The following is a 60,948-nucleotide window of genomic DNA, read 5'->3' as shown; positions in this document are numbered from 1 at the left end:
GTTACACTACACTGCAAAATGACTCCTACGACAACGGAAACAACCAGAGAGCACCAACCTGTAGGACTAGTGGTCGGAAATATTTAGCGATTAAGAAATGCACTGCAATTGATTCTCACCTTGCGATAAACATGGCAAACACAGGTTACACTTCAACAACCTTTGTGTGTGAGGACTTGTCCACACCCCCTATACTACAGCAAATATATTGAAAATACATTTAGAAGACCCTTGGAGAAATCTACTTGGAACATCATCTAAGTCACTGTGTCATCATTAGGCACATACGTTGTAAGTAACATCAGGACTAGCATTAGCTGAAAGGGTGACACATGGGTAAGGTGAAGATAAAACCGGAATGTTACCACAGATAGCTTGTGTGCCATAGAGATCTAAAACACATGAAATGTTTACATCTGACATGAGCTATAAAGTTACAAATGAGAGGGGAATGCTTGTTTTAGGTTCGAGGAGCCAATTACAGAGATAAAGTAACTGTTGCCATCCCGGTCTCAGAGACAGATGCAGTGTGAAACAGAAAGGCCTTATCCTGCCTTCCTCAATACAGACCAATATGTTCACTAGATGAAGAAGAGGACCTACTAGTCATAAAAAGCACCTTTAGAATACAAATGATAATAACAGCCAAGTGTGTTGCTGTTATGTGAGTAGTAAATAAACCTCTAGAAAAGATAGACTGGTAGCCAACTCGGTCTCAGCTTTAGCCCACTTGGTTGGCAAGCGATGGTGTCTAAAGCCAAGACAGATTAACATATCAGACTATAGAAAAGACAGATTTAAAAACAGACCCATATCAAACTAGGAAAGTGGTGAGGGAGGGAGGGAGGGAGGCGCTCAGAACTCGATTTTGCAGGCGGGGAAAGACTCGTCCTGCATGACCACAGTGCTGCTGGAGGCTAGGACCATGACGTTCAGCTCCTGCTGCCTCTGGTGGGTCTGCTGGTACCACTCCCGCGTCACGTCCGTGTCATGGGTGGGGATTAACGTCACCTGGGGGAGGGGGGGGGGGGGAGATGATTAGACAGAAGAAAGAGAGAATGGGAGTTGTCACCCGTACAGGAAAAAGGTCTTAAGAACAGATACATTGAGGCCGAGTGCTGACTCTGTGCTTATGTACTGCACTTCCCAGAGCAGTGGTGCGGTTACCTGCAGGTTGGATCCCCACTGGGACTTGCCCTCCAGCAGGGCATCCAGGACCCGCCGGCTGGGCTCCTCGCTGCCCGCGTCGTTCCCGCTCACCACGTAGTAGGCCGAGCGGATGCGCTTGAAGAACTCCTGGTCCACGTTTTTGGCGCTGCAGTGGTTTGGGATGTAGGCCAGGTCCACATAAATAGGAGGCCCGGGAGGAACCACAGAGCCTGACCTCTGAGAACCTGAGAGGAGAGGTACAGCGTTTACTCTCACACAGGGCTGGAATCCCCATCAAATACACAATACTCTACTTCCACTCTAAGATGATCTGTCTCTTTTTGGAAGAATTGTGCACGTTTTGGAATGGTATTAAGTTCTATTATGTTCTACATGTTTGTCCTGAGTCCTTCTTACCTGAACTGCTCTTCAGTCCGTTGGTCAGTCCCTTGCCAGGGGTGTAGCTGGAGCGGGACAGGTCGTCCTCCCTGGAGCCCTGTCCGTCTGACAGACGGGACATTCTGGAGCTCCGTTCTGCATCCTTCTTCTTGAGCGAGGTGCTGCGGGGAGACGCCGTCTTGCTCACCGGCATGGGGGACCTCTTACGCCTGGCCGGGGACGCCGACTTGGTCTTCCCTGAGGTCTTCCTCAGACCTTTGGGTTTGGGATCCTTCTTGAGAGGGCTCTCCGGGGCGCAGTTCAGGTCGTTGGCCAGGGAGTCCGGGTCCACCATGCACGCGTCGGGGTGGGGAGGGTGGGGGCGGGGGTCCATGAGGGGGGCAGGAGGCGGGTCCAGGCTGCGCCTAGCGGAGGAGTGGTGGCTGGAGGACTTATCCACAGGCAGGTACTCCGTGTCTTCGTCGGAGTCTTCGGCGGCGGACGGGCAGTCCTCGGTGCCAGGGGGCACGTCTGAGTCGGACTGAGAGGGGATAGACTCACTGATGGAGGTCGGGGGCGTGTCCTCTCCAGCCAGCCCCGGCGACATCCCCTCTGGGCGCTGCAGGGAGCTGCCCTGGGAGTGCTGGTGGGGCTGCTTGTGGGCCCTCCTCTTGACCGACAAGTCACACTCGTCTCCTTCCTGGGACTGGTCGCTCCTGCGGCCGTGCCCTTCGTCCTCGTCGTCGGTGGAGAGGTGATGCATGCTGGGATTGATAAAGGAGGGCGAGAGGTCTCCTTGGCGCATCCGGTGCTCATCGAAGGAGTAGCCAGGGGAGGTGGAGGAGCGGTAGGAGGAGGTGGCCCCCCTGTAGGAGTCGGCGGGGTGCTCCTGGTCACTGGCGTTGCCATCCGTGCCTCCTCTACTTGACTCCTCCGTGTAGAAGGGCGAGCGGAGCGAATGATCGGTGGACGAGAGGGAGAGAGGGCGGGCGGGGCGCTCCGGCTCCATCTCACACTCCTCCTCGAACTCATCCTCGTGCCGGTAGTGGGGGGGGGAGTCACCGGGGACCATCTTCTGCATCTCCCACTCGTAGGCGCTCCTCACCTTCCCCTGGGCCCCGCCACTGGCCGCTGCTCCTTGGGGGATGGGGGCGCTCATGCTTACCTCCGTAGGGCCATTGGAGGCATCGGGCTTGGTGGGTGGCAGAGAGGAGGGTGTGTGTGTGTATGAGGACCGCACGTCAGGGAGAGCACCCCCTGTCTTGCTGGAGGTGGAGGAGGTGGTGACCCCGGCTTTGTCTAAGAAAGACAGGTTAGCGGAGGGAGACTTCAGGTTTAGGTCACGCATGTAGCTTTCCTCATCCTCTTCTTCCTCACTGCTGTCAGACTCAAAGTAGTGTTTGCCGGAAGAGTCTGGGCGTGGTGAGGAGGTGACACCAAACATACCGGTGCTGATTGTCTCCTTGTCTTTACCTGCCTGTGAGGGCAGGGAGAAGGGCCCTGATGAGGCCCCCAGTCCAGCAGCAGCCTGCAGTTTGGACCCCTCAGCCCATTCAGGCTTATAGAAGCAGTCGGATTGTTTGTCCATCGCCGCTCCACCTGCAGAGGAAAAAGTCTCCTTCTTCTCGTCCACCGCGGTGGAGGACAGAGAAGTGAAGGGCTTGCCCTCCTCGAAGGGGCTGAGGGGGGAGAAGCGGGCCAAGCTGGATGTGGACTCAGCCGTGGTGGCGGTGGCGGTTGTCATCTGTTTCTCTGACACCTCCAGGTACTCGTCTTTCACCAAGCCTCCAGAGCTGGACATGGGAGAGTCCATTACCAGGGAGTGTTCATCTTTGAAGGAGGAATATTCGAAGAGAGTGGGGTCGGCCGTGGCGGGGGTCTCCAGGTCCTCTCCGAAAGGCCGGCTGGTGGACAGAGACCCAGACGTGGAGGAGGAGTAGCTGTAGGCGGAGGAAGAGGAGTACGCCGTCGTGGCGGTCGTGGTGTACTGGAACCCCGTGTCGCCTGCCTTCTTACTCAGAACATCCGGGGTTTTCTGTTTGTCGTAATCAACCTCCCGATCTCTGTCGCTCTGATAGTACTTGTCCTCTGTTGACTTGAGGGGGAAGTCATCTTTCCTTTCTTTGGACATGAAGGAGTCTTTGTCTGAATATGAGTAATCAAATCCAGATGAGAAGCCAGAGGTTCCTGTGGCACCTGCCTTAGAAGATACTCCACCGAGAGATGAGCAGTCATCTTTGCCCTTCTGGAAACTGTCCTCAGTTTTTGAGAATAAGCTAGAGCTGCTTTGGTAAGAAGCAGAGAATCCTGTTGCAGGAGGTTTAGCCAGACTGTTGTATCCATAGCCAGCCATTGAGATAATAAACTCCGGACCGCTGAAGTCTATCATTTCACCAAATGGACTCTTGACCTCTTTCTCTGATTTATCTTTGGTGCCTTTTTCCATGTCGTAGTCACTCATCACGGCTTCGTCGGAGTCCTCGTCCTCCTCTTCTTCATCTTCGTCTTCATCATCATCCACGTCATCATAGTCTTCTTCATCCCTGGCGGTTAGCTTGCGCATATCCACCTCCAGACCTGCTCCTTTGTTGTCATAGCTCGTCAAGGAGGGTTTGGCTGCAGCGGAAGATGTCACTGAGGAGAATCCAGAGGTGTATTTGTAGCCGTCGGTCTCCTCAGAATGGCCCTTCAGAGAGAAGGAATCTTTTTCCGCGGACAAACATGTGGACGAGGCCTCCGGCCTGTCAGCCATAGAAGGGAACCTACTCTCTCTGCTGTACTCGTACGGCTTGCTCTCCTTCTCATCCTTGCCCATCTTGTCTTGCTCATAAGCAGAGCCATGGGAAGACCCATGGTCCACAGAGCTGGCTCTGTTGTCATAAATGTCACTGTAAGAAAACGTTTTCCCATGAACGTAAGGCGTGTCCTGTCTCATGTCTCTCTCTCTGTCAGCGGAGCCTTTACCCTCGCTCTCTGGGCAGCCATAGAGACTGAAATGAACATTTTTTTCTGGTTCCTTGAATCCTACTTGGTCGGCTTTCCCCGCAGCGGTATCCTGTTTATAATCTTTAGAGACCATGTCACTTTGCGCTACAGACAAGGGTGTAGATACAACACCACTTGGGCGCACGTCGTCTTCATCTTCCTCCTCGTCATCCTCATCTGAGTACATGACCCTAGGTTGGGGTTTTTGGTCAGTCTTACCAGAGGACTGAGTCTTGTCTGTGGTCTTGGCCTGTGTGCTTTGCAATTCTTTCTCAAACATCTTCTCCTCTTTGGGAGACTTTGCTTCACAGGAATACTCTTCATCCAGGAAAAGACCCTCTTTCTGGTCCATCAGCCTAGCTTTCTCAGAGGGTTGGAGGTCCTTCTTCATGTAATAATCATCATCTTCTTCGTCAGATTCTTCAAATGTTGACCTGTCACCAGAAAGCCCCGTTTTGAAGGTGCCTTTGTCCGAGAAAGGAGGGGATTTCTGCGTCTCCATTTTAGATGGGTCCTTTTTGTCTTCCTTCTCTCCTGTTTTGAACCTGTCAGGAACCTTCTCCTCTGTGGGGGAGTAGCCACTGCTGGTGGGGAAGGACTGAGTGGGTGAGGCCAACTTCATGGTGCTGTCATCAGGGCTCAGGCATCGGTCATCGCTGTCCTGGATGGAGCTGGACTCAAACCCACTGGGAGGAGGGAAGAGAGGCTTCATTCCAGCTCCGCTCACTGACTCGTCTTTGGAGGAGAGAGCTTGTTTTCCTTTGTCTGCCTGGAAGAGAGGCAACTGGGTGGCAGACGCTGAGAAGGGAGAAGGAGAGAATGAGGCGGAGGGGGACTTCTCCTTCTCCTTGAGCAACAAGGAGGCTGCATGCTCATAGCCCTCCTGGAGTTTACCCAGGGGAATGTCCACATTGGGAGTCTGGTCCTCATCTTCCTCTTCCTCTTCTTCCTCCTCCTCGTGGAGCGGTTTGATCTTCGAGGCGGCCTCCGTATCATGAGCGATGGGCTGGCATTCCTCTGAAGGAGGAGACTTGAAGCACTTGTCCTCCTCCAGAGAGGATGTGGGGGAGATGGTGCCAGCGGAGTGCAGGTAGTCTTTCCCGTGGGTGGCCTCCGTGCGGGAGGGAACGCTGTTGACCGTGTCCAGGAAAAGAGAGCTCCGCCCCGTCTCCTCCGTCTGAGGGGCGGTCACGGATGCGATGGACTGGTCCTCGGCGACAGAGGTGGCAAACGACGACAGCTTGTCGTACTCGGTGATGGAGGTGGCCGAGGAGATGTGCTCCTCCTCCGCCAGGGGAGCAGCGATGACGTTGGGGTAGGCTGCCAGAACGCCGTCGTGGCTTCCCATGAAGCCTCTGGCTTTGACGTCTGCTGCGTCCGACATGGCGGAGGCCCTCATCTCCCTCACGCCGTGCATGGAGTCAAAGGAGCCCGGGACGTCCGGGACCGAGATGTCGTAGGTGCCCACGTCGTAGCGCAGGGGGGGTATCCTGTCCTCGGTCTCCTCGTGGATGTCCTCGTCAGAGATGGTCTGCTCCGTCTCAGAGTAGCCAGGGATGGTCTCGTCCTGGATGAAGGAGATGTGCTCTGAAGCAGAGGCCCCGGCTTGCCCTGCAGGGGTTCGGGTGGAGACGGGTTTCTGATCCGTTGGCTTGGAGTCCCACTCCTTCCCAGATTTCTCTTTTTTGGCGTCCTCCATTTTGTATTTCAGCTCGTCGTCATCCTCGGCTCCCTCCAAATCGGCCTTTTCGATCACGTCCCCATCCTCTTCGGAGCTGTCACTTTTCTTCGACCTCAGCCCCAAGCCCATCTTGGTGGAGTATTCGTCGTACTTCTTCTCCGGTTCAGCCTTTCCTTGAAGGTCATCTTTCTTCATCTCTGCTTTCTCACCCAGTTTGTCAGGGGTTTTAGACAGAGAGGACCTGGCCTCCGTATCTGTGGTTGCTTTCCCCACATCAGGCTTGGTGTCTGTGGATCCAGGCCGCACAGACTTGTCATTCTGCAGGGGCCCGCTCCCTTGCTTGGGGAGCTCATCCTGTTTCAGGGCTTCAAAGTCCTTGGTGAGATCCTCTGGAGAGGAGACCACGGACCTGTCTGCCGACGCTGTGGCTGCCTTTACAGGCTCTTTCTTTGGGACAGGCTTTTTCTCAGTTGCCTGTTCTTTTCCAGTCTTGTTCTTATCGGTCTTGGGCTTGGACTGTGTCTTGGCCTTGTGCAAGGTCTTTCGAACCTCAGGGGTCAGGGGCTTGAGGTCAGGCTTGGTGATTTTCCTCAGCTCTGGCTTCTTTTCCTCTTTTACTTTTGTCTCCTTTTTCTCTTCTTTCTTAACATTGCTGTCTTTCTTTACTTCTCGCTTTTCTTTCTTCACCTCCTTCTTCTCTTTGTCTTTCTTCTCATCCATTTTGGAGGGTTTTTCCTTAATTTGCTTCTTGACAGTTTTTTCCTTGGCCAGTTTTTTCTTCTCCTGTTTTGCTGCCTCGGGGACCACCTCACTGTTCTTCTGCTGTTCTGCTGCCTCGGGTGCCACCTCGCTGTTCTTCTGCTGTTTCGTGGCTTTTACACTGTCACTCTTCATCTTCTTTTCCTCCTTCTTTTCAACTTTGTTCTCCTTAGCAGAATCACTCTTGGTCTCGTTCTCGTCCTTCTTGCTGACTTTGGAGAGGGATTTGGGGGATTTGAGACTCTCCTTGCTGTCGGTTCTGGATTTCAGTTTAGTTTGCTTGATGATGGGGGGAGGAGCCCCAGAGGAGATGTCCTTCTGAGTGGCCACGGGGTAGCGCAGGAAGTCCAGGTGCTTCAGCTTCTCCAGCCCTTCCAAGATTTTGTTCTGTGGTGCGTTTCCCGGAAACAGAACCCTGACTATCTTCTCAGTGGGGCTGTGAGGAATCCACACTATAAGGGCTGTGACCGACGTCAAATAAGGTACAGAAATCTCCCCTTCTCTTCCATTAGACATCATAATGCCAGTCTTGGCCTTGCTGTTGCCAGCCCACTTCTGCATAAGAAACTGCATCTCTTTGCTCTCCTTCACTGGGTTCAGAACATACATGTCTAACTTCCCAACGCCCAGCTTGTGGAACAGTGTGATGGGTTCGATGGTGTTGCTGACCACCCTGAAGAGAGGCTCTGGCTTGATACCAAGCTTGTTTAGGTACTGCAGCGTGAGGGATGCCTCCTCGATGCTGCGCTTCACTTTCAGAGTGGACTCGGGCATCCGTAACTTCTCCGGAACGTTGAAGAACACCACGCCGAGCTCGGGGGAGATCAGGTTCTTCATCCAGTCCCCGTAGGTGTTTGACCCAGAGCCTTGACTCTGTTCCTCCTCCTGCTCGGCTATCTTCCTCTGGAACAGCCCGTTGATGCCAGGGAGGTTGTCCGCCCCGATGTGGGTTAGCAAGACCGAGTCAATCCTGTCCAGGTGTCGGACCAGCTTCCAGAAACAGGACCTACGTTCAGACCCCCCATCCACCAGGATGTTGAAGCCGTTGACGGCAAACAGAGCAGAGTCACCCCTGCCCCCGGGGAAGATGTAGCAGCAGGGCTTGGACAGCTTCAGGAAGCCCCCGGAGGTGGGCGGCTCCAGAAGGTCAAAGGGCGATGGGACATCCACCGTCTCAGAGACGTACTCGGTGAACTCTGTGACTCCCTCCATGTCTGGGAGCACGGGGTCAGGGTTCAGGCGGTAGTCCAGAAGGTTCTGGAGGTGCTGCTGCTCCTGGCTGTGCCCCAGGGAGCTCCAGCCTCCGTCACCCAGGCAGGAAACAGTTAGCTTGGGCCGCTGGTCTGTCAATACACCAGACAGGACTTCAGTCACCTGGAGAAGGAAGCATACATGTACCAGAGGGCTCAAGTTAAACTGGGTGATTAATGACGTCTTGAATAACCTCCAACCATAATTTCCTTAGCCCATCCTATATTACAGAAATTCAGATTACAGTAAGGGTTAGCCTGGTGGTTTTGCTTACTCGACGATCAGACAATATGTCAGAGAAGTGTTTCCAGGTGAAGGTTCCACCTTGTAGTAGGATGTCTCCTCCCTGCTCTGAGTTCTGTCCACTCAGCACCAGGAGTTTGTGTCCAGCACAGTCTGTGATCAGACAGCCGATCTACAGAGGAAACACACAGACACAACAACGGATGAAATCGAGCAGATTATAAACATGCAGCTCAATAGTCTTGGTAAAAATACTTTGTGACACAGAATATATTCTGTGCTTACGGAAAGCTAAATGGAACCCTTCTTTAAATGCTGTTCAACCAATGACCAGCTTATCATGACATTTTTATAAGTGCATGGAGAGAGTTCAGGTGAGGGCTCTCTGTTGTCTGGTGTGACTCATGCTTACCTCTGATGTTGTGGTCTCTTCTGATGGGTTCACTAACACCACTGTCTCAAGGACATCACTCTTATAACGAAGGATTCTCTGGCCTGGAGAGAGAAAAAACAGACCACACAGCACATTAATAAGGATGACAGATATTATTCAATGTTTAGTCATCTCTCTGATAGAATTGCTATGTTAAAAAAAATACAAAAGCAATAAACAGCATGATTTAAGAATAAAGGAAAAGGCTCAAATTATTATTTGAACACATTCATGTTTATGCTCATGAGCAGCCTGACATACAGTATGTTGCTGCATATTAGGCATTTAATATAGCATCAAATTGGAGAGGCCCTAAAACGTCTGATGCAGGAGATCCACAGTAGAACTGTTGTCTTTGGTTAATGCACTGTGATTGGTTGAATTAGACATGCCAATTAGCAAAAGAACAAAATGCCGGAGCTGTATGTAAACATATCCGAGAACAATTACTGATAATACAATGTTCTGTCCTCCAGCATGTGTCAGTTACAATGAGATTGACTGTATATCGCGTATGGGCTGTCTACACAGAGGCTCTCTGCTGCTCTCTAACTCTGCCATCTTAGCTTCAGCCTGGCTTTCACCGAAGCATCTCCATGAGCTTAATCCCAGGGTCGCTGTCTCTTTTAAACTACACCATCACAACATTAATAGCATAGCCTGAATCACAAACCCCATTGGCTGTTGCTATGGGGATGCTTATCTGGCGTTAGCTGCCGCTAGCTGAGTTACACTGACCCAGTCTTGGGTACGGCAGACGCATTGCAGCATTTCTGAGTGAGGGAGGGGAAAGGGACAGAGGGAGAGGAAAGAGGGAGAGCGCCTGTGCTGCATGAGAGAATGCATATAGCTCAACACAGGAAGGGGGAGGTGAGCAGCAACAGCATCACATAGCCAGCATACAGATGCTTCATCAGGGAAACTATATTTAGCATGAAATGGCTTATGGGCTCATATCCAAAACCAAGGACCCGAAAGGGGTTATCACAAGATTAGTTGTTTCCCTTCTTCTTTCTGCATTAGAGGAAAGGCGAGGGAATGCATGCCCAACAGAGCAGAAGAAGAGGAGGACATGTCCTGGTGTTCAGGGATTCAATGGAAGGGCACCAGAGGCATTGTAAATACTTTAACTAAGACCAGAGTTGCCCTTTCAAAATGAATTGGCCGGCCAAGGACTTCAAATTCTAAGATCATTCGCATACAAATGGCTGAAATTCGATCACGACCATGCGCTTTGTAAAGTAAACAAACCCTGGCCAAGTTTTGAGATGTATTCGTTGTTTAATTTTCACCTTATGGCCTGGAATAAGTTAACAGTTTGAATTTGCTCAGCTGCTGAGCAACTAAATAGAGTCAAATGTATTATTTTACCCCCAAGGAAGTGGCTGAATGTTGCGATAACTGCATTAGAGCAAAGGCCAATTCATGTTTTGGATGAATACACTTAAACACTGAGTAGGCAGAGAAACAGTATCAAGCCTGACATCTTAAATGAAGCATTGAGCAATGTTACTGTATCGAGAATGTCAATGAGACCAGAGGTCCCCTCTGATGATCACTGAAGGCTAATTGTCACAGCGACACGTTCAGTGCTATACATAGTACAGAGGCAGTTTGTCTGAATCAACAACGAGAGGCACCAGTTCCAAAATCACACCAAAGATTCATCACTGCCTTTTAATGAGGGCTTACAACAGCCTTCCTTGAGACAAACAGGGAGTTTCCAGCTGATTTCACTCTGGCTTTCGAGATAAGATAGAGCAAGGTAAGTAAGCTGGCCAGGGTAAACAAATTAATTCATGTTTTGAGGTATTTCTCTACACTTAGTGTGATGAGTTTGTCCTTGGTTCTTCATGTCAGGTGATTCATCAGCTGGAGTAGTGTCCTGGGCAGCTGAGAGTATCCTTCTGCATTTGAACTACAACAATGACATTCTCCAGGCATGCCTTTCACTGTGACCTTCATCCAGTACGGTTCGCTACAGAGAATCCTAGAGAAGACAACATCACCATCTCTGCTGTGTTTCCTGCTGCTGACACTGCCTATGAAGACAAAGAGCAAGAGATGACCAAGGACTCTGAACCTGATCTGAATTCCATTGGATGGCAGTTTAAGTGCAAGCCACTGGACAGAATGTTAAGTTGATACTTTCAAATGTATTTATTCTTTGTCCTCTAAAGTAGGAACTGTAGTACACAAAAAAGACTACATCTATACATTGATCTATACAGAGATTAAAACATTTCGCCCAAGAGACCAATCATTTGTTTCCACTTCTATAATTCCTTTTTACATGTCATTATCACATCAAAAGAGAATCTCTAGTTTATCCTCCTGTGTACCCACACAACCATCTGTTTAGTGTACCTCTTCATAGCCAAATCTAATCAGGCAAGAGTTGCATCTTACAAGTTGTGTACTTGTACTCTTTCTGTAAAGGGAAAGCAAAATGCATCAATATAAAAAAGAAAACAGTTGATGCAATTTGAGGCGCTGTCAATCAGTACCATCTCCTTGGGGTCATTTTACTGCGAGCCAGCTGCCAGCACACACAGCATCACTGCTGTGTGATTATGAGGCATGCTAGTGTGGACCTGTGTGTCTCTCTCTGACTGGGAACACTGGGGTGACTTTTGCTTCACCAAACCCTCCTGCGTCTAGACTGCTGACCCTCGTGCTTCTTTCTTTCTTGTTGTTCACCTACTGTGTCGTTCAACTCTGGACATGGCCGCTGGTTCCAAGATGGCAGACTACCACACTCATAGTGGGTCTACACCACAGGCCTAAGCTTCTTCCTCATAGAGCAGCTAATTCCCCACTAGTGTATACACTGTGTGTGTCACAGAGAGCAAGAGAGAGACTAGTCATGAAACTAAAGCCCACAAGTATAACATCTAACACCACTGCAATGACTACAGTTTTGTCCAGAGACAATCATGAGAATCATGAGAATTTTGCTGTGATGTCATAGTAAAAGCTTGTTGCAACGCACGTCCTTGTTTTACTGTCAGCACCATGGACAGCTGCTGCTTCTAGAATACATTCTTTTTGCAACACTATCTTATAAAATTCAAATGTAACAAGCACTAGCTATCTGAAAACACCTTCACTTTACACACTCTATTCTTTATTTCCTTTTACATGAGTCTAAAGAATGTGATGAACTTTCAAGTTGAATACCTCCCTTAAACTTCCTTTCCTCTCCTCTTGTCAGTACTCTTCCACACACTACTGTCAACCATGCTCTACCTGTCCACAACAGACATCCAGTGTCTCACCTCCACACTTTCACAATGTTTGTTGAAAGATTGCTGGCCACTTTAAAAGCACTTATATCACTCAACCTCCTGACACAGTTTAAGTGAAAGAGACATCTGGAGCAACAATCAACAGCCAAGCAAAATATCCATGACCTGTACCAACAGAACATCAAATCTCACTGTATCAGGTTCATATACTGCAGGTAACACTGCAAACCGCAGCAAAAAATATCCCCGGACATTGATATAGAAACAGGGATGGGATGGAGGACAGAGGGTGACTTCAGGCACAGGAGGTGACAGAAATCTGGTGGAAGTCAGCAGGTGAGGGGCTGAGCTGAGAGGATTCTGATTCAGTACTGGGGGGGAGTAGAAAATGTGAGCGAGAGAGAGAGAGAGAGAGAGAGAGAGAGAGAGAGAGAGAGAGAGAGAGAGAGAGAGAACATATGGAGCCGGGATACACTTAATAAAGGAGTTAGAAAGACCACAAATACCATTGAGGATGCTATGAGAGTAATCTCTCCTCAGTAAAGATCACTGGAGGGACACATAGATGTTGGATGTTTATGTTCAAACACTAAAGGAAGAGCTGGAGGTTATGGTCCTGTGTGGTGTCCAGGGCTGCTTTGCTGCTGCTGTCAGCTGTTTATTATCAACTTGATGTTTCATTGCAGGTAATATATAGTAGCCTGAGTCAGGAAACAAAGTAGTGAACATGTTCATCCTCCCTGGTGTATAGCTTGTTTGACTACTGGAAGATAATAGCCTATTTTGTCTGTGAATTATATAGAATCAGTGTTGAATGTAACATTTTAATCAAGACTGATCAAGTCAATTCTCTAACAAATCAGATGAATCACAGGTCAGGCAGAAGCCATTTTGTGACTAAGCATCTAGTAAAGAGAAGAAAACGGGGAACATTGTGTTGCCAAGACAACTGCATCATTTAGGCTAATAGCACAAGTGGAATAATGGAATACACTTGAACATGTATAAGAGAGATGACAAAGTGAGATGGAGTGAAGAAGGCAGAAGGAGGAGTCAACTGCAGCACTCTGCAAAGCGTTGTGGGAAGGGAGAAGAGAGTGCATGGATCTGTCATGCTCGACACGTTCAAGGTACAGGAAGCCCCGGGGTAATGGGCAGTTATGGAGACTTCCTGCTTGGACACCTGGCAGGATGAGAGGGCTTTTCTGGCCATTTATCACTGGCACCTGAGGCAACGAGAGATGTCACTGGCCTGGGGAGATGGTCTCTGTGTGTGTGTGCGTGTGTGTGTGTGTGCCCGTGTGTGTGTGTGTGTGTGCGTGCGTGTGCGTGCAGAAAAACTAGACTATGTCCCATATTTGTCACTGACTCCACAGGGCATGGTGCTCCTTCTAATCTAACCCTGCCAAACCACACTCTCCTCTACAGAGCAGGCAGGGTTAACACTGCGTGTGGTCAACAGTCCTTTTATATAATGTTTATATAACTAACAATGAAATATTAAAAAAATGAAATGGTGGATTATCAAACAGTCATCATCTTTCTTAAGTGGTTCTGGCATAGTAAGCTCATGATTTTAGTGTTCCTGGCATATCCCAGGATGGAGTTCTCTCATCGAGGAGACTGCCGGCTTAACGTGGAGTACAAGTTAAATCAAGGCTCTTCTCTGCTTAATCAGTGTGACCAGCATCCTCGTCAATCAGCCTGTCACAACAACGGGACGCTGCCAAGAGGAGGCTGGACCTTAGCTAAGACACCATACCATCAACGAATAGAGCACCTGCACCAGAAATTCTGCTAGAGTGTTAATGAATTACTGTCCTATAAAATGGTACCATAACATGTCATGCAAACCAATGGTCTTTACCCCCAAGCTGAACTTTCACTGCTGTCATGCATCCCAATAATAAGGATCACAAACTGGAGTGTAGTCTATCATGCCCATGAGGTTTTCCTGTGATTCCTTTGTAACATTATCATAAATACATGGGTGGGGGATGGCAAAGGGAGGAGACGGGCTTGGAAAAACTATTTGCTACTATACTAACATAACTACATAAATGACAACAACCATGAACATGGTCACGGTTCATGGTGGGCAACAATCACACCTTCCAACTGAGTATGGACTGTAGGGGATTAATAACACAATCACCAGTGTTCTATGAAGACAGGGATATACATCACAACGTATTTGTCGACTACCATGGCATGGTTTAAATGGGCTGATACCTGTGAAAGATTTGGGGTGGCAGCTTCCCTCAGGGATTAAGAAAATACAGCAGACTCAGTAGCCCTCGATGTGGCATGTACAACACTGTGATGTCACAAGGTTAAGGCAAGGTTAAGAGTCCAATGCAAGAATACCCTACACTGTATACAGTAGATAAAACAAGGCCGTCAAATACCAGCTTGATGAGAAGACCGGAATAATACTTCTCCATAAAAATCAGTTTACGCTGGTGATGTGTTTAAACACACACAGACCTGGGCTAGTACCCTTATCACACTAGCCTGGGAGCTGTAGTTTACCTATTTCTGTTGGTTGAGTGATTCTAACCGAAGAGCAGACAGTTGGAGCTCAAGGGGAAGCCAGGCGTGCTAACACACATCTCTGCCACGGGGTGCAACACCCTTTGCTGCTGAGGATCCCTGAAGCCCCTGCTCCACCCCATCCAATATAACTGAGCTCAGCATAAGGTCTCACACGCCCTGCAGACAATCATGAACTGAGGTGATGGAGACTCACAAGATACTGTCTAGGGAAACAGCAAAGGGCACGAGAGCAAGAGCGTTCACATCCAAGGATTTCTTGTTTTTTTTTCTGCTTATTAAAAAAGGGTCAATACTATTCATATCAGTAAACAGAAGAGTCTTATACTCTCTCACTCTAAGGTTGATCTCTGCTTTGAACATGCTCCATATAGACACCAGTCCAGTATATCTTTGTAGTCTATAGATGTCCTCAATGTGCACATTATTGCTGTAATCAACTGGATTTTCAACGATCCTTGCTTAGCAAAGAGGGCACTTAACATCAATGTAACTGTACATCACTGTACATCATGATCATTAAAGACTTCAAGGAGAATATTACGATTGAGAGCTTGCCAAGAGTAATAAACCAACCAGTTAGGATGAGTCTCACGCCCTGCTTAGAGATCGCTGTTTTGGAGCTCTATGTATGAACACTGACCCACTGTCTGAATTACACAGATAATTTTAAGGGCTCTTATGTGGGATTCAAATGAAACCCACAGGCTCATGAACATGACTGACTGTCATTTCCTTTGCAGGCTGCTCTCTGGAGGCCCTGTGGGTCAGAGTATAGATAGGAACATAAACAATGTGTAACAACTCATGTTTCATAAAACGATAGTGTTACTATCATCAAGGAGACAGAGCCAGACTAGACCAGCGGTCATTGCTTGCTCTGTCCCCTTCACTGTCTGCACGGTGCAGTTTGCAAAGTGTGGCCTTTAAAGGCTGCTCAAAGGCATCTCAAAGGTAACTTAAATAATTATGAATGTGCTGATGTGTCAGCACTGGCATGATAAAATATTCCATAATTTGTTCAATGTGCTGATCCTGGATTACAATGCTTTAGAAAATTGCGCTGGATGTTAAATCTCAGCTGTTGCATACAGGTCAGAAGATGAGCTCAGTTCTAAGTTAAAAATTAGGTCACCTTATTCCTCTCGACCGAATTAAGACGCGGCGCTAGATCCATAAAATATAATCGAAAATGTATCGTTTAGCCTACATTACTGAGTTCTATAGGATATCGATAACTGAGAATTGGTTGTATGCCAGATGTGGATGTGTCAAATTGACTCACACGTTCACGTTTTTTGGACACTTGAAAACATTAAGTAACCGGTGTTGGTTAATAAATGGTTAAATCCTGACAATTGTAATGCATCCTAATGAAATGTAATCTCTTCACATTAGAAACTGCACCAGATAAAGGCAAGATCATTGTGACTAAACAAATAGAGTAGACTATCCACAGAAAGCACCTGTTTAATGATCAAAAATCCAAATACTGCATCGACCAGCTCTAAATAAAAACAAAACCAAGGCATTTTAATGTTTGCATATGCTACAGTGCACATGATGGATGGTCTGTTATCATTTTGCAAGCGGAACATATTTGAAGCAATCCCTCCAAGGGGGTATAGAATAAACAATCAGATGCGTAATATGTCATATTATCGAGCCAAAATAAATCTTCGATAGACCTACCTTCAGTACTCTGAGATGGGCGCACGGCACGAATGTCTACCAGGCGAGAGAAGCAGTTCGGTACGAATGTTCGACGGACTCGCTTGAAGTGGGAGGGGCTCGAGGTTGAGAAAAGAAACGAGTCGGTGGATGGAAGGATATTCACGGGGAAGAGAGGGCAAAACGATGTCGGTGTTGGTGGTGTACGGCCTTCAAAAGGGGGCAGTAAGGATTGGCCGTCAGGTTAAAAATATGCAAATATGTAACCCTGTTTGTACATTGAGATCTGACCCAAAAGCTTGTAGGTCTAGCCTACGAATAGTATAGAAAAATCTCTGCTACAGATTTCAATATCTGAGACTAGTGGAATAAAATCCAACATTACTAAATGTAGGCCTCTGAAGTTCCAACGGGAAAATACACGTAGTTCTATTTATTTTAAAAACTCAAGCTAATAACTCAACTTTTACTTAGCCTAATTAATTAATTAATTTGAACAAATAATGATGTAATAGCTGAGCAACTGATTGTGACTTACACAAGCACATGAGAAGTCTTTGATTTCTTTCACAAGAACTTTCAAAATCGCATTAGGATGGAGAAATCTTATGAATTCTATGTTTTATATCCTGTGTGCTCAACATTTGGAGTGAATCCTTCTGTAGATGGTGTGTGCATGTGTGTGTGTGTTGTGTGTGTGGGGGGACTTTTCAAACAGCTGTGATTCAACCAGCAGCTGCAGGGTGGGACAGCTACACACTGAAATAGACTGGGAGTCCTAAGTACTGCCAAAACCAATATTGGATTGGTTGCCCCAACAACCAACATTTCATTTTGAGAGAGAGACAGATCATTTAGAGAAGGAGAGAGAGAGAGATGAAAAGACAGAGAGAGAGAGAGAGAGAGATACTATGGGACAAAGAACTTTTGTTAAAGCAGGTAGGTGGTTGATATTTTGAGTGCTGTCTCATGTATCACATAATAAAATAAAATCCTGTCTAGACATACAATCCTCCACACAACGTCTCTGTTTTTATTAGATTATTGTGTTATAGATTTTTGCCACCATAAAAATAGTGTTCACATTTGACACATATGAGCTGTCATTACTTACCTAAAACACATCTGTCTTACTGTAGATATCATTTAGATTCAATACAGAAATACATCTATAAACTCATCAATATTGGTCAGTTAAGAGTTGGAACAGATATTATCATTCAACAAACTGTATCTGAAAACTTCAGAAATAATCACCTATCCGCAAAGGAAGCTACATAATACATTATCTAACAATACCACCATCCTTGGCTGGCACAGCAGTACAGACTCATCTTATAGTATAGGAGTTATAGTCAGCTCTAAATCTCTGACAACGGATTGAAGTAGAAATTAGACTGCCCGCCTGCCACACCCTTCCTCCAGACAAGCTGTTACTTCACTCCCTGAGTTATCTCTGCTATTCTAGCCCTCCCCTCCTTTCTCCTCCTCTCTCCTCCTCTTCGGCATCTCTCCATCCGCATAGCCTGCAGCTGGTCAAGGTCACATGACCGGCCAGTGTTGGTAATGTGTTTTTATAGAGGCTGAAGCATGAAACACTCTTTCTTTGCCATGTTGGTGAAACTGCTAGGTTACAGTGAGATGATTAGGCTTCAAAATGATGATTCTCTAATCCTTTTGCACTGTGAAATGTGTGTGAACACTACATATTATTGTCTCTCTGGATAGTCTTACCACATGGAATCTAAGAAGATTGTGTGTTTGAGCATGTGCAGGTGTCATGTGCATGTGTTTGTGTGCATGTGTGTAACTTTGTGTGAGTATGTGTGTTTGTGTACATGTTTGTGTATCTCTGTGGGTGTCAGTATATGTGTGCATGTGTATCTGTGTGTGTTTGCACATGTGTGTGTGTATCTCCGTGTGTGTATATGTGTGTGTGTGGCCTGGCCCAACCCATAGATCAAACGGACCCCAGCAGCCAGCCTGCAGACCTTCCCTGCAGACAGACGACCCTCATGTGCTCACTGCAGAGAACCTGAGGTCCAGATCAATAACCTGCTCTGAATTATTAATCAGCAGTTAGAATGCACGGCACAGTCTTAAAAAACCCTACCTGCCATGGTGCTGCCACTAGAGCTGGGGAGTCACAGCTAGAGGCGTGGCATGTGTTTGTAGTTTTAATCCTTTGTGATGGGGGATATGCTGAGGACTCAGAAACAGTGTGCTGTATGTAATCCTTTTAATGACCCTAACAATGTTTTCACTGATGTGATGTCCACACATACTACTGCAAAACATGTCTTTGGTTAAAAAAAGAATAGCTTTAGACTTGATCACAATTGAACTATATGCAGAGATGCACACTGTAGACCAAACTGTGGGAATTGACATGCATAACAATTGTACAGGCAGTCTGTCTGGTCAGTAGAGAACCAACAGAGGAGGGGAGGAGCTTTTCTAAATAATGCATTTATTCTACCAGAAAACATGCTTTGCTGACACTACACTACTGTGTTACTGTACACTCATGAAGCATCTCATTCCATCACTTGGTAAATATTGTCTGCGGTCGCATTTTTTCCTCCCGCTAGTGTTCCCGAGTACGTGTGGCGACTACAGTTGTAACAAGTGTATGAGTTCCCATGCACGTGGGCGTGGGCAAGTTCATATGTGTGTGCACGTGCCATGCCTTTTTTCTGGGCTTCCAGCTACCCTGAAAGCCTCTGCTCTGCGGCATCCATCACTCATCTCCCCAGCCTGTCACATTCACCCTGTTTTAATGTCTGTCATGCCTCATGGACACCAAGTCAGCATGTATGTCTCGTGGTTTGTATGTGTGTGCCTACAGTATATTCGTGGTGTTGGGAGCATACGTCATGTGGGAGTGCCCTCTACAAGGTGGTTACTCGCTTATTTCCTGGACAATGGATGGATGGATGGACTGAAGGATGGACAGATGTTAGATGGATGGAAGTATAGATGCCACAGTAGAGAAGTGTATGTCCTGTGAGTATCAGTGCCCACCATTACCTTCAATCCCCCAGAGCTGCTGAGATGATGTGGGGTTCCAAGTTGTCCTTTGTGTAGATGCCATTAGTCTGTGGCACAGCACTGTTGAGTTTTAATTAATTGAACGGTGTGGGCGACAGCTGTGTGCACGGAGATCATTTCATGACCCTCCTCTCCCCCTCCTCTCCCCCTCCTCTCCCCTGGGTCTGAAAGTGATCTTTCATGTTGCGGATTGTCCCTGAGCTCCATCAGTCAGTCTGTGGAAATGAAACCCCCATTAACCAGCTCTGTAGAACGATACGCCCACTGAGACACTGACAGTCCACTAATGGACAGACAGATGGACAGTTTGATTGAGTATCTGTGGATGTCAAAAGTGTACATTTCATAATGATGTGATGATGTTGTCTCTGTCACTGTGCAGCAGTTGGTATAGGATCTGAAAAAAGGTAGGTTTTAAATGACCTTATGAACTCAAGCGTAATTAGTCAGTGGTTCGACAGTTGTCTCAGGTCTGTTACTCCACAGTGGTTGTCAGTGTGTCACACTGCAGCAGCTCTCTACACTTATCCCTGCTGAGACATCATTGACTAAACTGTCAGAGTTACCCTGACCTGTGTTTGTGTGTGCGCATGTGAGTGTGTATGAGTGAGTGAGTGAGTTTGTGGTTACACTAAATACAGAGAGGCAGAGGAAAAGAACAATCCGATCTTCTAGAAAGGAGGATATTGGCTCACTTTCAGGGCGTAAGTCCAAGTCCACTAGCTAACTACCTATCCCTCCATAGTCTACTAGCTAACTACCTATCCCTCCATAGTCTACTAGATAACTACCTGTCCCTCCACAGTCTGATAGCTCTATATTGTAAAGGTATGGACACTATGTTCTGAGAGAGTTATTATGACCTGGATTTAAATCCATCCTAAACCTCTGGGGTTAGCCGGCTATTTCCATCCCACACACAATCTTCATGAAGACTCTCCACATTATGTAACACCAGAACAACTGAAACAGCCCCATAAAACATTACAGATCATTCTAAAAACTCATAAATAAATTATGTGGTCAGATTTCAACCAAGTAAAACATTGTCTCCCCATGAGAGCTCCCTGCAAACCACTGTGGATGTCTGTCAAAGATATACAGTAATTGTTCAACAGTGACAGTACATTGTTCTCATCTAGAGATTCAGATTGCAGACTGAAGCCTTTCTGTTTCTGAGACACATGTCCGCCATGATGACTGTGCACTCCTTTAGTGGCTGAGCATCAGTATTCCAGGCAGAGACGAGGGAGGGGGAGCATGGCGGCTTATACCCACCACTCCTGCAAACACCTTGCAGGCACAGAGCAGACATGTTCTTGGAAAGCAGACACACTGCCCCAGGGGCTGGACTGAATGAAAATGATTTTAATTTCTTCAATATCTGATAATGAACTAGCTGAATTGCCTACAAAATGTACACGGATCCAGACTATCCAAACATTCCCAGCCATGTAAACACATAAGAGGCACAGAGTCACTGAAAGGTAAACTGTGAGCTCTGAATGCCAATTGATATCTATTTATTGGAACCTGGCAGTTTCTAGACTCTCCCTAGACAAGCCACTCATCTCTTACGTCTCTCTTTCTCTCTCTCTCCCTCTCTGCTGTTCTCTCACTCTCCCTGCAGGCTCCTGCTAGAAACACAGTCTGCCAATCTGCCCAGGCCAAATGTGTTTATTAACAGGATGATGCTCACTGAAGGAATCATATGCTAAGAGGGGGAGTCGTAAGTTATGCGACTGAACTACATGATATTTACAGTACAACATACTGCTATAAAGCTAAATATAGAGCAATCTAAAGTGAGAAATTAACCTCATAATCCTTTAACGTTGATCTGAAGATTGTATCTTTTACGTAATCGGAGGGTAAAAACGGTCACGGCCAGAGGACAGTTTTGATCTGAGGGCAGCATCACCTCCCAAGGGTTATTTTTACTGTGTGTGATCAATGTATCTGCTGTGACCTTTCTATGCCAAAGAGAATACCCATCACCCTAATTCTCCCCTTCCCACCAGGCTGTCTGACGGCTGGGCTGTGAAATGAGGTGCTTGCTGTATGCCTGATGGAGACTCAGTCAAGCTTGCACACAATACAAAAACCAATACATCATAAAACAGAATACCTTTCAGGCACAGTAAATCACTACGGAGGTTAGAAATGTATTTCTAGATGAAACAACCACCCATTTATTAGCGTCCCCCACAATGCTGCAGTTTATAAAATGAACTAGATCCAAATAGCAGATCAAGTTTGCAATCCATCCTTTCTATAACATCTCTATCTTGATCTTCTCCTCTAAAACCACTGTAAAGATATCGATTCATCTTTCAGGTTGCTCACATTCGCTCAAGCCACTGGTGAGACCGACTCTTCCGAGGTAGTCACCGTAGTAACATGGCCTTAGGGAAACGTCAGTCACAAAGCAAGTCATGTGACTAATTGATTTTTCCCCACCCATCTTTTATAATCTCTTTCTGCCGTTCCAATTGATCCAAAAGACAGTTAACTGACGATGGACATAATATTTTTCTCTTCCATTTTCTCTGTTTTTTCTTTTACAGAAATGAATGTTGTTTTTTTCAGTTGTTTTACAGCCACTTTCTGTTTAGGCAGCTAGAATGATTATCTTATCTAAACCAGTTTGGCTTTTGCCGTTTGCTCTGTTGTGTCTTGATGTAGGCCTGTTTGAAGAACTGACTGCAGGCCAGCTGTGCAGGCCGTTTGAACCTGCTGGCCTTTCAGATCCACTCACTATTAGAAGATCTGTAGGTCGCCAATAGAGGCTTGGTGTGGTTGCTAAGTGATTTAGAATGCATTGGCACAGGTCTATTTAATAATTATTCCCGTCTTTTCCTACATTCACCCATTCTTCTCTTTCACCCACAAGATAGCTTCTGCCCACTTCCCTTATGGACACTTAGCAATGCCTCCTTCTTTCATGAAAGTTCTCAGTCTCCAGGGATGTAGCTTTCAGACTCTTCATCCTCCAGGCTCATTCCACATACCTCACAAGTTAACTCAGGACTGAAGCCTCCTTTGAGGCTATGAGCATCTTGATGGAGAGTGATTACATCAGCAGTCAAAATAAACAAATGCTTAATAGCAAAAAAGGAAAATAAAGAAACTTTTCGCAGCAAAAAGACAGCAATGACTGCATTATAAACCATTGCACGCAAGGGGAATGATAATATTTGTGAAAGCTATAAGCTGACAGGCAGACATGTACATCCCTGTGCTGCCCCCACTGACAATCTAAGGCAAATGAGATTGGAACATAAACCTGAGTAGACTTGCTGTTGTTCCCCAGTGATGCAGCAGGAGTTATGTTATTGAAATGTTCTGGATATAAGCCTGAAGAAGGCAGTGTTTTATGTAATCTACCAGGGCAAACACACTTCAGTCCACATCAGTGGTGTCCTGCCTGCCTGGGTAGCATGCCGAAGGAACGCACCAAAGATTGATGTCACAAAAAGAGCATTTTCTCACAGGAAATACAGTAGGGCAATACATTTGCATTAAAAAATAATTTCCTTCATATTTAATTGAACCTCTTGCATGAGCTTAGGCCTCAGATTGATCTATTTCTCTACTGCAGATCTCTTGATTGTGGTGCATGTGTCAGCATTACAGTTGTGAACAACAGAAAGATTAAGCAGTAACTGCAGAAACTGAAGTGATGCCTTATTCAGGGGTTGTCATGAAGGGTGTCACACCCTTCCAGGCACAGTGCAGAAATATGAAGCTGGAGCCAAGGCTGGGCTGAGACAGTGGAACGCTCCAGACAGCCAGCTCTGTGTGACTGATACAGATTTCAGCAGCCTTTAGCAGCACGTAGAAAGCGCTTGCTGTGCTTTGATGAAGCTTTATTCACCCTGAACTCACTTCAGGGGTAGGAGAAGGGGAGGAGTGCGGTGGAAAAGGGAGAGAGAAAGGAGGGAGTTATGAAAGACGAGGGGGGGGTGAAGTTGAGAGTTGAGGGAAAGAAAGGGATGGAGGTGGGAAGTGGGAAAATAGAGGTGGGAAGATGGTGTTGAATATAATTGTTAACTGCATGGAAGGAATAATTAGAGGACTGATGTTTTATTCATGAGGAGGGAAAATAGCTGTGAAACAGAGGAACAGCGAGAAAGAGAGAGACAGAGTGAGAGAGAGAGAGAGAGAGAGAGTGAGAGAGAGAGAGAGAGAGAGAGAGAGAGAGAGAGAGAGAGAGAGAAGAGAGAGAGTGAGAGAGAGAGAGAGAAAGAGAGAGAGAGAGAGAGAGAGAGAGAGTGAGAGAGAGAAGAGAGAGAGTGAGAGAGAGAATATGACAGACAGGCGGACAGATAGATATATAGACAGATAGACAAATAGACAGATAGAGACATAGATAGATAGACACGGTCTAGGCAGGAGACTAGGTTGTAGGACTTGATGTCCTATACTGCAGTTGTGTGTGTGTGCTTCCTTGTCCAATTGATTGGGATTGTCAGAGAGCAACCTGATGTGAAATTATGCAGGATGGTGAGATCAAACAGTTGCATGCAAATTTTGAGCTGTCAGACATGACATTGAGTCTGGCACGCAGATAGAGGATATCACTGTTTAAATACATTTTCCAAGGATCTGCCTCCCTCTTTTTTTGCCCATTCCAAACGATCCCCTTCTCATACTCTGATTAAAATGAAAAAGATGTATGTCTCTTGCTGTGGGCAGATTCTCCAATCAGAGCCTTGAGTCTTACTGAGCCTATGACTACTGTAAACCCATCATCCTAACTTGATAAAGGAAAACTGCCTCCAGTAACTCTTTCCCTCTGCCATATCCCAAGGTCTTCTTGAAGACCATGTTTTCAGGGGTGATGCAAGGTGTTATCCAACATTTTCCTCTCGTGCTTGGATTGCTGCCTCTTTCCTAGCTGTATATACTGTACCACACACCAACACTGGTTCAGTGTAAAACATGTGGGTGGTTGTGTGGAAGAAATTTAGATATCCTGTGTGCTTACATTATTCACTAATCAAGAGAACTAGTCATTGGATACTAGTTAGTATGTTCTCATGTAAGCTTGCTATTAATAAGAGTAGATTGTGTCTATGTGTCAGGGTTAATAGATGTTTGAGATCAGGAGAAAGTACTGGCTAAATGGTCCTTGTCATGACTACAAGGAGAGCTCCAACTATGAACTCTGTAGTTTGAGTGGTCATGTGTTGGGAGCTGTTAATCTCTTCCTCTGAGACTGTTGTAACGTCATTACTGCCTGACTGTCACTATCTATGTTTACATTCTTGTGCCCAATAAAAGATGGTCCTCCGGCCTTCAGAGCGGAGAGAGACTTGTTTGAGACCTTAGCCTGGTGTTGTGTTGTCATTTATTGTCAGAGGTCTGGTTTTCTCTCCCAATCTGCCGATTGATAAATACTTATTAAAATCCAGAACTCAACTGAACTTAGTCACGTTTATGAAGAGACAGACAAAACACTTTCTTCATCAGTTGTAGAGACATCAAGATTAATTGTGCTTCATTCAGTTTGACACTTTATCGTAATGGACTGGGAGTGGTGATGATCATTACTGACTGAAATGCAACAGATGCTGACAATGAACATACATTCCGTACTATTCTTACAGATGAACAGGCGTACCATAACAAACTAAATACCTCAGACCTGGTCAGTGGTTGGTTACAGTGGATGAAGATATCTGCTTTGGAGTGTGAAGCATCATACATCTGTCCTATAACAGCCAAATGGAGACACACACCTGGCTGTGTGTCTTCCAGACATTAACATGGGATCATGGGCTCCAGTCTCTCACCAGAGAGACAGATCACTTTCTCACCCAGGAGGCTGTGTTTACTCTCACATTAGAGCCATTGATCCAGAGTGTCATACAGCTGAGATATGAGAGCTGGATCGATAGAGTCCATATCAGCCCAACAGCAGACCCCTCCCAGGTGCCCTTGTCTGCCCGGTCTACAGGGACTCTGGGCCAGGAACTGACAGCACCAGAGCATTCTGGGAGACCGGACATGTCTTTGTGAGAATCAGAAAGCCTCGCCCTAAGACAGTCAGATCCCCAGTGTGACAGTATGTCCTTCAGCAGTGTCGGCTGGAAGCACACTGGACAAAAGACGTCAATAAGACGCTAGCAAGCTGCTGTCCGGTAATTTAAAAAAAAGCTACCCTACTGACATACAGTTTCTTGAAATAGTTATTTTATCACCTCCTACTTGCCCTAATGTGATTGCAAAAACATGATAAATTAATTTAATGAAGTTAAATTCAGTTCCAGTGCTGGGACATTTATAGCACTGGGACAATCTTGTGACTCTTTTCACCAAGTGTGAGGCAAAAGTAAACTGCTTATCTAGTCCATGCGAGGACCTTGTAAACGCACAAAATCCCAACAAATGAGTGAAATAAGATGCACTGGAAATTACCGCAGATTAAATTGGTCCTTCAACAGTTTTTCTGTGACATGATTCCGGGGTTTGAACTAACCTGTGATCACTGAGGAGAACTGGGCCGAGTGTCGAGTCTCAAAGAGATGCAGCTCCCTATTAAGGTTGCAGACACTCAGGTCAATGTTCCACGAACACAGTCCTAAAAACACACATATTACAATTGCAATAAATCAGCTTTAGTAATGGATTTTCAGGTGGTTCGGGTGGCATAATCACAACAGTAATATGATAATTATGTAATCAATATCCTGGTTATATGGCCGTGCATACTTAGATCTCATCAATCACAGTCCCTGTTATTGTCATTTATCTGGTGTATTAGCACATCCTGTAGCTAGTTCATGGATGTTGACATGTGGTTTTCCTATTTTCTGATTCTAAAGATACATTTGGCTGCCACTGAAGCTATCAGCTTGTGATGCTAGCAGGTTGTTATCAAATAATCATCTGGCTGATGAATGAGGCCTCCTAAGCTGTCATCATCATCAACTATGGGAGATCCAACTGTGAGTTTGTAAAGAATTGTTCCGACCTTTAATATTATGAAATGTGCAACGTCCCCTTTATATACATTTGAATGTGTTACATTAATATTTGTTTATTCCCTTCAGCTGATTGCATGTTGGAGTAGGAGGTAAATGACTACATTCATAAATAAACATCAGGATCATAATAAATTGGGGTGAATATGCCCCCACACCACCTTGTTGCCATAGTGAAGCTATTACTATCTTTGTTGACATTTATCCGACAACAACATCCATCAAAGTCTCGGAACAAGAGGCATTGGTGCTGTGCCTAGTTTTGCTGTCTGGGCTGCTCCTATTCACTTGGGTGCTTTTGCCCTGATGTTAAGATGAGCTGCACTGTATGAATTCTAGGGAACAGATGTAAGCACTTTAGAACTGTTGCAGTCTGGTGCAGTGTCCTTCATCATCAAACAGCTCCATCCAGCCATTACATATGGGCCCACTAATTTGGAAAATAAATGAACGTCAAATTATCTTGTCTGAAACAACCCAAAATATTATTATTTTGTACATTGAAAAACCCCTATGAACTTTTACATTGCCAACACAACTTATTTCAAGGGACTTTTAACACTCACCTTGCTTAATCTGTTCTCGGGCAGACTCAAGGTGGTGACTGGTTGAGATTTCTCCGATCACTAATAACATGCGATACTTTCCGTTGTGAAACAGTGGTCCGCTGTGATTCTGAACGTCAGGCTGCCGCTGCTCCGTCGACTCTCCTCCGGTTTCAGAGAGCGCTGCTGCTGCGGCTTCTACTGAGACAGGGATTTCCATGGTTACAGTGCCACTAGTGGCCGCTGAGACCTTTTCCATCTCCATGACAACTGCATCCGGGAGAAGCACCATGACAGTGCATGGAGTCCTGAGGGCGTGTCTCCTAGGAGAAAATGATCTGATTGGTTCATAGCTGATAACAGCTGATGGTAGCTATAGCTTCACACTGGCCAAATAAAAAAGTGAGATGGAAATGTTTATACGTAGCCAACATTACTGTACTTTAAATTACTAAATTAACAATAATGACAGATGATGACAGATGATAACGATGAGTATTATACACAACCCAATACTTATGTCACTAACAGTGGATTGCTTGATCCAATGAAGTTCTGAATAAAAATACACATGTCAGTATTAGTCTTAGATGTCTGCCTAGCTGGATGTTGACGCATCCCTAGTATTCATAATGTTTACTAATTTTACAATGGTGTGTATTAAATGGTTCTATTTATAAAGACTCTAAACTCTGTCACTAGAAACACCAGGAGATGAGCCTTCTGTAGCAAACTGGCAGTTCTTAGTTCCTATCCTGAACACCACATCACTCAGCCTGTCAGTAAACAGTGAAAACAAAGGCCAGAGAGAGGACAGCGGCTGTAAAAATACACGTTATTCAATTCATCTAAATATGTTACCTCATGTCCTCAAATGTGCACTACATTAACAACAAATACTGATTGCCTTAAATTGTGAGGGAACGAGATGAAAAATGAAATGATTGAATTCCCGACTGGTTAGGCTCTTTTAATTGATCTGGTAATGGCAGGTCAGGCTCGACTGGCAGCAGTATAACGTCATATCCTCAGTCTCTCCAGAGAGCACGCCTGCACTGCAGCAATCATCACTATCTGGGACATTATCCAGGAAGAGAAGTAAAAGGAGACGGGACATTGTAAGTGAACACATTAGCTTTAATACGCAAAACATGTGATCTATAGGCTGGTGTGTCATACAGTTTTAAAAACATGTGTCCAGAAGGCAGCAAGACTTTTTGAGAAATGTGGATTGGCATCATTCAACTCCCCGTCTAAACCACACCCAGATAAAGAGAGCGCTGGAGAGGTTTTATGATGTGAGGGCCGTGTGTGGCTGTGTGTGGCGGGTCTGTGACATCCCCTATAGCTCTGATTGATGGCCGGGGATGTTAATACAGCACCTGCCTGCTCCAGTGCAAATCTCTTTGACAGCACAGGGCATGTAGCCTCCAATGAGTCAGCAATCTCCAACTCCACAGTGACACACAAAGGATCATAATAACGTGCCAGAGATGAAAAGCATCTATTGCCATCTACTGGACAAAATTAGTACATGACGGGTTAGAATTCCAGAAACAAAATCATTACTTTTATGAACAAAATTGCATTTTAGTACCTCAAAGATGAACGACAACATAAGGCAGGTTTTAGCTTTTTCCTCTATATATTTTTTTTACATTTGTATAAAAAAAATTCTCATAAATCACTGTATAGTTATTTTAGGCCTACTAGTTGAAAATGTAAATGTGCTATTTTTCCTCCAAACTGAAATTCCGTTAGTAAGTGTAAGGTTAGTTTGAGGTAAAGCATGTCATTGAATAATCAGCATGCAACGGGAATGGCAGCAAGAATTGTTTAACCATGAAATGGCATGAAACCCCCCCCGATTAATTTAATAAATAACGTATAGTCTACATGTAGGCCTATTGTATTGAAACATTCAAAGCAGTTTAAGATTTCTTCCAACTGCATTTTTTTCAGACATTATAACTCATTACCCAAAAGCAGTTTCTTTCATAAACAAGGTGTGTGTGTGTGTGAGAGAGAAAGAGAGAGAGAGAGAGAGAGAGAGAGAGAGAGAGAGAGAGAGAGAGAGAGAGAGAGAGAGAGAGAGAGAGAGAGAGAGAGAGAACGCATACATCGTTATCACAGCGAAAGGGATTCTGCTTGCAACAAGAGAACTTCTAAGGTAAATGCAATTTCTATATTCCTTAATGGCTATTTCAGAAAAAAACGATGCCGTATGTTATTGCCATGACTCGCCATGTGTTCAAGGACAGATTCGGGATAGCGAGGTCTGACCAGATCCGTGGTATAGTTACTGCGCATTTTTTATTTTGGGTGTCTCTCCTTAGATGACGCGGCTCCTCTTACCACTCTTCGGGTTTCTTGTCAATGATTGTTTTTGGTTTACAATATCAATTTAGCTTTTAATAGTGCAACCATCCCTGTTTACTTTTCAACATACAGACTACTTCGTGCAACGTGGTGCCCGAAGATTGCAACATCCACAAATTATCCCTGCTATGCAGAAGAGCTGGGTGTATCTTGCACCGCTGTTTAAACTTATGGCTGCATCAAAACACGCACATCCTCTAGGTGTGACGCGTTTGTGTAGCCTACATTTAGGCCTATTGACTGGGGTTAGGCTATTACTTTTTGTTCACATCAGAAGCGATTTTAAACGAAGTGACAATGAGGAACTAGGCTATGTTTTATGTTCATTGCATAAAGTCTATGATTTTCAGGTTATTGCTATTGGTAAAAGTAATTTTGATTTGTTTGTGAAAGGCTTTGTGGACTTGATGATGCAGTTTACATCTAGTATCTATACTATATACTATAGGCTACTTGATGCCTTAGGACTGAGTCAGTTTCCTCGGTCGTTTATAGTGATTATCACTAATGCTTGTGAGTGAAAGACCGTTTCCATAGAAACAGATGAAGGTGTGTGATTCGCCAGAGCCATTGGGCCTATTGTATGAATGATGCTGCTACAGAAAATCAAGTGTCTCTTTCTTGTATCCAATAACCCACTCATTGCATCGTAAATGGAAAGGGTGAGAGACGATGCTCTCACGGAATAATTCTACGACCGCATATTTCAAGGACTGTTGACTAATGCATTGTCTTGATAGTAGGCTATTTTCATAATGGACTGTTCAATAATCGACACACTTGGAAGAAATTATGAGGTTCTAACTCTTCCTGTTGTAAGCCTGTTCAGCTCATTCAAGTAGCCACGTGTTCCATTTATGGAATTTGAGTTTTCAGTGTTGGTGAGTAGTTCCACAAATTGATTTTAAGTAGTTTCTTGATAAATACAGTTAATTTAGTTGACTACAGTTACTTGCATTCTGTTCATTTTTAAATCTGTTACCTGTAACCAGAGCCATAAAAAATACACATGACGCATGCGCACATCCAGAGAGAGGCGGTTCCATGGGGCTCGGTACCAATCACTGTAGTCTTTCCTTACTTTTCCCGCGAAGCTAAAGCAGGGGTTTAGGCATGAACTTTATGGGCATGCTGTGGAAATTTAAGGTATTTATAGCAATTGAGTCAATTCTTGTACTTTTTTTGTGAGTCAGTGCATATAAACTGGATCCCCAGACTTCATATTTGGATAGCGCTTTGTTTTTATGCCTAACCACAACTTCAGCCAACGTTATCCTTGCAGATAGCTAGAGCTAGCTACCTTAACCGTACCTCTGTTGTTGTGATCAAATGCTGCATCATGCCTTGATCAGACATGTTTGCGGGATGGGGACGAAAAATAGCAATTTTAAGTGACAAATGCAGTGAATACGTAGCTACGGTTATAACGCTAGGAAGCTGTTTGTATTAACTTCAGCTTGCTTTCTATTGTTTTTGTCGCACCAGACTACCTATCCCCTGGGCTTTAATGTCCTTTCCTTGCCTCATGGATCCTAGCGGAAGTGACCTGGAGTCGAGTCTGTCCCAGCCAGAGATCCCTTGCCTGATCGTAGAGGACTCCCAGCCGGACAGTGCGGCCTTGGAGGACGATCCCGACAGCAGCTACCGAGCCTTGCTAGCACGCCGCCTCTCCAGTTTGCAGCCGACCTCACACAGCCCGGTGCTGGTAAATATGTAATTTGATCACTTAACACAACGCTGGTCGAATTTAGTCTGTTTTTATAAAATTGTCTATAATTGATCGTATGTCGGCAACATCAGTGTGTCGCAAACAGGAGCGTAGGGACAGCCAGCGCAGGGCTTGGGCCAGCAGCTCAGAGGGAAAGTACTTCTGCGCCACAAAGGTCTGGTCATAGCTTCCTGCATACTGAGGCTGTAGGAGTACAGTGTAAATGTAAATCTGTGCTTGATTATACCTGACGATGCAAGGATATGCACATTTCTTATAAACCCTATCAGCATTGCCCATGAAATGACCCCAGTCATGTATTCTCCAGGAACTGATATCCTCCCCCGCAGGAAGTAGAAGCTCTCAAACTGACAGTCAATCAGAGGCACCCCAGAGCAGCTATCCACCCGGGCCAGGTGAGTGTGTCTGCAGGACCCTTACTTCACTCAGGCAGAGAGCCCAACTACATCATGATGCAGGAGATTCCATGCTGAACATTAATCCCCTGCTGAGTCCTTTTGTTTTGTGTGTTACAACAGCCATCTTGGAGAACAACGAGACCAGTTCATCTCTTCAGGAGGAAAGTCAAGTCCTAGAAGTCTGTTCTCTCCCTAACAGGAAGAGGTGTGTGAGGCTTCAGAATTCAACAGTGTGAGGTTTGTTTTTCTGATAAAGCCTGCTATGTACTCAACCTTTGTTTCCTAAATGCAGGTGTACAGAAGGATACGTGAGCATGGACTCCGGTGTAGACTCTACCACACACTGTGTCCAGTCTGAAGGTAAGGAGGTTTATTTCTTCACATACTGCAGATGTCACTCGCATTCGTTCAAATGTGTGCGACAGTATGTTTTTCCCCCCATCAGCACTAGACTATTGCATTGGACACATTTCCTTACACAACCTTTTGACATGTGTTTTAGGAGGGACTTCCCAGTTTGGTATGCTGGAGCTGTCCGAGAGCCAGGGCCTTCGTGGTGAGATTAGGAACAGCCAGGAGGAAGACGTAGCTCCTGCTGCTCAGCCAGAGGGCAAATCAAAGAGGTTTGCGACCCTCGGCCCGCCCCGTCAGATGCACACTTCTTAAGTGGACCTGTCACGTGGAAGGTTCCAGCAGTGTGTGTGGTTCCTCCCCCAGGTCTGAGGTGAGCTCCAGCAGCTCGTCCGAGCCCCAGGGCAGGGCGGCCAGAGAGCTGAGCGTCCATGCTCTGCTTCACTCCCAGGGCCCGCAGGCCAGTGCCGACAGAGACAGCGAGGACCCCGAGCTGCTGTCCTCCCAGGAGGACCTGTTTGATGCTGAGAAGACAGGTGCTGGATCCCTTGAGCAGGCCACCGTTTCTCCAAAAATGCATAATTCCTTCTGGCCACTCATTTTGTCAGTTGTTTTGTGAATGAGGGACGATGGATAACGTTTTCTTTAGCGATTCAAACTGAGCCCCATCAGTTTAAGTCTTTAAGTGTTGTGACACAGTGTGGTTCTCTCTCCCTCAGGCACAGGTGTGGACAGTACAGTGTCAGAGCTGGAAAACCAGGGACGGCCCACCCTGACCCCAGCCCACTCCCTGAGGCTGCTGCATCTTTCTGGGCAGGGCACCCTCGTGAGCGAGAGCCTCTCACAGTAAGACTCTTACACTCACAACTGAATTCTAGGAATTGATTCTGTTACAGATTCATAACCACCTCCCTGGTCTCTTACAGGAATTCCGTTGACTTTGTGGCACCCACCCAGGATCATTTGAGCCAAACTCCTTTTATTGTCCCCAACTCACCAACGGAACAAGGTGACTTGACAATTTTGTTGTTGTAAAAAAACGATCATATTTTGAGTGCTTGTTCATATATCTAAACGGTTGCATTTCCTGGTCTCAGGTGCAGACGAACCCATGGATACTTCTCTGCCTCCTGATGACCAATCGGGACGGAAGGAGGATGAGCCAATGGAGATGGACCATGTTCCGAAGACACACCCATCAGCGTCCACTCCAGTATCCCAGAATACCCCTGTGTTTGTTTTGGAAAAAACTCTCTCTCTGCCCAGCCAGCCTGAGTTCTCACATGTATGTATAATCAACACATCCTTCACCTCAATACTCCTTGGTTTACTGTATAACCCCAATCATTTAATTTCTGAACTTTTTAAAGGATGTATTTGTGCCAACCCAGAGCCTGGAGGCTGGTAGCCCGTCTCCACATGAAGCCCATAAGAAGGAGGTGACATTATCTTCACCACGGTCCAATGAGAGAAAGCGTCCAACTGAGTTGGGCCCATCCAACATAGTTTCCACCACCGTCCAGCCTAAATCCCCTAGCTGTGACCAGTCAGTGACTGAGTCCTTCCAGCTGGAGTTGTCTGTAAACACTGAGAGCTGTGTCCTGGCCCTAGGGCAGGCCGGAGGGAGTAGGGTGGAGGAGGACAGCCAGGCCACCCAGATAGAAGAGCTGGACATGCCGCTGGGCACTGACACTAGTGATGCTGTGACATCACAGAGAAGCCAGAAGACTGGCTGTAATGGAATCTCCTCAGTACTGCTGAAAACTACTGCTGACGTTCTGCCTAAAGTTCCCCACGTGCCCGACTCACTGAAGAATGACTGTATCTCGTCTCAGAAGTCTGACACGCACCAGCAGGCGCCAAATGTTGACAATGTGAATGTAAGTGTTAATGTGCCCAATACGGGCTCCTCAGCCAAAGTGTCCTCATCTCAACAGAAGCTGGAGACGGTGGACCTGTCTGCCAGCAGCTGTGTCCAGGAGACTCCCTCCTCCTCTAACAGTGCACCCTGTGGTTTACCCTCCCAGTCCCTCTCCCAGTCTGTATTCTCCCAGACCTCTCGTGTTGGCACACAGAAGGACCAATCGCCGTCCAATAATCTAGGAGGAGGGCCGAGCAGCCAGCCTCCTCAGAGACTCGTAGACCCCGTCACGGCGAGCCCACGCTCGTCACAGAAGCGTGGAGGGGGCTCTGCCAGTCAGGAGGAAAAGACCATGGTGGCTGAGAAAGAGGAGGGTGAGGCTGAAGTCGGGATGGAGGATGAGGAGGAGGGCAGGAAGCAGGAAAGCTCCGGGCTCTGTCTGGCGCTCTCCCAGAGCCAGCTGTTGTCCCCTGAGCCCATGGAGGAGGAGGGAGAGGAGGAGGGAGAGGAGGAGGGAGAGGAGGAGGGAGAGGAGGAGGGAGAGGGCAGCGCGGGAAGGGAGGAGAGCTGCAGCGCCATCGTCCTGGAGGAGAGCGAGAGGAGCTCGCAGCTCCTCGAGAAGGAAGTGACGTCGCCGTCTTTCCGGAGCCCTCCTCAACCAATGCGGAGCCGCGGTGCTGTTTCCACCAATGGCACTGGGTCTCAGTCCAAGCTGGGGGACTCCCAGCCGGTCCCTAATAAGGTCTCCCAGGCTGACAGAGTAGGGCCTCGAGAACTAGATGCACTGCGAGACAAGAGCCTCAGTGATAGCTCTGGAGGTAAGAGGTTTGAAGATGAGATGGATCCAATCTGCTGAAAGTATGGCTCGTTGTTTGTGTAGAAACTGTAGTTAGATGGTCATGGAATATGTTTTATTTTGCAGATATTCCTTTCCACTTCACTCTGCCTAAAGAAGGAGAACTGATAGGCCCAGTTGTCAGTGCCACGCCCCCTCTGTTCAGACACAGCACTCCGATCGGTAGGCCGTCCTCCCTCTTAGGAGGTTGCCTAACTGCTTGACTCTCCTCCATAGCCAGCGTACTACACTATATGAGATCCATCCACCCAACCACCCACACCCCTCTCACCCACAAGCACTCACACTCTCATCCACCCTTCCTATGTCCTCCACCTCTTCCACTCTCTCAACTCAAAGCTGTGCTGAATCGAGGTTGGCCTGTTGTCTCCTTTCAGAGATGACTTCCTTCCCCAAGAAGTCGGCGGTGGCCGGCGACATTTCCGCGGAGACGGCAATGGCGACCAGTGACATCACAGCGGGGGAGAGCGGGGAGGACACAGCCGGAGGGGAGGATGGGAAACTGAGTTTGCGGATGAAGCTGGTGACCCCTGTGGAGGAGGGCAGCTCTGATTTGGAACGATTCAGCCTACAAAGTAGGCGATTATGATTGCTTATAGAAATATCTACTGGGACATATTCATGCTTAATTTGCTCTCTATCACAAGTATGCCAGCATGGCAGCATAAATGAGAAATGTTCAGTGCTATATATAGAATTAGCTTTGGGAAATTTGTAGTTTGCTCTGCCCAACTTATGGATATAAACCATTTATCAAAACCACTTTGGTTTTCATCAAAATCATAGTTTGATCTCTTTTCACTCCCAGAACCCCCGCTGTCAGATGAGGAAAGCTCTGTCTCCAAGGTTACCACAGTTGCCAAGGCTGTAACCAGGTATCTGCTTTGTTTTTTTTTACGCTTATCTTCTTTAAGATTCATGCTTACCCCAGCACTCTTTTGTCACTGTTCATTCTCACTGTGTGCAGAGAGCTTTGTTCCAAATACAAAATAGGTCTGAATCATGCCCTTTTAATTTGATCTAGAAAAATTGAGTAATTCAGTGACAAGTAACAAGTATTGACATCCAGTAGGTCTGGGAGTAGGGCTCTCTGTTACGTCCAGCAGGCAGGTAGGCAGGGGTAAAGCTTTGTGCACATGTACAAAAGGTTCAATCATTTGTTCCATTTTATGATTAGTGCTTTCAGGAAGCTTTGAGGTACTGTGGGGTTGTCATGGGATACAGGGAGTGTAGCTGGTCCTCATGTGAGTCTGTCTGTCTTGTCCAGCTGTCTGTCCAGTCCTTCAGTGTTCAGTCTGGTCAGTGAGGCCCACAGACAGGAAGCTGATGATGAGGCCCAGCCCAGCGGCCCGGGAACACCTGTCAGGTACACGTCTACTCACACACACACATTTATGTGAAGCCATTCTTCATAAACACACAGATACACACCAGCATTTGTCTTTGTCCCAGAGATCTTTGCCCCTCTGCCCAGCATCCCCAAGGTGTAGTGCCATTAGGGATGATGAACATGGTCAGAACAAATTCTCAACAACAATAGCTCCCCCTGCTGTCGAGTAAAGCCTAACAGTGCACATAATATCTCAATTCTAAAGCATCAACCCTGTTTTTTATTGGTGGCAATTTAATGTAAGAAAATATCACACGTCTACATTTCATGTTGAGTTTACACCTCCGTTAAGTCTTTGCCCTTTGATTTGACAGGAAAGCACTAATGACACATTCCTGTTTGATACGTCTATAAGTAGAACTGGGGCTGTCCTGCAGCCTTTTTACAGGGTGGGCCAGTGTGTACAGAAAGAGGAGGAAAGAGAAGAGAGCGATAGACCTACTTTTTATAGCTGGAGGTGTGGTGCTGCTGCTATTTTGGGTGTCCTCCATGCCTCCTGAGAGAGCTTATCTGGCTCCGTCCTCCTGACGCTAGGGCAAGGTCTCTCAAGGTGGCTGTATCACCGCGTTAGTAACCCCCTCCACACACGCACATGGTCTGTTGCTGATATGTCGTTGGAATACAACTAACTAACATTGTAGGAACATTGTCACAGTTCAAAGGAGTCATGGTGATTTGATAAAACTCTTAAGTATATTACTCAGATAATATAATACTGAAAGAGTATCGTACTTTATTGATATTCTTTCCTTTTTTCCCCCTCTCTCTCTTCGTCTCCACAGAGGGCCACTGTTTGGGTCCCCCCGCCAGGGCAGGATCTCCCAGAGCCACAGCCTCCCCAGCAGCCAGTCTGAGCCCCCCTCCAGCCCACTATCGCCTCCAGCAGAACCCTCCACACCGGGCCGTGCTGCTCAGCCTGGCCCACAGACCGGCTCCACAGCGGGGGAGAGAGAGCCGTCCGAGACCCCCGAACCATCCACCCCAACCAGACCCACAGCCAGACAGAGGGCCGTGTCCCAGCAGACCAGCGTTGACAACCCCACCACCCCCAGTCCCAGCAAGGTAGCAACAACTCCATTCTGGACTGGACTGTTGTCTTCATGATGTATCCATAGACTGTCATTTGGCATCATCTTAACCTTTCTCCATCTCTCTCTCTTCTAGTCACATCAGAAGGCCTTTTCCCAGCAGACTAGCTTTGAATGCTCTGGTCCTCGATCGCCGACAGGCAGGGTAAACACCTCGACTCAAACACCTCAGAGGCCCCTCCCAGTCTCATAGGAGATCCAATAGAACACTCTCGCCTACGAGGGTTAACACCCCCACTTCTGTTTCACAGGGCGAGCCAGAGACTCCGCTCCACAGACCAGCTGCTGGTCCCGCCCATCGCAGACACATCCGGACCATCCAGGAAGTGCGAACGACCGTCACGCGCATCATAACGGACGTTTACTACGAGGATGGGAGGGAGGTCGACCGCAAGGTCACCGAGGTGAGGCCCTATCAGATCTGATCACTGAGCTTGTAGAGAGCCAATCAAAGGAAAGAGGTCTGCAAGATGTACTGTGGTTTTAACGTGTGTGTGTTTGTTGCTCAGGAGTGTGAGGAGCCGGTGGTGGACAGCCGTGAGGTGGACAGTGTACCCTCTCCATGTCGCACGGTGAGCTCCCTGACCTCTGGGGACCTGGCCGACGTCAGCTCTCTGTCCTCCAAGGCCTCCAGCCTGCAGCACAGCTCTGTGGGCACCAGCAGCAGCAGCGTCACCGGCCCCCCGCCAGCACGGAGACCAGACTTCATCATGCCCCCCTTCAGAGGGGCCAAGACGGCCAGGTACCACCCTCCCTCTGCCCGCCTCCCGGTCCACTACACAGGGCCTTGGTCTGTTCCTGCCAAACTGAATAAATGTTGTACTGACTAAGCTGACGTGCTCTTTGATACCCTGGCTGTCGGATCTCTTGTTTTCAAACTCTTCTTCCTGCATACCTGTAAGCATCCTTAAATGCCATCAATTTCAAAGGAAAAGAGAACAAACACTCGATTTGACTTGAAACTGGCAGCTGAAATGTTTACAGATATTGCATCAGTCTTCGCCTTTTTCCTTCTGTCTTACAAACCTCTTCTTAAAACCTCAGTTAGGTTACCCAACTATGCAGTGAGTCAGAATCCGATGTATACGAGTTTGAAACTCTGGATCTATGGACAGACACTTCAGTGTCTAGTTACCATAACCCTGTGTGTCTGCAGCCCCAGGAGGGGGAGTGGGCAGCACCAGAGGGGTCACAGGGGTCAAATGGCAAGGTCAGAGGTTAAAGAGGGCGGAGGTCATGGATCCCTGGGGTCTCGGGCCTCCATCCCACAGACCTCCAGAGGACGGGCGAGGAGGGGCCGGCCTCCGTCCCGCTCAGCCCTGTCCAGGTGAGTCCTGCCTGGGGGCCCGGCCACGATCGGGGGCTGTTGAGGGTTAGATATGTAGAGGTTCAACCCCATGACACAACGACCAACTCCTCCGACGCCTACACTGCCACACCTACACTTTCCCTAACCTTTTCTTTTTACTTTCCGTACTAAACCTCTCACTTTGACTCTGCACTTTTGTGCTCTGGTCACCTCACCTGTTCCCTGTTCCCTGGCTGTCCCAGGGGAGGTGGCACTGCTGCGGCCCAGCGTGGAGGACCCCGAGGCCAGCCCTTGTCTTCCCCTGAGGATGATCCCTACACCCGCCGGGCTGTTCCGCGGGTCCCGGGCAGCCCGGTCCAGCCCGAGGGGGCCAGCTTCTCCACCTCCCTCAGCTCCTCCCCAGAGGAGGGCTCCCAGGTGGGGAGCAGCTTCGTGGGGCTGCGGGTGGTGGCCAAGTGGTCCTCCAATGGATACTTCTACTCTGGCCGCATCACCAAGGACTACGGGGAGGGCCGCTTCCGTCTGCTGTTTGACGACAGCTACGAGTGCGAGGTGTCAGGCAAGGACATCCTGCTCTGTGACCCCATCCCCGTGGAAACGGAGGTCACAGCCTTGCTGGAAGATGAGTACTTCAGCATAGGTGAGAGAGGGAGAGGACACGGACGAGAAATGTTCTAGAACATTCACAAGGCATTGATGTCATTTTGTTGCCTTTCCTTGCCTGGTAAACATGTTCTTATTGGTTTGTGTGTGTAGGTCTAGTGAAGGGCCATAAGACCGAGGGTAAGGAGTTTTACTACAGCGTGGAGAGTGAGGGCAAGAGGCAGTGGCACAGCAGGAGTGCTGTGATCCTGTCCCTGGAGCAGGGCAACAGCCTGAGGGAGCAGTACGGCCTGGGCCCCTACGAACCCTCCACACCCCTGGCCAAGGCCTCCGACATCAGCCTGGGTAAGACTCCTATGCTCTGGTGAAACTGCCATTGGACAGGGGGCAGGTTAGGGCTTGGGCATCCCAGACCACGTATAAGACCTAAGGGATCCTCAGTAAAGTGTGTATTTAAAATGTAAAAGTGTAATAACTGATGTAAAGCATGAAAGTAAATACAAATAGTAATAGCCGTCAAACTAATAGTGAATGATCCATCATGTGACTGGCCCACACTGCTGTTCTCCTCCACAGACAACCTGGTGGAGGGCAAGAGGAGGCGCAGGGGCAACACTGGAGACCAGGGAACTCCCAGCCGGAGCTCCAGCGCCAGCCCCCGGACCCCCGGGCCCTCTGGGAAGAGGAAGCTGATTGGCTCTGAGGAGGAGAGGACCCCCGCAAAGAGAGGCCGCAGAGGGGGAGGGGCCAGAGGAGGAGGAGCCAGAGGGGGTATGAAGACCTGTTTGTCCCATCCTTAACCTAACCCAGAGACAGCTGGCTGGACAGTCCACAGGCTAGCCCGGTCTAACCACACTGCGTGGATCACAACGTTTCCACCACTATGGATAGGATTGTTATTTTATGCATGTTAATCGTGATTTTAATGTGTTTACTATGAATTGCTGAAATTGCTGATTTTAAAATGTATTTTACCTATACCTTTTCTTAAATGTCACTTTTCTTGATTACATAATGACATTTTATATGACACTTTTATATGAAACAAATCTATGTATGATGACAAGAAGTCACTAATAGAAATGTAACAGTGTATGAGTTTGTACGACGTCCCATTAAAACATGTCTGACATCCGTGAGTCGTCCATCACCTCCTGCTGCCCCTGCTCTCCCTGTGTGAGGCTGAGCTGGTAACTATGGTAATAAGCTCTCAGCTACCTTGGTGTTGGGCCATTCATTTGAGCACAGGGAGCTTAAGGTGTGTCATCTTTCTCTCAGGTTCATAAACTTAGTGGTGTCTGGACTTACTCTCCTCCATTACAGTTGTTCAGTGGTGATGGGAATGATGAGTCATGGTATCTCAATGCCCTTTTGAACTCTTTCTTCATCCATCTGCCCGTGTGTGTGTGTGCGTGTGTGTGTGTCCCTGCCCAGGCCAGCGACCGGGGGTGTGTAACACCTCTGGTAGTGGGACAGACCTCCCTCGCGAACCAGAGGACCTGGAGGGGACCCACGGCCCGCTGCCCCAGAGCCCCACCCTCTTCATGGGCTTTGCCTTCATGCTGACCGCATCATCTGAGACAGACCGCCTGACGAACCAGCTTGTCAGCGAGGAGGGTGAGTCGGAGATGACCCTATGTAGAATGATATACATTAAGGATTAACCGAAATGTTTCACATTGAGGCCCAGTTTCCCAGACATGGAGTAAGCTTGTTCTAGACTAAAAGGGGTTTCAATGGAGATCTTAATACAATCTTTGTCTTACTTTAGGAGGAGGCTTAATCCATGTCTGGGAATCTGGTCCATAATGTGTATGTTTAAGCAATAAGCCTCAAGAGGCCGTGGTTTACGATGATTTCAGAACAGGTAAGGGGAGTTGTTAGGCACGATGCGAAGCGGAGTGCCAAAAAAACCCTAACCTGTTGGACTTGCGGGGCTTATTGCTTTTCTAAAACTGTTACTACAAATATTTGACATGGTTTCATCAATAAAAACTATTAGAAACAAAATAGTTTAATAATAAACCTTCATTCTTCTGCTACTACAAAGTATAGTTCCTACATAAATCGTTGCCACGCAACAGCCAGATGGACATCTTTGCCGTCTTTTTCAATTTTAAATATTCGATGCGCAGTAATATGGAATGTTAAAGAATGTTATGAGGACAACCTGTGAGGTTATGCTGGATTTTACAACGGCATGGAATGCGATATAGCCAATCACAATCAAAGATGGGAACAACCAGTTTTAGAATATGATGCTATGACACTAAGGTTCACGGTTTCCTCTTCTTTAGAGTGTGTTCAAACAGCTCCATACAACAAGGGCTACACTGAGACCCAGCTGCTGGCTGGTGGAGGCTTCATCCTCTTGGACTTCAATGAGGAACAGGTGAGAGCACTGGCACATCAAATCCAGCCTCAACCAGCAATGTCGCCTCGAGTTACACCTGGGAATATCAACCGATTGAGCTGTGGCAGAGATGCCTAAATATAGAGATCCAGCTGCCCCTCACGCCTCCCTACCTGTGACTCCTCCCCCATAGTGCAAAGCAGCCTATCAGAGCCTGCTGGTTGCTGACCAGCACTGCCGCACCAGGAAGTACCTGCAGTGTGTGGCCAGCGGGGTGCCGTGTGTGTCCCACATGTGGGTGAGAGACTGCTGCAAGGACAACAAGCTGCTCAACTACAGGAACTACCTGCTACCTGCAGGCATGGGGCCAGACAACTCCATCGTGGAATGGTGAGGAAGGCTGATTGGTCACACCATCCCAGCTCCTTGAGGCTACATGCTCTGTGTTTAAAGGTTTGGTTTGGGATGTCAAGGATGCTTCATCATGTTTTGGAATCATTTGGATCATTAGGGTATATTTCTTTTCTCAAATGTTTTGGATCAGGCATCCCCGCAGCAGCCCGCTCAAGGCCCTGCGGGTCCTGCTGGTGTTTGAGGAGCCTGTGGAGCTGTGGTCTCAGCTGCTGAGCCTGATGGGAGCTGCCTCTGTGAGACAGTACCAGTCAGACAAGGACAGCTCTGGTATGCATCTATGTTACAATTAATAATGACTTATGACGTTAAAGTCCTGTGCTCTGTTATAAGCCTGAATAGGGCAATTATTGAGTCATTGCCATGGATGGTTAACTTATAATTCAGTGACGTATACTGCAAGATAAGCCCGCATCACAACGTGTGTGTGTGTGGTTAGCTGACCCCGTGTGTCTGATGTTTCAGACATTCCCGAGGGCAAGTTCGATGTGGTCATCACAGACCGTGCCTGCCCGCCATTGGTCCTGGAGAACGTGACATCACAGAAGCTTCCGTTAGTGTCTCCCGAGTGGCTGATCCACAGTGTCATCTGTGGCGAGCACTTGGGTTACCATAGCAACCCCCAATATCATCATGACTACACGTCCTCATCCTAATCCATTTTGATCACACAGTCAACCATGTTTAATGTTCTATATCAGTCAACTTGCATGCCTGTACTGTAAATAGTTTTAACCTGTTTGTTTTTACGAAATTATTAAACAGTGTCAGTTGTTTCAGTGAAAAACCATTGTGACTGTCTCAATGTAAATCTGCATACACACACTTTTAATATTTACAATTTCATACTAAATTCAAACATTGACAATATCAAGGATGTTCGTAACATAGCATGAAGATAAATAATACACATGTACAATGACTGGGGGTAAGAACGTCAGTGGTGTCAGGATGCCTGGGCCTCCAGGCTTGGTCTGTAGCTTCTGCTCCGTACTTCATTCTCTTAAAGTCCAAAACTGTAACAAAGGCAATATAAGACTTTCAGTATTTCCCCAGTAGTTGCCCAAGAAGGACTCTAGGTATTGTGTCTAGTGTTCATACAGCATTGATAGGTATTGACATTGGGATCCCACCTGCCCAGGGTGCCACCAGACTGGGTGTAGTACTTGTTGTAGTCCAGCCTCAGAAGCAGCTGGGCCAGGTCAGAGTTGATCTGGTGGTTTCTAACACTGGACAGGATCTTGAAGAGCAGGAACGACTGCCGACTAAAGCCCTGGAAACGTGTTATGGATACGTGACATAGTTTGAAGTTTGTAATGTGGAATAAACAGCCTCTGACTGAAGCCAAGCTTCATGTTTCTATGCAGTCAGTCACCTTGACCAGATGGTCGAGCTGAGCTGTCCCCCGGTCATCCAGCGGAGCCACATTCTGATTGACCAATGAGCAGAAGTTATGGCACAGCTCCAGAATCTCATTCAAGCAGTGGAAAACCTGCCCGCAAAAAAGTTTGAGACAGGGCTCTAATCAATACCTGAAATCACATACTGTAGAACTCAAAGTTGTGCATGTGCGCAAATGTGTACCGGTTTGAGCAGGATGAATGACTGGGCAAGCAGGTTGCTAAGGAAGTGGTCGTGGGCCAATCGGATGCTCTCGAAGTCTCTGGTGGAGTTGATCTGCTGCAGCAGCTGAGAGAACTGAGACTCCAGCACATCCACCTGGTAGAGACACCAAAATCACTCACAACATGTACCACATAGAAACATAGAAACTAGACTTTTGCCATCACTTTCAGTACAATGAGATAAAAAGCCTATTAGAAATAATGGTTTGATTGTTTAAGTTTTAATATGAGCATGTTCACCTGCATGTAGTACTGCAGGTTGTCAACCAGGAAAGCCATGTGGTTACGTAATCTCGATTTAACAGCGTCGGTCTGGTTGTACTTGAGGTGTTTCCTCTGCATCTGCAGGGCCCAGCAGTGCTGCAGCTCTGACTGCACCCGACGCACACTCAGCAGGTACCTGAACACAACGTTATACCTGGACAAAGGACATTCCGCCTGTAAGTATTCACGTAAACTCATTCAAGTTCTCGATGCACAATTTCAAGTGGACAACTCTGAACTGGGAGATGATACTGATGAGAAGTGTGGGACTCACTTCTCTAGCACCGCTGGAGTGAAGAGGATGTGTAGGGGCCACTGGACCTTGTAGGCCAGACCCAGAGCAGCCCAGCCTGTAGGGGGCACCTCTCGCGGGGAGGTCTCTTGTGGAGGAGTGGCTCCCTCTCTGGTTCCTGTGGTCTCTGGGAAGAGAAAACAAGCCTAGTCTTACTCTCAGACCAGTGCTAACTGGGTAGAGGACGGCATGTTGGCAGTATCTTCTCTTCCTTCCACCATGGGTTTGTAAAACCTGAGGTGTTGACGCACCTTTGTCTTTCCCCTGAGAGTCGACGGTGAGATGGAGGAGAGGCAGGAGGTTGTCATCGTCCAACAGCACCTTGTGAGCCGCCTGCTGAAAGGCTACGTTTACATCTGTGGAAGGGAGAGAGAGAAAACACAAGCAGGTTTGGCTAGTTACAGAAATCAAAGACCGAAGTGAAGAATAGAAGACACTGTTCCTTCTCGCTGCAGCTAGCTGTGTATCACGATGTTTGACTGTACCATGTTCAGTGACTGCAGTAGGCGGGGTCTTCAGCATGTGCTGGGCGTGGTCTATAAACACCTGGTAAAGTTCGCCCCGCCCCAGCAAGTAGAAGTCCTTAACGATCTACAAAATAATACGAGAGGTATGAATTTTACATTTCAAATGCCTTTATGATTAAAACGTAGTCAAAACATTGCCAACTGTATGCATATTTATTGCATACAAACCTTGAGTTGTCCCAGCAGGTCAGATTCCTCCACCATTAGAGTCCAAAGATGCTGTGTGTATACAATACACTGATTAATAGGATCGTATTATTGTCGTTTACGTGTTTAATTAAGATCTTGTTCAATCACACTAAGAGATGGTGATCCTGTCCATCAAGCCCACCTCTGCGACTGTGCTACGGATGCGGTCTATTAGATTCTCAAAGTCCACCAGGCTGAACAAGGGCTGCTGCTTCAGTCTGTGCAGCTCTGCAGCATACAGGTCCTCCTGGTGCTTCAGGATAGAACCTGGAGAGGAAGAGCACACGAGGGGGATTTAGTCCAAGTCAGAGCAGGGCCGGTATCATGTGGAGCTCTGAGACATAGAAGCCAGGACTCGTACGAGCTCGAGATGGGCTGTGGTTGTCGTTCTCAAACATCTGGACAGACTCCCCGACAAAAAGGATTTTCTCCGCTACTCGGACAGGGATGTAGGAGGGCAGCATCTCGGCACGCAGTGAGAACTGCTGCAGCGACGGAGCCAGCATGTTCTCCTCCTCGATCAGCCTCTACAAGATGACACAGAAAACCAGTCAGATCAATCCGACCTGCAACACAAAGCAGATCTGATAAACAAGACCTAAGCAACACAAAACAGATCTGATAAACAAGACCTAAGCAACACAAAGCAGATTAGATAAACAAGACCTAAGCAACACAAAGCAGATCAGATAAACAAGACCTGAGCAACACAAAGCAGATCCGAATAAACAGGGCAAAGCGGTTATCTTTCCAAGTCATCTCTTGTCTCATCTTACCAGGTCCTGTAATTCCCTGAGCTGTTTGCCACTCAGCCCTCCTATCCCCAGGTCCTCCTCCTCCTCCTCCTGGTTAGCTGCAGCACCTCCTGCGCTGGGGCCCTGCTTCACAAAGAACTCCTCACTCTGGTCCAGGAGCAGGCCATGCAGCATCCATGCAGCTAGCTGCTTGTACATCACCCCATGACAAACAGCTAGGATCCTGCATGGGGAAAACACGGCAGCACGCCTCGTCAATGGACGCCTATGGCTCAAACCAACTTGGATGCATGGATTTTTTTGTAACTGAGTGTTAGGATGACTAACTTACTTCTCCAGAGCTGTGCGTACAGGGGGTAGCCCCCCACAGCTGTGTTTGTAGACCGTCTCCAGGATTTGACACCCATGGATCTAGTTGGGAAACAACCTCATGAATTCAGCCGTTACTCTGTCTGTGCTCTGCCAGTGTGCACTGTCAGGGGAGTTCTTGTCTCTGCCCTGAGATCAAACTTACCTTCTGGGATTTGATTGTCTCCACCACTATCATCACAGAGGGGAACAGCAGCTGAAACTAGGTAAAAACAACATTCAACGTTATTATTTTCTATTATTGGGTGACTACCCACCTCCTTTTAACGTTAATAGTCGGAATCATACCAAACAGTAAATGATAGTTTTACCTGGTCCAGCATGTAATTCACATGAGATGTTGTCAGGTGTGGATCACCCAGAAACTGAAAAAAGAACACAGAAAGACATATTATAATGAATTACTGATGCTTTTTTATCACGCAATTTTAAAATGAGAAGTAATTTTCGCCTAACCTCTTGTTCAAGGTCCAGCAGAGCCTGTCTGTAAGGCTGCAGCATAGACTCCAGACCTGTGCAAAAGGCCCTCAGGTAAACCCCGTTCAGCCCAGGCTGATTAGGCTGGTTGGAGTGGTGCTCCTATTGGGAGCAATCCATGCACATTAGAGTGGGTCATCTTTAAGGTAGTTACAGTTGTACATGCAAACGCACATAACAGAGGTCTAACCTGTTGATGGACATGACCAGTGTGTTGCTCAATGAACTCTGTGAATCGGATGTAATCAGATCCCAACTTGCAGAGGCGATTCAGGACACCGGTTTCGCTAGGATGGAGGAACGGCAGGTCCTGAGACACCTACAGAAGAGCCAGACGTTTATATAAACACACGCTGTTTGAATTTGGCTCTTGCAAATTTCGCTAGCTGTTACTGTACAAGAGCTACTGTTCTAAACATACTGTTTGTAGCTAGCCAAGCACTCTTATAGTATATTTCTTTGGATATATCACCTGTAAGCCTGTTCGTTTGTTCCACGAAAATATTGTACCAGGGTAACCACTTAACGCCAGTAGGAGTTCATGAATCATTTTAGTTAATGTACGGGTATGTGATTAACTCAAAATTGGACTTGCAGAGCCTGTCATTCATATATACAACGAAAACACCGCCACTTCTACCGCCGCAAGTCGATGACGTTGGTTCAAGCACATGAAGTGGCACTGCAGTGCTGGGACTTGTAGTCATTCTTTAAATTAAGTTACAACTGTTTTCCTCGCCTCTGTGATTTACAGAGTAAGGATAGTACATATAGGCTATACGCATCCGATGGTGGCGAACCAAAATTCCCATGGTGCCGACATAAGTATATATAAAAATATGACAAAAGTTATGTTGCGTGTGGACTGATGGGAATTGTATGCTACTATGACAACTCAGCTTGGATCATACTAAGCGCAAGCTTTACCACACGCATCTCTTGCAACGGAACTGAGTGAGGAACATTGAGCTATTAGTTAGCCAGCAAGGTGGGTATAACCACTAGGCTAACTTTTTAGCCGTACATATGTTAACTGTGACGCCTGCTTGCACCATTATGTGATTTAAAAGCGTTAGGATAGCAATATACACAGCAGGTATACAACAGTATTGCACCAAGTGAAACTAGTGTATCTTGCTAGCTAGCCTAACTACAAAGTAGCTAGCTCTGCAAGCTATTCTAGTACCAAACTATGTTTACTTTTGTGAAGCTACTGAACTGGTCAATAAGTATGGCAAGCATTAATATTTGACTTGAAATGAAAAATAATTTATTACTGTTAAAGCGAAACATTCTATAGTTTTGAAGCTATCGTAGATAGTCAGCTAGTTTATTTGTCTAGCTACTGTAGTTAAGTTAATGTTAGCTCGCTAGACGACGCTACTGTACTCATTGACATTGACTTCCGTGTTTATTTAACGGCCTTAATTGCTATCCACTAACCTCATGAATAACCTGCTTTAACTAGCGTGAAATAAAGCTTCACTGTAGTAACTGACTTATGGAATTGTAAATGTCAACATAGTTTTGAAACTGGAAAAAAGTACAAAACATGATCACCGTGATTCAGCTGCTGGCATTGCTGTCACAGAGTGGAAATTAAGATTGTGTTTATACGTCTGTCTATGACAGTACTATTACTTCATCTGTAGTGCTGACATAATCGTTTCATTCTGTATGCCTGTGTTGATTCAGTAATGGCAGAAGGAAAAAGTGGAGAAGACATTGTGTCAGAGTACCTTGATCAGAACCCTCACCTGACCCAGTGGGTGGAGTCTCTCAGGGGATTGTGTGAGACAAACAAACAATGGAATGCCAGACGAGAATTCCTCTTGAGGAACATGGAGACCTTCCCATCAATCCAGCCAGAAGTCAGCAGCCCTAGCATGGACAAACTGCTTTCACTCTCCATGGTTTGGGCCAACCATGTTTTCATGGGTTGCAAGTATGTAGACGACACATCATTACTTTAGACTAAGCTTTTCCTAACTGCTATCCCTGAAACATACCGGAACGCTAATATGGTTCAGACAAGGTGAAGGGAACTAATCCATGTCTTCTCTTATCCCTCAGATATCCTCAGCCTGTCATGGACAAAATCAAAGAGATGGCCGATGGAATCATTGTCAGGGATGCTCCAGTTCGAACAACAAGGGATGAGATCATGGCGAGAGGAAAGAGACCAGGTGCCCCAGGTACATCAAAGTGAATGATTTCGTTCTGATAGTGTGATTCTAGCTTGTGGTACAATACATTTTGATGAAAGCGACCATTAAGTTACCATTATATTTAGTTACTGTACGTCTAAGCTTAGCAATAACATTTGAGCAGCAATTTTTGAGGTAGTGGGGCCCATTGTTAAACTAGATGATAGACGCCACCTGACTGATTCCCACCAGAACATCCTGAGGCTGCTTTGTTTTGAACCAATTATCCAAACGTCACAAGGTCCATATACACCCCATACCCCTAATGCATCCGCTTTCATGTGAAAAAAGGTTGTTGTGAGGATTCACCCACTAACAATGTTTTTCTCAGGGGGTGATGCTGACAGCTCTGGGAAGAGGAGCAAGGCCGGCCCTAATGAGGCTGGTGGGAGGGCATCTGGACGAGGTCAGAAGTCAGGTCCTCCTCCACAGGCCCCAGCCGATCACCAGCCATTCTTCAACCGCCTCTACAAGGCAGTTGCCTGGAAACTGGTGTCAGCCGGGGGCTTCGGTCCTAACCTGGACCACTTTGAGATCCTGCAGGGGTGTGTGGAGTCATCTAAGGAGAGTCTGAGCTGTGTGTTTGTGCCTTTGAAGGACATCCCAGATCTGCCCGCGGGCCGCACACAGAAGGAGGGCCAGGTGTGTGAGCTACGCTGTCAGAATGTCTACATGGGTACAGGGTACGGGCGCGATGAGGCCGCCGCCAAGGCCATGGCCTCTAAAGAGGCCTTGAAGGCATTCCAGGGGCGCAAAGTGACTGTGAAGATCTGCAGGCGGCGCTTCCGGGGGAGGGACGTGGAGGATTTAGTTCTGGTTGATGACCAGCCCAGGAACCCGGTCTTTCCACCTGCTCTCAGCTATCCCTTTCAGGCAGAGCAACAGGGAGATGGGTTATCATAGCAAAGCCAGGAGTGGCGTTAAGACACTGTGTAAATCACTGGTGGATTGAAGGTCATGGAAAAAGTACAGCAGTGTCAAAAAGAATTGGCTCAATATATCACCATGTTTTGCATTTTATTATATACTTAATTTTTGTTGTTGTTTTTTTGAATATCGTACGCCAAGTTCTTTTACTTTTTGAGATATTTAAACTCACTTGTAAGAATGAAGGTTTGTTGGGTTAAAATGGGTTTGATTTTCAATTGGCACCATATAACTATTATAATTTTCATCAGCAGTTACACCTTAGAATTTAGGTAGATGGGCATGACTGCCTTGTGTGAAATCTTTGTCTGCAGTATCCATTTGCCTTTTGTCATTTTATGACTTTACAAGTCAAATGAGCTCACTAAAGCATGTCTAGATATTATGTGGTTGCTATGTACATCAATCAGCTCCAGAGGTAGACATCTACTTTAATATGAACAGAAGGTATGCTACTGATGAGACTTGTTAGAGACGCTATTAGAAAAGGCCTCTATTGATGCTTGAATTTGTTTAGCCTTTTGTGTGAGTTTTAATTACACTCATACTGTCTCAATTACCAATCACAGAAATAGTCTGGAGATAAATGTTTGAATTCATAAAATACTTCATTCAATATTTCATTATGTTTATTTCAAATTTTCCGATCCCTGTCTACATGGGTGCAAGCTTTTGTTTTCATGTCAGGATCTGGCGTTGACTTAGAAACCACTTAATTGTACGTACTGTGTTGAGAACTTGTTGGCTTGTGTTATGGTTCAGTTCTGATAGAGAAGATGTATATAAAGCCAAGTTAAAAAACACTTTCAGAATGAGAGAAGAATGCTTATTCTGTGTGCTTCGCTGAATTAAATACATTGCTATCCATTGAAACAAAAATCCCACAATGTTCTGTGTTACGGTATATTTCTATAAGTTCTCCTGTTTCTATATTTTTGTAAATAAAAATTATGTAAAGAATAGTGTACCCTTATTGTAAACATATCATTATTAACCATGGCCAGTAGAGGGACACACATAATGGTCTTTTTCTTATGACTTTGTTAAGATCTCACCAAAACATACATTTTTACAATGTGAACACTGGTTGGTATTCTTCTGTTACCATAGTTTTTAAATACTGTGATTTGCCTTATCACTGACCTAAATGCATAGTGTCTTGTCAGCCTGTCACACACCTTATTGAGTACAGATAGCTGTTTGTGCACCTCAAACCTTTCATCCAAACCTCATGCTTGTCCTGACAAGTACTGTATTGAGGTAATTAAATACAACTGACATGCTGAATGTGTTCAGGCAACAATTCTACATCCTGAGTCCAGAGAGACAGCAATCCCTTTAACAAGTAATTGTGTTTCCTGGCGCTTCCTTCCAAACCCAATTAGACACACGTCGGATGCTTGTTATTCACAGCTAATAGGTGTTTGGCTTCTGTTAAGGAAGGTGAATCAAGTTAGAGCTCCAATGTGGTTTGACTGACGTGTTCATGACGTGTCCTGTTCTTGACCCTGAGGATTTTTTTAAACTTCAGTACAGGCTTCACCTTGCCATGGATAATTACTGACTCACTGGGGGTACTCTTGACACTTCATTACGCCACCGGCAAGGACACTGCTGCTCAGAAAAGTATACAGGTTAAAAAGCACACTGTGACCACCAAGGCAACAAACTGATAGTAATGTATAGCTCCCGAAGTGACAGCTTCACTGGTGATTGTTTTATTTGACAAAGTATCTGTCTATGAAACTAAAACCATTTTCACGTTTGTTTGGTCAGTTATCACAATTTAATCAGTATCATTGCCACTTCATAGGGCCTGTCATTGCTGTCTGAGTGGATACGGACACCACAGACTACATTAGGATGAAGAAGAGATGCAAGGTCATTATTGTATATTTTGCTAGAATGTATTTTGTTTGGGGTGTCTTGTCAGTAAACACATTTCAGGATGTGTCAAATAAACACAATGACGTATTCTTGAACATAGCGTCCTTAACCCGCCCGGGTCTTTGGAAGTGAACAGACCATCCTTCTGCTCCACCAACTTTGGAGTCTCCCGTAGGCCATGCATTAGATAATAATAACCCCCAATGACACTAACACATAGAGACGGCATACATGTGGGTGGCTGACTTGATTGACAATCCAGAATATTTGTCCACTTGTCTTTGTTGCTTTAGGTCGCTGTTGACTTCCTCAAATGGGCATCTTCTATTAGCCACACCCAAACTGGTGTCAAATGGACCAAGTTAACATGTTGTTCATGTCTGGGGCCGAAGGTTATTTACAACCTGTGAGTTCTGCATCGTGCCACCAAGTTGCTAATAAGAGATTGGCCTGTCAGCTAACATGAGGACAAATGGATGCTGGGAGAGTCAGTCTGGGCACATTTGAAGGAAAGACAGAGATGCAAGTGAGAGGTTGACCACTTTGACATTATAAAAAGGGCAATTTGGTGCTTCCCGGTGGTTTAATGGAGTAAGGCAAGTAGAGCAGAAACATTCAAGGTGGTAATTGAGAATTCCTCCAATGGTTTATTCACATACAGTACCAGTCAAAAGTTTGGACACATTTTTCCAAACTTTTGATTGATACTGTACCTGACGGTAAACGTATCTAGGCATTGTGAATGGACTGATTGAATGTTGTTTTTTCATTTGTATAACTCTTTTACGAGCAAAGTCACAGAGGGCTTCACAACTGTCCACAAATCAGCACCCAACAAACCTAAACCCTCAAATGTTTTATTGTGAGATCTCTCCCTAAATCTACCCTTACTGATTGCATGTTGTCCCTATCAGATGCAATGTACAGGGCTGCAGTTTAATTTCACAATCAATTTTGACCTTTCCACCTGATTAGCAGGCTTTATTATTTATATGATTTGAGCCTAGATATTTCCTTAAACCGGTAAGAGGCCTGTTGGTTGTAAATGACTTTATATGTGGAAAAATGGAAATGGAGTTTAGGCTTTACCCACTATTGAACAACACTGTTTTATTTTTTAAAGTTCACAAGTAATTGAAAACAAATATTACATGACACAGGAGGCTCTCTTCTAAAATCAGAAAATAATATAAATCGACGACGAGTCTGAACACCTTATCTTACTGCGCAGTACAAAAATTAGGCACCCCATATTTTTCACCTGAATCTAGACAAACTTATTGAACAGAGACCACGCAGACTGCTTTACAAAACAATATGTAACACCGTTTATTTTAAGTCATGTTAGAGTACTGTTATATATAGTGGAAAATAAAATATTTCAAGTTGAAACACCTTTTTGGGTAGACAATCTTTCAAAATGCAATCTGTCTTTCTCCTGATAAGCACACCTTGTAATGAAAAATATATTATAAAGATCACATAGACCATGATATAACAATATTTCAATAGCTTCCCGACTGGTCCACTTACATTCAAAAAGCATAAGTTCACAAGCACTTGAGCAGGAAAAAGTTACAGAATGCTCCACGAGGACAGTCACACATTTTCCCAATTCGCGCTCCTTTTCTCACCGCACATTGCTCTCCAACGTCGCACTGAAAAGAGATGGAGAATGTAACTAAATGGTTAGATCTTTGTAACAATAATAAGACCAACCAATGGTGAATAACCAATACAAAGCATTTCACAAAGTTGTGAAATTACGTTTAGAATACAGTTGATTGGATATTAACTTTTTTTGTTTTTTTGAGACTCAATTCAGAATGATTTTGCTTATTTACCGTTGGAACTTGACCAAATTTCTTTTCCCACATTGATAGTCGTTTGGTCTGCAGCTTTTCAAGAACGTCTTGTAGTGCACCAAGCTGTTGAAAGACAATACAATTATAAACTTTTTATATTTCTGACCATTGCTCAATCAACATTTTTTATGTCAAATTGATCTTATTTGTAAAATAAACTTACAAGCTGTTTTTCATTGGTCAAGTTGGGATCTTTGGGGTAGAAATCCCGCAAGGCTCTTGTGTCAAGGTCTATTTCCGAATCCGAGTCGTCAATTTCAGCACCGAGAATGATGGACAGCAGCGCCGCACAAACTAACACTCTTGTCCATAGTCTAGAGCTCTCCATGGTCCCAGTGTACACAGGGATTTGATTCTAAGTTGTTGTCTTCTCTCTCCAAGAAATCCACTTCAAATACCCAGTTCCCTGCAATCCACAGACCTTATATCTGATTTAACACTTGCCGCTTCCCGGCGACTCCTTTTGCTCCACCTTTACCATTGATTTTTCATGCGTAAGAAGCGCAGCGGGGGTGAGTCATTGCATGCCTCCTCAAAGTTACTTGACTGTCATTGGGTGGATACCAAAAGAGGCCATTGATATTCTATCTAACATTATGCCTTAAGAATGCAGTTAAATAAACGTACTATTTGTTTTGCATGTTTAATCTTGACGGATTTAGGCCCTACATATTGTAATTTCATTATTGACGGGTCCTGGAACGGGCAGCTGTTTGATGTTAACAGATTAAACAATGTGCAAATCAATTCTACACATTATAGCCTATACCACAATCATGTTGTGGAATTATGTTCCAAATGCCTCATTAAAATGTGTTGATCTACTAAAATATACCTTGTCTCAATATTGTTATTTTGTTTATTCTAAATTGGTTCATTATTTCCGTCATCGTTGTCAAATTAACTGGTATTTATTTAAATATATAGGCGACATTACCATGTAGTAATCAATTTACTGTGACAATTTACAGTCTCATGTGGGAAACTGTAAATAACAAATCACCATATTTATGATATGGTGAGGCAAATAAACTTTCCTATTGAATATCGAGTTGTATTCCTAATCATCTAAGTTGACAGCCCATCAAGTTTTTTTTTCAACTGAGTTGGCTAACATAAAACCATCAAACAGCTTTGATCCCTTTCTCGAGCGTTCCCTGCTTCCTGTCTGTCAGCAGACGGAAAGGAGAAGCAGCTTTGATTGTGCTCGAGGCTGGATGACTCATTTCTCTTTCCCCAATTACAGTTTTCAGATTCCGGAAATGTTTTTATTTCCTAAGATGCAAAAACATTTCCAGTAGGTCATAGGAAAATTCTTACATAGACTAAAAAATGTATTAGCAAGTTTAGATTGTTTCATGTTATGTGGACTGTGGACAGCCTATTCTTTATGTGACTGTGATTTGTGGTTTAGATTTGCCGTTGTTCAAGTGATGGATATCAGTAGATATTCAAGTATTTTGACCAAATGTTTGCCTAAACATCGAAGCACCATAACAAGGAGATCAACAATGTCAACCCAATTGATTAATGAGGTGCCTTGGGCCAACCCACACACCATGAGCACAAAAAGACTTCAAATCCTTGAGCCAGATAATCAAACTGGCTGGTTTTGCTACAAACCCACTGTCTTTGTTTTACTCACTGCTATGTTTGGTTAATGGCTGTCTAGAGAGCCTGTTTTGAGCAAACCTCTTACATCCTAACGTTGTTTCTACTGTAAATCAAACAAGTTCACATGGGTACATTCTGAGACACTTTTTTGGAGTGTGTCCATGTATGTATAATGAACCTGAAGGTCCAAGTCACTGCATGTCATGATTAACGAGGACAGACAAATCATCCCAAAGGGCTTGGAACTCTCAAAACAGACCTACACAATGATAGTCAGAAGTATTGTATTACACATGAGGAGCATGTAATAAACCAAACACATTGATACAAAGAGCACACACGTGTGTGGGATGCAGAGTGGGGGCACAGGGTTAGAACATTGAACAGATTTTAAAATGGTTAGTGCGCGCAAAAAAATATGGGATCAGGGGGACAACACTTCGGGGGTGAAGGAATTTGAGTGACACAGAAAATAAATGAAGTGAAATCTATGAGACCCTGCTGAGAAAAAGCAGCCATTCTCATGGCTGAGAGCTGAACTCTCACTGTTCCTCTCACTTGGAACAGCTGTGAGCTCCACCATGACTCATGTCCCCACACGGCAGCTGGGAACCACAAAACATAGTCTAACTATTGCATCTATAATGTTGACTTTACGTACTGCAGAGATTTTGGTTCCTCTGCATTGCGGAAAACAAACTTTCCTCTCCTCTTTCTTTGTCTTGTTGACCAGACAGAAAAGTTCTAGGTAATTGCAATATTTTTTGTTTCAAAAGCTCTAATTATTTTGTCTGCAAGTTGAAGTGTATGTGAGTGTGTGTGTGTATGGAGTATGTGTAGAAATGAGTGGATTTGTGTGTGTATGATACCTGAGTGTCCATGCTGTAAAATCATGGTTAGTATGTATTGTTAGTGTAGGTCTATCAGTGTGTTTGAGAGAATGAGCATGTTTTTTTTTCAATTTTGGCTTCCTGTCCTTGAAGTCAATTCCCAACTGAAATGCACTGATGTGTGGGAGAGAACCGCCTTCATTATTTCTCTTTCTATTTATTCCTTCCTCCATCTCCTTTAATAATACCCAACCTCCTCTGTCAGTCTCAGTGAAACCTCCTTTGTCCTCTGTTGGTAAGGGCTAGGGTTTGCTAACTTGTTGTTCCTCTCTCACACACTTTTCAGAGTTCTAATGACCAGTTTACAGCTTATGACCTTGTGCTGCAATTGATTCAGTAAAGTGTGTGATTATCTCCCACTTGTTATGAATCTGAATGAGGTTTACTTTGTTACAGATCCAAGACTTTCAACAGTTAAACTGCACTGTAGTGCGTCATCAAGGCATGAAGTGTTGGTATTTGTTAAGTTAAAAGTATGACACTTACAAAGCTAGATTGTTAAGCTTTCATACATTATAGACCTTCCAGTCTTTATATATTTTTTTAAGCTTTTCTTGCTTTGCTCTAATGGAGCTGAGTAACATCAGACCTGGCCAAGAGGGTGAGAATAGGTGAAGGAACATGACGAGAGATGGGAGAGCGAGAGGGACACTTCAATCAAGAGAGGAAGAGCCATCTCTGTCCACAGCCGTAATTACACAAAGACATGACCCTGTCACTAAGGTGCCTCGTTAGTGGAAGCCTTTACGCTGACAAAACAAACCTTATATGGAGCGTGATGTCAGAGAGGAGAGAAACTAGAGAAAAAGAAAAGGGGGTAAGGTGAAGCCTGTCCTCAATCTCTAACTCTTACCCTCTTTCTATCTCTCCCTCCTTCTCTCTCTCTCTTTCTCTTGCTGTCTCTTTCTCTCTCTTTTCTTCTATCATTTTCTGTCTCTCTCTGTCTCTCTCCTTTCTTCTATTTCTCTATCTAACTCAATTCAAACTAATCAGATGAGTGTGGATGTGATTGAATGCCTTTTTCCAGACCCAGCCTGAATTCTAACTCCTGCCCAGCCGCCATATCCCTATCTCATAGTGACTTTATCTGTGACTCACATTTAATTACATCTGGAGTAGGATATGCTGCTGGTTTCTGCTTGAATTCAATGCATATGTGTTCATTAATTGCCACTATCACATTTGGTGGTAATCAAGCCAGAATGAAGAATTAAACAATATGTACAGTATGTGCACCAGATCTCCGTCAGACATCTGCATTTCTAGCCCATAGTCTCTTAAGAGCTTCTTCAAAGTCCTGCCTGCATGAGTCATCGAGGTAACTGGCCTCTTTCAGTCTGATTGTGTTATAAGAAGGATAAAGCTATTCTAGCCTGCTAGCTGCTAAATCAGTTTTTCTTAAGGATTAAAAATTCTATTACATTTCATTAAAGTCTGTGACATGTGGCTTGTGGCTCTATGGAATGAGGATTCACAGACAGAGAGTCTTACTCTCTTCAGGCTTGTGGTGCTTTGCTCCAGCCCAAAATACTTCCATGTGAATACATTTCCCTGGCTTGGTGGGTATTGATAAAGTGCTTTTTCATCTCTTCTTCTACCAAGAAGAGACCACCTAAAGGAACTATTAGTCTTGTCAGAAACCAAAGGGCACCTTGTAGCTCAAATGAGGGATCAGGGGACACACAGGTCTATACTAGTGATTCAAGATGATTTGTCGCCAGGCAGGTGTTCTACAGTGCTACTCCAATCAGAGAAGTATATTCGGACGTGATGGGTCGTGTTCAAACCAGCAGGGTGCCAAATCACTGGTTTCTTTAGGGTTTTTGTGTACAGACAGACACGGATCAAACTATAGTCATGTTGATAATGACAGAGTCCACTATAGTTGAACTATGATTACATACTGATGACCTTGAATTGTAGTCTGGAATTTGTAACAACAGCAAAGAAAACAAAAAGAGCAGTTGAGAAGCAACAGAGTCCAGACAGGGTTGTTTATCCTTGTTCTGCCACCAATAGACACTGTTGAGATATTTATTCTTGTTCCAATTAGATCCTAGAGAACTTTGCCAAGTGACCCTAACAATGAAGGAGGTCAACTTGAGATTCCATAAGATGCCCCAACACTGGTCCTTTCCCAGTCCTCCCATTCCAGCTCTCCTCTCACTTAGCTCAAGTATTGATGCAGTTCATGCTTTCAATATGACTGTATATTCATCATGTCAAAAAAAATCTACTCACTTTTGGTGATCAAATTATAAACATAATGAAAACTCCTTGAATACCTATTAATCTCTATTTGTGACATTATTGAAGTATTTTGTACTGATGCATAATTCAGAAGATAAACCCGTTGTGTTTCCTAGTTGTGTGGGCGGAGCGTGTGATGAATACACAGGCCTGTCAGCTCCCAGCATTCAAATGATGCTGTTTTGACTCCATTAAGACTGTAGAGATCTCTGCATACTGATTTTAATGCTAAATGTGTGGGTTGGTCAAAACATAAAAACACAAGTCAAGACTGAAGACAATCAATCATTTGGCATTGGCTCATTGCAGGGTATAAGCCTTCTGTAGTTGTGTTGTCAGCACAATGCTGTCTAATAATAGTAGAGCCAAGAATAATGATAGTTTGTTTATGAGGAATTATGCCCTTTTGTCGTCCTCTGAGGCCCCAGGCCAGGAGAGCAGTGCTCTGCTCATTGGATCAGTGTTCCTTGTATGCTGAGGCAGCCTCGTCCTGTCAGCCCTGTGGCCCACAGTCGCACCCTTGTGCGTCATTGTGAGGTAATTAAAGGTTCTGAGCATAGATGCTTTCTCTTTCTGTCTGCCTACACGCTCTTTATTTGTTCTAAACAAATGACATGCAATAGATCTGTAATTGCACTGTAAAACAACAATGGCAGTGTCGTCAGGCTTTGCAATATTGATGAGAATTTGTATTTATCCTGCTTGTGCACACATGCACACAGGCACATACTGCACGCACACACCCTTTTTTGTGTTTCTGTTTAACTACACAACCTCGTTGCATGGATGTGTAAACAAGTTTGGAATCAATACTGGAGTCCAGATGGTGGATAAGGGAATTCCTTCCTTTTTGTTAATCGATTCAGTCTCATTTATCAATAATTATTCAAATATGTTGTATTTTATTTTAAATCAATCACAGCCAGAACAAACTGTTAAAACAGTTTAAAGTTCCAGTTTTATCTTTCAAGACTTGACTAGATGATCCTGATTTTATATGGTTGAGAAAACCCAGATTGAACACATTAAGAAGGAGAGAGTTCCTGTCAGTGCTTGAGAGACTTCAAGTTTCCTTCTGGGACACGTTATTGATTTTTGTCTGCTCTTGTTCTGAGTTTTGGTTGAAAAATAGGCAATAATCCAGACACTGCCAGATTAGACTGTCAGACTATTTGTTAAAGTAAATGTATCATGCATTTTTAGGGCATATTTTACTCCTATCACAGTGTCCCACTAATAGATTACCACAGGGATTCCCCAAGTCATCCCCAAAATGCACAAAGCTGCATACAGCCACAAATAAGAAGAGAATAACAATTAAGATGGTATTTCCATATGTGTGTGCTCTTTATATAAGGAGACAGAAAAGTTGCATGGAGGAAAAAACCATATGCAAACACTGCAGAGTGATAAACAGGGAAAGACTGCAGTCTATTCACAGGAAGATTCATTAGTGAAATGTCACACATCACTTTTAGAAACTCAGTTTTCATCAGTTTTTGTATGACTCAACTAGTGATTAAAGTGGTATTGGAAGAGGGGTATGTTTTGCAGCGTTTTATGAGACAACAACACTGTTCCAGGGGCCTCCACCCACAGCCTCCGTCACAGGTTGTCTCAGTGCTCATTCGCCCACATCTCATATCTGTCCTGTGCTTTATTGGTTGGCTCACTCTGACATTAAACACTCCTCAAACCTGCTGAAACCTGCTGTCCAACAGCCCCCCAAAGTAATTAGAGTTGGTGAATAATTAAATTGGGGCTGAAAGGTGTTTATTACAGTTGTTGTAACGACACACATTACTCACTTCCCAGTCCAGTGGTAGATACAGGTACTGAGGTCATGCCTGACTGTCTGGCAGTCACATTAGAATCATTTCAGTGTTTGGGGAATTACGCTTCAGCCCAGAGGTCATTAGCGACATGGTCTAATCTCTTTTTGTTGGCCCTCTGATGGAGCACCACTGTCCAGGGAGAGGGCCGACTCTACAAGTCTAGACAAGGAGAACTGTGCAACTCCCCTCAATCATGCAACCAACACTTATCCAGAGTGAAGTGGCTAAAGAGAGGTAGCAACAGTAGATACTAGCTTACATCACTTTTTGTACAGTATATCTACCAGAGCTGTTATGTGAACGCTTACATGCAGGGTGCAACCTTCCCTATTCGAACAGGCTGTTTTAAAAAAAGAATATTGTTCTTGCGCTGACACATGCTTGCATTAACTATTGATGTACAGTACCAGTCAAAAGTCCTATCAAAGCTGAAATCAAACCTACACCCTTGCCCACAATATAACACTGTAACCATGACTAAATCATTTTTATATTATTTGTATGTGTCCCCCCCCCCAGGAACTGTTCTTGAGAAAATGTAAATGAAATTATCCACACCAAAAATGTATATCAAATATTCACCCCTGATACAAAGCATATAATCTCACTCTGAACTTTTGGTGAAATTTTGCAGCCCTAATATCTACTGTTGATTTTGAAAGTTGGATTACTAAATCTAAAACAGTCCAGGTCTTGGTTCAACAAGGGAGCTGCATAGACCTGCAGAATTGTTGTTTTTCACTTTGTGTTACTTTATGGTGCAGCTTGTCAGAAATTGATCCCTTCAACATTTGGATAGTTTCTGCATCTGAGATGGTTCATTCTATTTTAACAGTGCCCTCTATTGGTCTGAAAACATCCAGCATACATTACAATGTTGTTTTTTAAATACGGTATAAATTGATAAAGGTTACCTGACAATTGTATTGTTGTTTTTTTACATACATCTCTGTCTCTATTTTACTTAAGATGGATTGTGTTTTATCACCATAGCTCAGTGGTTAGAGCACTTGATTGCTGGATTGTATTACGGTGGAATTCATTCCACCGAAGTTAAAAGGCAGCACAGGCCATAGAGGTGGCCACACAGGGGCAGCAGTGTCACACAGAGAATGTATTCAGTGTCACAAAAATGTCTGATTTGTCCGTTCCATGTGGGCAACATTTTTACAGTTACTGCCTTCAGGTGTGAGGGATTTATTCGTAGTGTTTAAAGACTGCTGTCATAGCATGGTTCGATTTAATTACAGACAGGATAAGAGAGAGAGATGGATGCTACAAAGAGTGAGTGAATAGATAAAAAGAGTGTGA

General features: G+C 45.4%; 5 protein-coding genes across 12 annotated transcripts; 2 read left to right on the top strand and 3 right to left on the bottom strand.

Moving 5' to 3' along the window:
- Positions 1-855: 855 nt before the first annotated feature.
- On the bottom strand, positions 856-27,228 carry map1aa (microtubule-associated protein 1Aa). Of its 2 annotated transcripts, XM_084682205.1 has the most exons (9): positions 26,958-27,228; positions 25,887-25,988; positions 8,859-8,941; positions 8,478-8,618; positions 7,040-8,326; positions 5,069-7,000; positions 1,567-5,038; positions 1,168-1,394; positions 856-1,011 (listed from the first exon to the last, which is right to left on the bottom strand). In XM_084682205.1, the coding sequence occupies exons 1-9, from the start codon at positions 27,226-27,228 to the stop codon at positions 856-858; spliced, it is 7,671 nt and encodes a 2,556-aa protein (XP_084538331.1). The 2 variants fall into 2 exon arrangements, with proteins under 2 accessions (XP_084538331.1, XP_084538332.1); XM_084682206.1 differs by having other exon boundaries at positions 1,567-7,000; positions 26,958-27,207.
- A 3,122-nt stretch (positions 27,229-30,350) lies between these two features.
- On the top strand, positions 30,351-42,455 carry tp53bp1 (tumor protein p53 binding protein, 1). Of its 7 annotated transcripts, XM_084681882.1 has the most exons (30): positions 30,351-30,461; positions 30,801-31,020; positions 31,130-31,198; positions 31,352-31,439; positions 31,563-31,647; positions 31,735-31,802; positions 31,945-32,065; positions 32,160-32,329; positions 32,513-32,639; positions 32,720-32,802; positions 32,891-33,078; positions 33,164-33,673; positions 33,821-34,472; positions 34,577-34,672; positions 34,888-35,085; positions 35,319-35,385; positions 35,778-35,876; positions 36,683-36,962; positions 37,065-37,133; positions 37,240-37,392; positions 37,498-37,730; positions 38,145-38,315; positions 38,540-38,937; positions 39,054-39,245; positions 39,477-39,671; positions 40,335-40,517; positions 41,198-41,292; positions 41,447-41,643; positions 41,798-41,934; positions 42,130-42,455. In XM_084681882.1, exons 2-30 carry the CDS (start codon positions 30,823-30,825, stop codon positions 42,318-42,320), a joined length of 5,313 nt encoding a protein of 1,770 aa, XP_084538008.1. In that variant the 5' UTR covers positions 30,351-30,461; positions 30,801-30,822; the 3' UTR covers positions 42,321-42,455. The 7 variants fall into 7 exon arrangements, with proteins under 7 accessions (XP_084538008.1, XP_084538006.1, XP_084538010.1 ...); XM_084681880.1 differs by having other exon boundaries at positions 33,164-34,472; XM_084681884.1 differs by having other exon boundaries at positions 31,116-31,198; positions 33,164-34,472.
- A 16-nt stretch (positions 42,456-42,471) lies between these two features.
- On the bottom strand, positions 42,472-46,852 carry tubgcp4 (tubulin gamma complex component 4). Its single transcript, XM_084681888.1, has 18 exons — positions 46,635-46,852; positions 46,353-46,481; positions 46,142-46,264; positions 45,997-46,050; positions 45,831-45,887; positions 45,648-45,727; positions 45,338-45,539; positions 44,923-45,088; positions 44,704-44,828; positions 44,541-44,591; positions 44,331-44,436; positions 44,097-44,201; positions 43,828-43,972; positions 43,530-43,707; positions 43,249-43,383; positions 43,040-43,156; positions 42,798-42,937; positions 42,472-42,680 (listed from the first exon to the last, which is right to left on the bottom strand). The coding sequence occupies exons 1-18, from the start codon at positions 46,710-46,712 to the stop codon at positions 42,668-42,670; spliced, it is 2,004 nt and encodes a 667-aa protein (XP_084538014.1). The 5' UTR covers positions 46,713-46,852; the 3' UTR covers positions 42,472-42,667.
- Positions 46,853-46,993: 141 nt separating this feature from the next.
- On the top strand, positions 46,994-50,175 carry cdkn2aip (CDKN2A interacting protein). Its single transcript, XM_084681889.1, has 4 exons — positions 46,994-47,150; positions 47,858-48,107; positions 48,236-48,357; positions 48,701-50,175. The coding sequence occupies exons 2-4, from the start codon at positions 47,860-47,862 to the stop codon at positions 49,270-49,272; spliced, it is 942 nt and encodes a 313-aa protein (XP_084538015.1). The 5' UTR covers positions 46,994-47,150; positions 47,858-47,859; the 3' UTR covers positions 49,273-50,175.
- Positions 50,176-52,733: 2,558 nt separating this feature from the next.
- Positions 52,734-53,391, bottom strand: cart3 (cocaine- and amphetamine-regulated transcript 3). The gene is made up of 3 exons (XM_084681921.1): positions 53,212-53,391; positions 53,028-53,111; positions 52,734-52,841 (listed from the first exon to the last, which is right to left on the bottom strand). The coding sequence occupies exons 1-3, from the start codon at positions 53,374-53,376 to the stop codon at positions 52,734-52,736; spliced, it is 357 nt and encodes a 118-aa protein (XP_084538047.1). The 5' UTR covers positions 53,377-53,391.
- Positions 53,392-60,948: the final 7,557 nt, after the last annotated feature.

Source organism: Hypomesus nipponensis, chromosome 19 (assembly GCF_054491055.1).
Source record: "Hypomesus nipponensis isolate SF chromosome 19, ASM5449105v1, whole genome shotgun sequence".
Lineage (NCBI taxonomy): Eukaryota > Metazoa > Chordata > Actinopteri > Osmeriformes > Osmeridae > Hypomesus > Hypomesus nipponensis.
This window is presented reverse-complemented; position numbering and strand designations above follow the sequence as displayed.

Bases quoted from the DNA above. Each gene is read 5' to 3' on its own strand.
- cart3 (XM_084681921.1), bottom strand. From the start codon at position 53,376: ATGGAGAGCTCTAGACTATGGACAAGAGTGTTAGTTTGTGCGGCGCTG. The intron at 53,112-53,211 runs GTAAGTTTATTT...GTCTTTCAACAG, and splicing joins TGACCAATGAAAAACAGCTT to CTTGGTGCACTACAAGACGT. The intron at 52,842-53,027 runs GTAAATAAGCAA...ATCTCTTTTCAG, and splicing joins AATTTGGTCAAGTTCCAACG to TGCGACGTTGGAGAGCAATG.
- tubgcp4 (XM_084681888.1), bottom strand. From the start codon at position 46,712: ATGATTCATGAACTCCTACTGGCGTTAAGTGGTTACCCTGGTACAATA. The intron at 45,728-45,830 runs GTAAGTTTGATC...TTTCCCAACTAG, and splicing joins AGACAATCAAATCCCAGAAG to ATCCATGGGTGTCAAATCCT. The intron at 45,089-45,337 runs GTAAGATGAGAC...GTCATCTTGTAG, and splicing joins TCAGGGAATTACAGGACCTG to AGGCTGATCGAGGAGGAGAA.
- cdkn2aip (XM_084681889.1), top strand. From the start codon at position 47,860: ATGGCAGAAGGAAAAAGTGGAGAAGACATTGTGTCAGAGTACCTTGAT. The intron at 48,108-48,235 runs GTATGTAGACGA...CTTATCCCTCAG, and splicing joins CATGTTTTCATGGGTTGCAA to ATATCCTCAGCCTGTCATGG. The intron at 48,358-48,700 runs GTACATCAAAGT...TGTTTTTCTCAG, and splicing joins AAAGAGACCAGGTGCCCCAG to GGGGTGATGCTGACAGCTCT.
- tp53bp1 (XM_084681880.1), top strand. From the start codon at position 30,823: ATGTCCTTTCCTTGCCTCATGGATCCTAGCGGAAGTGACCTGGAGTCG. The intron at 32,330-32,512 runs GTGCTGGATCCC...TCTCTCCCTCAG, and splicing joins GTTTGATGCTGAGAAGACAG to GCACAGGTGTGGACAGTACA. The intron at 37,134-37,239 runs GTAAACACCTCG...TCTGTTTCACAG, and splicing joins CTCGATCGCCGACAGGCAGG to GGCGAGCCAGAGACTCCGCT.
- map1aa (XM_084682206.1), bottom strand. From the start codon at position 27,201: ATGGAGATGGAAAAGGTCTCAGCGGCCACTAGTGGCACTGTAACCATG. The intron at 25,989-26,957 runs GTGAGTGTTAAA...GTGTGTTTTTAG, and splicing joins CCGAGAACAGATTAAGCAAG to GACTGTGTTCGTGGAACATT. The intron at 8,327-8,477 runs GTAAGCAAAACC...TTCCTTCTCCAG, and splicing joins ACATATTGTCTGATCGTCGA to GTGACTGAAGTCCTGTCTGG.